The sequence below is a fragment of the Trematomus bernacchii genome, unplaced genomic scaffold (genome assembly GCF_902827165.1).
Source record: "Trematomus bernacchii unplaced genomic scaffold, fTreBer1.1, whole genome shotgun sequence".
In the NCBI taxonomy this organism is placed as follows: Eukaryota; Metazoa; Chordata; class Actinopteri; order Perciformes; family Nototheniidae; genus Trematomus; species Trematomus bernacchii.
In genome coordinates this window covers 1,043,142-1,115,230 of record NW_022987513.1, presented here as the reverse complement: position 1 = coordinate 1,115,230, position 72,089 = coordinate 1,043,142, and the positions used below count along the sequence as shown (strand labels likewise).

The 72,089-nt window shown below is 41.5% G+C and overlaps 1 protein-coding gene across 5 annotated transcripts; it reads right to left on the bottom strand.

Moving 5' to 3' along the window:
- Positions 1-28,928: 28,928 nt before the first annotated feature.
- On the bottom strand, positions 28,929-65,209 carry usp25 (ubiquitin specific peptidase 25). 5 transcript variants are annotated; one of them, XM_034153415.1, is made up of 26 exons: positions 64,981-65,209; positions 58,681-58,758; positions 57,565-57,709; positions 56,231-56,354; positions 54,710-54,872; positions 53,503-53,589; positions 52,529-52,666; positions 51,066-51,142; positions 50,825-50,898; positions 49,676-49,827; positions 48,647-48,774; positions 48,456-48,551; positions 47,436-47,600; positions 45,885-46,123; positions 45,727-45,797; positions 45,397-45,625; positions 43,847-44,131; positions 42,653-42,792; positions 41,256-41,429; positions 39,450-39,545; positions 38,082-38,260; positions 36,392-36,470; positions 36,188-36,267; positions 35,337-35,460; positions 33,162-33,354; positions 28,929-29,746 (listed from the first exon to the last, which is right to left on the bottom strand). In XM_034153415.1, the coding sequence occupies exons 1-26, from the start codon at positions 65,020-65,022 to the stop codon at positions 29,574-29,576; spliced, it is 3,531 nt and encodes a 1,176-aa protein (XP_034009306.1). In that variant the 5' UTR covers positions 65,023-65,209; the 3' UTR covers positions 28,929-29,573. The 5 variants fall into 5 exon arrangements, with proteins under 5 accessions (XP_034009306.1, XP_034009319.1, XP_034009313.1 ...); XM_034153428.1 differs by having other exon boundaries at positions 41,325-41,429; positions 64,981-65,022; XM_034153422.1 differs by having other exon boundaries at positions 43,880-44,131; positions 64,981-65,022.
- Between the last annotated feature and the right edge of the window lie 6,880 nt (positions 65,210-72,089).

The window sequence follows — 72,089 nt, the reverse complement described above, 5'->3', positions numbered from 1 at the left end:
TTTCGAATGTTTGAATGAATCAAAGTGGGTCGTCACCGTCGATTTTCTCTTATGCTCCAACACACAGTTGCACGGGGTGCAGAATAGTTTCCCCCCACTTTCGTGCAAGACATCAGGGTACTGCTTTGCCCGGTCTTTAGCATTTTCGTCGGTAAATGAGATGGATTCGATTTTTTGATCTTGGTGTGTTCTCTCTCGTGTGAGTTCCACACGTTCACTCTACGGTGTTGTTTACCTTCTGTGAAGCACGAGCTGATGACGTCGCGTCATCATCACTACTTCACGTCAAGACGAGTTCACTTTTTTTTTTCTCAACTTTGTGTGGAAAAATGCGGGGATTATGCGTCCTTTTAATAAATATGCACCCTTTTACAAATCTGCGCCATTTTGCTGATTATGCGGTAAATTATGCGATCGCATAATCGCGTTTTTCTGGAGGGTCTAATGTACACATCATTCAATTTAGCTGCTGCGGCTTATATTCAGGTGCGCTTTATAGTGCGAAAATTACGGTAATACTCAAAATATATGTTTACATAGTCTTTGTCAGCATATTTTTGCCACGTTATGCACCCCTTGCTATCTTACATAATAAAAGTGTCACATTCATGAAACTTGCTCCATTCATTGGTACTAGTCCTACAACTATACCCTAAAAAATGCTTGAGGGTGGGATTAATACAAACATCTTTTTGGGTGGGGTGCATTTTATGACAGGCCTGGTTATCACAATATGCCCCCCCTTGCTATCTTACAAAATAAAAGTGTCACAGATTTTTTTTTATGTGGCCCCACAAGAGCTTGCAAAGAATATAATCAGTTTATTATAAGGTTACGTGCCGCTTTACAGGAGCACGTTGCCCATAAACTACATGTCCCACAATGCATCTCATTTTGTGAGATGCGCACTGAAGAGACTTGCAATTATTTGCCCTAGACTTCTGCTTTCAGACGTAGTTAATTATGAAGTTATTACCCTAGCCTAGATAATAATCCAATGCAGAGGAAATATTGTAAAATAATACATTATTTTATATATATTATATATATTTATCTATGTATATTTATATAGTCTTAAAGTTACCACCGGCCCTTTGAGTGCAACCATAATTCTAATGTGGCCCGTGATGAAATTGAGTTTGAGACCCCTGCTGTATCTTGGAACGCTTCTGCCCATTCACTTTGAATGGGGTGACGTCACTTTGCCTCACTTTTCGCCGAACTGCATTGTGGGCAGCAGAGTGGAGATTTTCAGGATTTTCAGGATTCAAAGTTGAGCAATGTTCAACTTTTGAAGCTGAGGTGGAAGCGTCAGCCAATTAAATCCCGTGTATGCAAATCTGACAGTTCAAGCGCTAGCCAATCAAACCGTGTGTATGCTGGGAGAGACATACCGCAGGTCATTTTCTCATATTCCAAAAAATGGAGGAGAAATTAGCGGTAGGGAATCACCCGGTGCTTTATGACCAGTCCCTATTTACCTACCGGGATATAAACCGGAGGAGCCAGGCATGGAGGGAGGTGGCAGAGACAGTGGTATGTTTTCGCCTGTTTGGGGAGTTTATATCCAGTTTACTTCGGGCTTCAATGCTTCGTATGTCGGGGGCGGGATCCCCAAGCTTCAGATACGCCCACCTCCAAGATTTTTTTAACGCTGCTGTGTGGACGGGCCGTGAAGGACGATGCTGTTTCTACTTTGTTTGGACCAGCGGGAGATTCGGGTACACAACCTGTAAGTATTCATTGTTGTTTGTGTATTTATGATGTTTAAAACAAACAAGGTATCTACCACGACTGTTTAAATGGGTAAACGTTTTTCGGGCTGCTAAGCCATTGACACAGTGCTAACTGGGCTAACTAAGTTGCTAGCGTTTCCATACATCAACTCCAATGTCAGCAGATGGCCTTACATGTATCTCATAGCAGGAGAATGTCTGCATTCACACACGAAATACTCATAGACAGTATACTCCTGGTGATTTACTGTACGGTCAGTCGCAAAACTTAATTACATTATAGTTGGCGTTCCTAGCGTGTATGCTACCGAGCTAAAAAAGAAGTTTACCAAGAGCTAGACATGCTAGGGAAAACATTGTTTTTATGCCAGCTACAATGAATGACCGAACGTAGCAGACTACCCGTATAAGATTGCAATTGTAAACATGTTCTTGCTAGCCTAATATGAACCACTAGCTGTTGTTCATAGTAGGTTGGCATATTACACTGAACAACTAGCAAATGTAGGTTAGCACAGGGTTGCCAACTTTGGGTACCTGGGTCGAGTGAGATTTTGATATCATGTGTTTAATTCGGTTTAATTACACATATGCGCACGAAATGACTGCTATCGTGTCAGCAGCGGGACCTTAGCATATAGGATATATATACAATATATACAAATACACAATAATGGATACAGACTATAAAGGGCACACAGTTTCATTCACTAATGAAAGTCAAACATGTTTGTTTCCACTGTTTTATTGTGTGCCTGTCGCGATAAGCAATTAATTGACTTATCGTACGATAAATAAAAATGAACTCGATAACTTTTCTGACCTCGATAAATTGCCATTTACATGAGGATGTGACTAGCAGTTTGAAAGGATGTACTTGAATTATTATTATATATTATCATTATGTCAGTGGTCTAAAATGGTCATACAACGGTGCCGACAATATTATCGTTTATCGCAATAATTTCCGGGAAAATGTATCCAACAAAATTAATTATCGTGAGACATGAAACACACACACACAAACAAATCTACAGACTTACTCCAAACTGCCAAATATATTAATTAACACACTCTCACATACTCTTTAGGCGCGTTCACACCAAGTACTTTTCCCACAGTAGTTCATGAGAACTTTAGTCCATGAGAGTTCTTTTAGTTCTGACGAACTAAAGCAGATCGCGTTCACACCAAAATGAGTTCCTGGGGGTGGATTAGGCAAATGAGCCGCTGACGTCACTTCTTCTTCTTCTGCTTTGGTTTTCCTGGCAGGCCGCAAACAACTTCACGGCGAGTACAGTAGGTGGCGGTATGCACCTTAAAGTTGCAATTCGCCAAAAAACCGAGAGAAGAAGAAAAAAAACTTCCGCTTCCGCTGTATGCTTCTGTTTACCTTCCGACCTCAGACACGGTATGGAGTTGACGTTTTGGTGGTCGTGTTATACAGCTTCGTAACGGAGTTATTTAAGCCAATAACTCAGCCACAAATTGAAGTAAGAAGATATGATTCTACACTGTATTGAAGTAAACATGTATTGTTTGAACTGTTTTAGGTAATCACAAACGGGTTTTGATAAGTCACTTAGAATAGGAATGTTATTCTTACTTCCAAACTCACTGATCCAGAGATTCTGTGTTTCATACACCAACCTTGCCTGGGTTTCACCCCTAAAAGCAGATGTCGTCATTAAGGTCGTTAAAGACAAACATTACATCCTTCTTATCATTCTCTAAGAGCCAGATGCTGTTTCTAAGTTGTTAAAGACATCGTAAAATAGGTGAAGAAGAGCATGGGAAGAGAATGTGGTGGAGATAGGGTGAAGATAAACGTTGACTTTTGACCTGGGGTAACTTAGGATCTCACATGCTGGGCAGACCTCTGATTGAACCCGGCCAGAAGCGAATCCAGCCAATCAGGACACTTGGGGGAGGTTAGCAGTTTAAACAGCTCCTCCCCAGGGGTTCTCTGATTCGCTTGGGAGAAAAGTGGGAAGGAAGAATCGACAAATCTCCGCCCCAAAGACAGATAGAAATACTGATGATTTTGAGTGTAAAATGCTTCTGGTCTGTTGAAAGCTGGTGCTAGAAGACGGTAAACCGCATCACAAATCTGGAGTCCATACTTCTCGTTTTCTGAAAGCTGGTCTGTCTACCTGTAAAACCGCATCATCAGGCCTGAAGCCCGGAGTGCTCGAGTACTCTGTATAACTTGTATATGTGTTTGGTTTCCTACTAGAAGTAAACTCAGATAATTTGTTATAACTTTGATTCCGGTGTTTTCAATTCCTTTCTTAATTTAATAGAGATCCAGCCTCATCCAACGAACGGCGCGTAGCAGAGGTATTCTACTCCAACAAGTGGTGACTCCCGACGTTTGTGAGCTTATCTCTAGAAAGGAACACCGATAGCCAGGGGACAGAATCCAGTCCAGGGGGAGGACACAGAGATACTGTTGACAACTACACCAAGGCGCCATATACAAAAGGTGAGCAGACACCTGTTTTGATTATCAAAAATCTGTGATTGATTATACTAAAAAATTTAGAGTTGTCAGCAGCGTTCTCAGTGTTTTTAGTCACGGTGGGAAATACAATACATATTCTAGTTAAATTAGATTATTAGTGCTTAGAGTCGGGTAGTTCAGTCCTTACCTAAGGCACAAAAGTGCTCATAAGAGGCGGGTATTCAGTCCCGTCCTATGACCCACTAACAACGAACGCTGTAACGCTGTAAAAGATGTATGGGGTAAATTCCCCGCAAGTCAAAATAACATTGATTAATGCGGTTAGCTTGCAGTGCGTCAATTAAAGACTGCAAAAGGTGTAAAAAAGGGTTGCATTCCCCGCAGATCATGATAAGATTGATTAATGCGGTTACCTTTCGTGGTGCTTTAAATGTATAAAATGTCTGTAATTGTTATATGGTGGGTGATAGAGGAGGAGAGAGACGCGACCTCCAACTAATTATTTGGAACGACCGTATCTCATCACAAAACTGTTGTGGGGATAATCAGGCTCATTAAACGTGACGATAAAGAGATTTTGTTGACTGAGTTTTTAACTCTTGACCTGAAGTCGCAATCACCGTGAGGAGATTGTAGAAGCCTACTTCTGGAAGTCACGCTATCTGTTGAAATAAACATCGCACAATAAAAATGCCTGAATGTGATATGATAAGGTATGAGAAGCTCTGTGTGATTTTTTTAAAGTCAAATCTGTGTAATACTTGAGAGACAGAGAGCAACGAGAAGGTGGTATAATGTCTGAGACCCTACCTCCACCCTACGGAGATAAGGGCTCACAAATGCCACTTATGAGTATCCCATCTAATACTCCTAAAGGAAAACACATTGTTAGACCTGATATTCAGGGATAAGGAATGTTGGAAATAGTAATGGAAGATATTGAAAAATCTTAAACTGGATCAACCAACCATGTTAGTGAACCCTGCTAATATGGAGCTAATACATGTAGAAAGACTAGCAGCAGCTCTGGCAAAGACAATAGGTCCTAGCATGCAAGCACAGAGCGGTAATATGATAAGGGCTATTAAACTGACCCTTTTTGGAAATGGGATTTTCCGTTACATAACGGAAGACTCGATTCAGGCCTTAAAGAACGCTTTACAAACAAGTCAGGGAGTGTTAAATGTGGAGCTATGTTGCTCAAAAGGGAACTTACACTTTTGGGAAGAGATCTCCCTTTCTCTGTCCTGAGGTGCTGCTGACTCAAAGCAGCATACAGGGTCAAAGACAGGCGTGACCTCTGGAGAGGAAGAAAATCTAAATCTGAACAGACCACAGAGCCCATTAAAAGGTTTTATGGCCTCTACACTGAGAGGAAGATCTGGAGATTGTAAGGAACTCTCCCTGAATATCCACCCCCACACCATTGAGGGGAAGAGTGTTCCTTTCACCAATAAACAAATCATCTCTTAACCAAGTCAGATTTCAAAATAGCCATACCTCAAGTTGTTAAGAAAAGAGGGAGATTCAAAAGGTTATCAATAATTGCCCAGTATATTAAATAAATACAAACAGACACGTATCAATATAAGTCAGATAATGTAGACGAGGTCAATCATGGAAGAAGGCTGACATTTAATGCCTGATATATAAGTAATAGTAATAATAAATATATAGCTGATATTAAATAACTGATGTATAAGGCTCGATGTTTCTGAAAATAAGAACACCGTTAACAGCGTTCTATTTCAGAAAAAGGGGGAAAAGGATAGCATATACATCAGACAATATGTATGTGAGATTATTACGTTTTTAGGAGAAATTTATCAATTTAAAATACTAGTTGTGGTATTTTTTGTTTTGTTTTATTTGTTGCTTTTAAGAGAAATTGATACAGTTAAAATAATCTAGCTTTGGTTATTTTTTGTTTTGTTAGTTTGTTCCTTTTTGTTTTATTTTTTATTTTTGTTCTATTTTTTAATTAAATTTTTTATTTTTTATTTTTTATTTTTAATTTTAATTTTTAATTTTTAATTTTTGTTTATTATTTTCTGCATAGTCTCTTGTCCACACTCCAGTCTAGTTGGTGCCGCCAATAAACACTAAAGAAGTAGAAAAGATGATTTCAAAACCATATTTCCAGCAACTTAAGGGCTTGGTATGAGACTTCTCCATACAGGCTGCTGACGTCAAAAGGGGGACCCGAGAAACACAAGGCCAACACAGCAGATTACGTCTGGTTGGAGGGGACCTCCCATGCCGTCCGCCTAGATGGAAAGGGAGACAACTGGTACCACTGGAGCCAGTGTGCGGTCGGGAAAAACACCTGCGAGGACCCTGGACGACATCAGGAAAGAGTTGGCCCTCGTCGCAAGGACCCTGGACGACATCAGAACAGATCTGGCTCTCGTCAAGGCAGTCGACCCAGGAGGCGCCATCAGCAGTCCGGAGGAGGAGGATCAGGACATCTCTCCAGCAGTCGACCCAGGAGGCGCCATCAGCAGTCCGGAGGAGGAGGATCGGGAGGACATCTCTCCAACAGTCGACCCGGAAGCCGCCATCAGCGGGCCGGGGGAGGACAATCAGGCCACATCTTTCTAGCAGGCACCCCAGAAGCCGCCGTCAGCGGGCTGGGGGGACGAAGATATGGCAAACCAAGACGGCAAAGGGAACTCCATTTCCCGCTGAAACAGGTTGATATAGCCGGTGTGGAACTTTGTCTGAACAATCAATTTTTTTTTTTTGAGGAACTTTCAACTTTATTTTTATATCCCATAATGTAAGGGATTTGTATTTTTTATTCTACAGAACTATGTGTTACCAAAAGAGGGAAAAGTATGATAATGTCTTTTCTAATTTCTGTGGCTACTTTTATTGCCATTTTAGTGACATGTGGTTGTTGTTGTGTGCCTTGTATCTGCTCACTGTGTGTTAGACTCATCAGTTCCACCATTGAGGGAAGAGTAAAGATGACTCAGCTGACAAGGACTTTGCTTTTTAGACATATTTTATTCTCCCTCCACTGTCATAATAAGTTGTTGTTGTGGACTGTTCCTAAAGGTTTAAAGTGCTCTATATCCCAACTTCTGATGGGTTTATATAAATGTTGGGACAGACACAGTAAGAAGAAAATTGACAGTGGTAATGTTTCAAATGCTATATGTTGATCTCGTGAGGTGAGATCAAAAGAGGGATTGAAGTAAGAAGATATGATTCTACACTGTATTGAAGTAAACATGTATTGTTTGAACTGTTTTAGGTAATCACAAACGGGTTTTGATAAGTCACTTAGAATAGGAATGTTATTCTTACTTCCAAACTCACTGATCCAGAGATTCTGTGTTTCATACACCAACCTTGCCTGGGTTTCACCCCTAAAAGCAGATGTCGTCATTAAGGTCGTTAAAGACAAACATTACATCCTTCTTATCATTCTCTAAGAGCCAGATGCTGTTTCTAAGTCGTTAAAGACATCGTAAAATAGGTGAAGAAGAGCATGGGAAGAGAATGTGGTGGAGATAGGGTGAAGATAAACGTTGACTTTTGACCTGGGGTAACTTAGGATCTCACATGCTGGGCAGACCTCTGATTGAACCCGGCCAGAAGCGAATCCAGCCAATCAGGACACTTGGGGGAGGTTAGCAGTTTAAACAGCTCCTCCCCAGGGGTTCTCTGATTCGCTTGGGAGAAAAGTGGGAAGGAAGAATCGACAAATCTCCGCCCCAAAGACAGATAGAAATACTGATGATTTTGAGTGTAAAATGCTTCTGGTCTGTTGAAAGCTGGTGCTAGAAGACGGTAAACCGCATCACAAATCTGGAGTCCATACTTCTCGTTTTCTGAAAGCTGGTCTGTCTACCTGTAAAACCGCATCATCAGGCCTGAAGCCCGGAGTGCTCGAGTACTCTGTATAACTTGTATATGTGTTTGGTTTCCTACTAGAAGTAAACTCAGATAATTTGTTATAACTTTGATTCCGGTGTTTTCAATTCCTTTCTTAATTTAATAGAGATCCAGCCTCATCCAACGAACGGCGCGTAGCAGAGGTATTCTACTCCAACAAAATACAAATACAGATCGACCATTCAAATGCAATAGACATGCTGAGTCGGAGGCGAAGGCGGTTAAGAAGCCTTAACAAAAGGATTAGACGACGAAATCACACGCGATGGACATGTTTCGCCGTTGTACAGCCGAGGATGATGGCCGTTATCACGCCCAAAGAACAGCAATGGTACGTTCATTAAATCACATTAATACTATCTAATGTAGAATTTATGGAGTTATGTAGGGCTAATTTGTGTCTTTGTATGTGTTCCAGATATGCGAATACTACGGAACTCTGGGTGAACAATAGAACGTCGGCCTGGTGGGAGGTGGTGCCAACATGTGCAGTGGATCGAAGATTTCCGAATGTCCAAGGGCTCTTTTCAACTCCTCTGTATTCGCCTGGAAGCAACGTTGTGGAGAGGCATCTGAACAGCATGGAAATTGTAAATTGACAATAAAGCTGATATTTTGTACATTGCATTTGGTTCTCTTTTATTTACCAGTCAACAGACACAATTACAATAGTGCAGACACACCTTAGTGCAAAGATGAAATGTCAGTATCAAAACAGTACTCATACTGTATATTTGTATATTAATGAGTATATTATGTTAAATGTGTGTTAAAGACAATGGGATGAGGTTGAAAGCTCTTTAAAAACTTTTGTATACATACATGTTAACATACATGTTAAGCATGCACACCTGAAGAACTACGTTACACACACACAGGTTAGTCTGTGTACCGCTGCACTGCTGCTGGTTTAAACAAAGACAGTCATGATGCTAGTGCCGTGCATGTAGGTTCTCTTTTATTTATCAGCAGCAGATCAATAAGTGTCAGTAGTATCCAAACAATATAATAACAGTGGCAATATATATATATATATATATATATATATATATATAATAACAATAGGTAGGCTCAGCAGCCTTAGTGCAAAGTTAGGTGTCAGTATTAATAACAGTGGCATATATATATAATCACAATAATACAAAATTAACTGTCACAGGTGTAGGCAATTTGGGGTGAAGTGTCTTGCCCAGGGACACAACGACATCCTGACTGCAGTGGGGTTTGAACCTGTGCTCCCTGTTGGAGCAGAACACCTATTGTGGTGGCTGATAGCCACCCCCTCTGCTACGCGCCGTTCGTTGGATGAGGCTGAAATCTCTATTAAATAAAGAAAGGAATTGAAAACACCGGAATCAAAAGTTATAACAATTATCTGAGTTTACTGGTAGGAAACCAAACACATATACAAGTTATACAGAGTACTCCGGACTTCAGGCTTGTGATGCGGTTTTACAGGTAGACAGATCAGCTTTCAGAAAACGAGAAGTATGGACTCCAGGTTTGTGATGCGGTTTACCGTCTTCTAGCACCAGCTTTCAACAAACCAGAAGCATTTTACACTCAAAAACAACAGTATTCATAATCATATTTTGGGGCGGAGATGTGTTGACTTTTCCCTTCCCCTTTTTACTACAAAGCGAATGAGAGAGTCCGTGAGGAGGAGCTGTATGAGCTGCTCACATCCCCCAGGTGTTTTTACTGGTTGGATTCACTCCTGGTCGGGTTCAATACAGCGAATCAGAGTTCCGACCAGAATGTGAGATTCCAAAGTTTCACAAGGTCAAAAGTCAATCCTTATCCCCATTGTTCTGTGTGTCAAAATGAAAGACAGCCCACACACCTATCAATCATCAAACCGTGGGGTCTTATTTCATTACGTGTTGATTGCTATCAACACGTAATGTTGTATCGATGTATAGAGATGTACTACCGCAAAAGTATTCTCCGTCGGGACTTCCTGCAATAACACCACGCCGTTATCGTGATTCTGATTGGCCAGAAGACATTATCAAAGATGTTCTATTGAGAAGACGATCACTACGTGACAAAAGTTTTCAAAACCGTTTCTAGTCTTCGGTATTCTTGTTTTTGGCGTGAGAATAGTTTGGGCAGCATGAGAGCGTGAGATTGAGGGTGAAAGCGTGTGTCACACGCCAGATGCGTGAGAGTTGGCAACCCTGGGTTAGCATATTAATCTAGCTGGCAAGCTAACGAACCTAAAACAACTAAGTTTCTCTAATATTTTGTGATTTGCATTTGATTTCGTCCAGCCAGATCAGGAAACTCCTGGCGTATCCGGCGGACGACACATGACGGGATGACCACTCTGATGCCTCGTCCTAAAAAGCCCCAGCACCAGCTTACAAAGCTGTGATAGGGAAGATGCCGAAAACGCCTATAAGGGGAGGAATGGATGATATACAGTGTATATATGTATATTTACACATGTTCATTTTGTACATTTCTAAAAATAAAGTTTGATGGAAATACTTAGTAGCCTTTCTTCCCTGAATTATTTGCTCCTATAACATATCATTCATATAGCAAACCATGATTTGATTTTTCATCAAACACAGTAGTAGTTTATTACAGGTAAAAATAACTAATCGAATCTGTACATGTTATGGAGGTTCTGCAGGGTGTGGGGTATGTATGGTGTATATCTTGGCATATAATGTTGTGTGCTACTGTTGGTGTTTTCAGCTAGCTGGCTACATAATGTTGTAACTGTCAGCTAGGCTACCTTTCTAATTTCTTTGCAACAGACGTTTTCCACTTTGGTAGGCATCATGGCGCAGTTTCCACAAGTGCACCTAAATAACAACAGTTGTAGGTACAGTTCGGTTAGTTAGCATTATAACTAATAATAACTATATTAGTTATAACATATACGGCTGTACCAACGCCATTGTAAAACTGATGTTCCACTCAGAGCCGAAAAAAGCACTGTGTTAGACATGGGCGGTTGACTAATCAGAACAGAGTGGCCGAGCTGACCAATCGGAGCACACTGGGCTCACAGGGAGGGGGGGGGCAGGAGCTCCAACAAGCCGTTTAGGACAGAGAGTGAATACACATACTATACAGAGATGCTGTATGAGAAACCAAGTTTGGAAAATTGCACAGTATAAATCTATTTTAGTATACCTCAACAATGGAATTATGATCAGTAGAAATGGCCATGACATGGGACCTTTAACATGAGCATTGAACTAACAACAGTAGAGTACAATTGCAGATAACTTATTATGATTTCACCTTCATAAAATAGTGTTGCTATGTAAATAAGATAGACTGCCTGACTCAGACCAGGGACACTGCGGGGATGTGTCCCAGACCACTGGTACAACAGGACACTTCCATTTGGGAATGGGTTTAACCATTTATTTGCTACTAATAAAGACCATCTCAACAATTGGGTGTGTAAAAATGCCTTTCAGGGAATAAAAGAATGTTAATTTCTGTAGTTCTTAAACCTTATCTGTCTTTCGTGGAATTCAGTCTGTTTGAAAGCTACTGTAATGAATACATGTCGGGTATTCCAACCAACATCAGTCATCAAGACAGCATCTTCACAGTTACTGCCAACGGTATGTTTGCAGTCACATGTATAAGCCAAACTGTTGATATAAAGAAAGGTTATTTGAAGACAGCCTCGTAATAACTTTAACACCGCTTACTCCCTCCTCCTGCCAAAAAGCTGGAGGGTTCTATATTAAAGTAGATATGTATTGAAGTATTCAATGTTCTCGCGCCCAGGAGAGGAGCTTAAAATAACGAGACTAATGGAGTCTCTGAAAAGGTTCAAATGGGTAGTTTAATTAAGTAACGTGGTTGAAGAACAAGCATGGGTAATGGAGAGACAAAGCCGGTGATGTCTTCAGGGTGGGCTGCAGCGAAGGAAAGGGCCGAGTTGTCCTCTGTCCTCTGTTTTTATGCACGTCTCGTTGTCCCCCGCTGTGCAGATAGTGGGACCTCCCTTCTCATCTGTGGGTTCGATATCGCGAGAGACCAGATGATTTCGACATTTGGTTTTCTCTGCCTACTTCCTTAAGCATTTTCTCCTCCTTATCTCTGTCATGACTTTCTATTTAATACCTTATAAACAGCTGTAATCGTTAGTTTAGAAGTCCTAAAAACACCTCTTATGGCACAGTTCTCATTTACGGTAGCTCCCTCTGACGTCATAGCTACTCACGTAATGTGTAAACACTCTATGATCAATTGTACCTTCATTTAATATTCAGCAGTAATAATATCCCAACGTCTATCGATGTAGTGTTAAAGTCCGTTCGTTTTTGGTGTATAACACTCCAAGTCATTTTCACTTTACATTCAGAAAACGTAATATTTAGTCACATGCTAACCGGATAAAGGATTTTCAGAATAAAAGCTTGGCATTGATTTCCTGAGAACTTCCGGGTCTTTCCACAATAAAACAGCTTTAAACTGACGATATATTTTAGACTGAATTATGCTGTTTAACATTGATTTTAATTTCTAACAATCCCTCCTTTCACACCTTTTAAGGTGTGAACACAATACTAAAAGTAATGAGTTCTTCATCTGACTGCTTTTAAACTGACGGTATGTTTTAGACTAAATCATGCCATAAAACATTGATTTTAATTTCTAACATATGCCAAGTGAGTTGGCAGGAGGAACAATGCACTTATGGCGCTTTTCCACTGCAGGACCTAGCACGGCTTAGTACGGTATGGTTAGGCCTTGGTAGGCCAGGCTCACTATGCTGCGTTTCCATTACAGTTTAGGAACTGGGGTAGTAACTATAGTAACGCAGTGTAGGCGGGGTGATCGGTGTTCGGCGGGCGGAGCGAGCTCACAGCTCCTCATATCTGTTCAGAAACTAGACAAAAGTTAAACAAGTACAAACCACAGACTGTCTGTGTCATGGCGAATACAGTCACTGGTTTATTTATGTCTGTAGGCCGTTGTTGTGAGTGTGGACGGTTCAGAAAACAAGCATTTTAAAAGGTTTTTCGCCTGCCGTCTTGTCTGCAGACCGGTATCAGTATGTTGTTACTTCGGCATCATTTTGAAACGTGTATTACAATTAAATCACGGTAAAATATGTTCATTTTGTTGTAGTTGTAGCCCCCTTGCCAGCGATTCTCTCTGACCATTCAGCAGTCGAGAGTGTTTAGCATATTCAGCCCGGTTGTTGGCCCGGTAAGAACCTCGAATTTTGAGGGCCAGAAAAAAGGAGAAGCCCTGAGCCGGAACTACCCCGTGCTACAGTGGAAAAGCGCCATTCATGAGTTCCTCAGTGATCTGGGGCCACAAGTTGCTGGGGGGAAAGCAAATTGAAGAAGAAAACTGGCCTGAAAGGGCTTAAGGTAATGATTTATGGCCTTTGGTTTCAGTTAATGTTTCTTTATATATTAAAAGCATCATTCCTTTTCTTCATTGCCTGGAAGCCAAGACACAAGTTTAGCTGATTGTGACATTAATGGGGAGAATGAATGCTGAATGTGTGGAGTGCTTAGTGCTCCTGCTTTGTTTCCTCTACCCTGTGTTTTGGACTTTCCCTTTTAGCTGTTTCTGGGAGAAGAGCATTCAATAGCATTGAAGTAGAGTTGTGGCGAATGAAGAAAACATCCGCCAGCCGTAGAAAGCTGGGCCGCTGTGCGACGTGGGGACGGGCGTGAATATCCCGGTGATCCCCAGCAGGGAGGAGCGCAGCCCGGCCGCAGGCGAGCGCGCAGCGGAGGCGGGCACGAAGTCCTCGGGAGGAATGAGCGGTATCCCCGGGAGGAAGGAGCCGGGGAGAGGCGAGACGGGGTCCAGAAGTGCGCCACCCAGGTGCCGATGACAGCGTGGGCGACGTCTGAAGCCGCCGTCGAGGCGAACCGTGAGCCGCGGTTAGAGGAGAGGCCAGACAGGGTCCATAAGCGCGCCACCCATGGGCCGATGAAAGCATGGGCGAGGTGGTGAAAAAGCGAGAGGGTCCACACGAGGCCGACCAGACATGATCGAACCTCCTCTCAGGCTCCAAGGAAAAGCTCAAAAAGGTTGTGCTGTCCACGATCAAAAAACAAGTGGGCGAAATTGTGAGAGGATCCACACGAGGTCAACCAGACTTGGTCGAACCTCCTCTCCGGCACCACCAAAAAGGGTTAACAGTCAGATGTTAACAGATGGACGAAGTCAGCCGTTAGCCGCTAGCCATTAGCTGTCAGTCATCGCTAGCTGCTAGCCGTTGTTAGCCGTTAGTCGTCGTTGTTAGCCGTTAGCTGTCGTTGTTAGCCGTTAGTCGCCGTTGTTAGCCGTTGTTAGCTGTTAGCCGTTGTCGACGGCCGTTAGCTGCAAGCCGGTAACCGTTATTCGATGTTGTCCGCCTCAGAGCCTCTGCTAGGCGGCGTGCCCCTACCAGGGAAGGTGCCACTGCATGTCGGGGCCAGCACCTAAATCGCCGGGCGGCCAGGAAGAACCGGTCAGCTTCTTCGGCTAAAGCGCGGGGCTCAACACTAGCCGTGTTAGCAAGCGCTGGCTGGACATGCGGCCGCATGACCCGAAGAAACAGTTCCATGTGCAAGAAGTCGGGTTCTTCCGTACCTAGCAGGTCGTGTATCGTCTCCATGTGGTCGGAAGGCTCGCCGTCTCCCAGTGCCGAAACGATGTGGGAATGGCGAGCGACATCCTCGGCCATTCCGCGGAGGGCGCACCGAGCCTCAGTCCATGTGCACGAGGCAGCCACGGACGTTTCCAAAAATCTCCGGCCGTTTGAGAAAAACGGCGTTTCTAGCCATGTTCGGTCCAGTCTCGGAAACTTCTGCGAGACTTATGTCAGGGTCACCAGTGTAGTGCCGAGAGAAGGGAGTCGGAGGCGGTGCATCGAAGGTGCAAAGTTGGCTTTATTGAGCAGCAGAAAAGCACATGTTGTCCGGTTGCAGTCCGGGAAGAGAAGGGAAGAAGAGAAAGGAGGGCACACAGTAGGTACACAGGAGGTACAGTCAACATGTGTGTCCGTGCGGAACAATACCCCCAACCTGTAGTTCCATGAGTGAATTATGATAAACAGTGATCACTACACTCCACACTTTATTTTCCATTTAACTACCAGTGTCGGGTGTAACGCGTTACAAAAGTAACGGAGTTACAGTAATGTATTACTTTTTGCTGTAATGAAGTAATGTAACGCATTACTAATGAAATGTGGGTAATATACTACCTGTTACAATGCTCAGTAAGTAACGCAGTTACAAGTTACAACACATTTTAACCCGAAATTAAATGGTGTTTTGTTTTTTAAGAATTCACTAACATCGCGAGACATTCCGACAGCAGAGAAAAATTGTGCAGGTAGATTAGTAAACCTGGTGCAGGGGTCGATCGCGAGCTACCGGTAGCTTCATGGAAAAAAATCCGACGACAATAAATTCACCTGAATCAGTCCGTGTTGCTGCAGCTCAGACACACATGGATTTATGTGTTAAAAAATTATCGCGTTAGCACCATGTCAGGTTTTTGGTAGATTTAATCAATTATTGGATTGCAGAGTATGAATGTCCTTTTGCTATTTTGAGTTGATAAATACTCGTGTAAAGTTTGTGAAGGCAGGAGGAAAAAGTGCCCGCTTTAGCATACCATTAAACAAGTGAACTGCAAATAGTTAGCAAAGTTACAAAACAGTATAAAACGAAGACACGTTTTTAAATTACAGTTAACACTAACCTTGTGCCTCTTCGGGGGATGCTAATACTTTAATGTAAACTTTTTATTTTGATATCGCCATATTGAAATGTAGATATCTCCGTTAATGTATTTACTTTATCTCCGTTCATCTCCGTCAAGTTTTTTTCTTTTCATCAGGTTAATTGATGGCCAAAAAAATTGCTACATCTGTATTATGACGATACTTTGGGTATCACTTTTATTTAAAGGTGGGGTAGGTAAGTTTGAGAAACCGGCTCGAGATTGCTAGAATTTGAAAATACACAACCGGAGAAAATCTGCCACTTCCTTATAGAGCCCCTCCTCCAACACACACGAACGCGCACATGACCAATCAGGGCACGAGATAAGTTTGTGCACAGATGGAAGGCTGACAGGCAGGTAGGCCATCCAGTTATTTTAGCCGGGCCGGATAAAATGATTGGTCGTACTTTTTACAGTATTACGGCTTGCACAGATGACATTTTTTTATGGATTTTTTGTCAAAGCACTTAAGATATTCATTGCTATCGGGATGTTAAGAGCATTCCATGGAATATAACAAAAAGTGTATCTCGAGCCGGTTTCTCAAACTTACCTACCCCACCTTTAACATATATGTTGTTCCAATTGTAGAGGTTACACAAAATATGCCCCATTTTGTTACTTGCTCTTTTTTCTGTTACAAAACGGGGCCGGCCCTAGACCTTTTTGGTGCCCTAGGCGAGATTATGATTTGGTGCCCCCCCCCTCCAAGCAATACACAATAGAATAAAGGAAAAATCTCTACAACAGACCAATACACTACAAAAACGGAAACGTATTGACATGATGGTTATATACATAAAGAAGGTTTCAAATGTATTCAGTACTGTATGAACATGTTTTAATTGGGGGGTGGATGTCACATCCTCTAGGGGGGTCCGGGGGCATGCCCCCCCAGAAAGATTTCTTTTAACATTTTAATGTAACATCCTGATTTGTTTGGGCATGTCTTATTATTATTATGTCTTATTTTATGAAAATGTGTATGTGTTCTTATATTTACTGTAGAGTAGTGACACGAAGGGCTCTTTAAGAACTCAGATGCGCGATTCCTTTGCTTTGGTAATAGTCTTTATTCATAAAGATCACAAAGCTTCTCAATAGTCTTCTAGGATCTACTAGGACATTTCCACAGAATCCTTAGGTTCAACTAGGTATCTACAAAGTCTCCGGTAACAGCATGGATATCATGAAGAGACAAGACGAACCAACACAAGACAAAGGGAGAGAAGGACTATATATACACACACACACACATTAGGTAATGAGGCACAGGTGGACCCAATCAGGGGCGGGAACAACAATCAGTCTGACCGGTGACACACAAAGACAGGAAGTGCAGACACCTGGAAAGATAGAGCAGAGTCATGTCACAATAAGACAGATAGACAAACACTAAAACCTTACAGTACCCCCCCTTTTACGGACGACTCCAGACGTCCCTGAAACCTGAGACCGTAGTCTGTCAAAATCCGTGATCAGAGTCTTGTCGACAATGAAGCTGCCCGGGATCCAGCATCTTTCCTCTAGTCCATACCCTACCCAGTCGACCAGGAACTGTCTCCCTCTACCCCGCTTTCTTTCTGACAGTATCTTTTCCACTGTATAGACGATACCTCCGTCGATGACCCGAGGAGGTGGAGGTGGTGTGGAGGAGGGAACCAGTCTACTTTCTAAAACTGGTTTCAGCTTGCTGACATGGAACGTGGGGTGGACCTTGAGAGACTTTGGGAGACATAGGCGAACAGCAACAGGATTAATAACCTTTGAAATGGGAAATGGACCAACGAACCGGGGGGCCAGTTTCCTGGAGGCGACATGAAGAGGAAGGTCCTTGGTGGACAACCACACTCGTTGTCCGACCTTGTATCTAGGAGATGGACGTCGTTTTCGGTCGGCCAAACTCTTCATGCGGGTCGCACTTCTCTGCAGCATCTGGCGAACACCCTTCCATACCCGGCGACAACGGCGAACCAGAGCATGTGCTGATGGTACGGTAACTTCTTGCTCGAGCTCCGGGAACAATGGAGGCTGGTATCCATGGACACATTGGAAAGGAGAGATTCCGGTGGCTGATGTGGGTAAGGTATTGTGTGCATACTCAACCCAGATCAGATGTTTGCTCCAGGTGGTAGGCTTCTGGGACACCAGGCATCTCAGACATGTCTCCATTTCCTGATTCATCCTCTCCGCTTGGCCGTTTGACTGGGGATGGTATCCGGATGTCAGGCTCACAGTGGCTTGGATCAGGCGACAAAACTCCTTCCAGAAACGTGAAACGAATTGTGGGCCTCGGTCTGAAACGACATCACTAGGGAAACCATGTATTCGAAAAACATGGGACAACATGGCCTGTGCAGTTTCTTTGGCAGTAGGTAATTTGGACATGGGGATGAGATGTACCATCTTGGAAAAACGATCAATGACTGTGAGTACTGTGGTATTACCTGCCGAAGGTGGAAATCCTGTCACAAAGTCCAACGCAATGTGCGACCATGGTCTGTGGGGAATGGGCAGAGGTTGAAGAAGACCTGCCGCAGCTTGACGAGATGTCTTGTTTCTAGCACACACAGGACAAGCTGCCACATACTCTGCAACATCCTTCCACATAGCAGGCCACCAGAATCTGTGTTTCACCATAAAAAGGGTCCTCTTGGTTCCAGGATGACATGAAAGGACAGATGTATGGGCCCAATGAATCACCTGAGAACGAAGTGTCCTAGGAACAAACAGGCGATTCTGAGGACAACCTTTATGGACAGGATTCTCTCCATTAGCCTGTTTTACTTTAGCCTCAATGGGCCAGGTCACACTCCCGATCACCCGGTCTGACCGCAGAATGGGTTCTGGAGTCTTGGGAACTGGCTCCGGATCAAAAACTCTGGAGAGAGCGTCCGGTTTCCCGTTCTTAGAACCAGGTCGATAAGACAGAGTGAAGCTAAATCTGTTAAAGAATAAAGCCCACCTGGCTTGTCTGGAGTTCAAGCGCTTTACCCTCCTGATGTACTGCAAGTTCTTATGATCTGTCCATACCAGGAAATCCTGCTCCGCTCCCTCCAACCAGTGCCGCCACTCCTCCAAAGCAATCTTCACAGCCAAGAGTTCCCGATTTCCCACGTCGTAATTCCTCTCAGCAGAAGATAGCTTACGGGAGAGATAGGCACACGGATGAAGTTTATTGTCCCCCGCTGACATCTGAGACAGTATAGCTCCAACGCCATCGTTAGAGGCGTCTACTTCCACCACAAACTGTCGATTGCGATCAGGTACAGTCAGGATAGGAGCTGTGGTGAACCTCCTCTTCAGATCCATGAAGGATTTCTCTGCCTGTGGATTCCACACAAACTGAACATGGGGAGAGGTAAGGGAATGGAGAGGAGAGGCAATAGCACTGAAATTGCGTATGAAACGTCTGTAAAAGTTAGCAAACCCCAAGAATTGCTGAACTTTCTTTCTGGAGTTTGGCGTAGGCCAATTTGCCACATCACTGACCTTTGCTGGGTCCATTTCCATCTTGTTAGGGGAAATCACAAAGCCCAAAAATGATACTGAGTTGACATGAAACTCACATTTTTCGGCTTTCACAAACAAATGATTAGCCAGGAGTCTTTGAAGAACAAGATGAACATGGTTGACATGAGTATTCTCATCTGGAGAAAAGATGAGAATATCATCGAGGTACACAAAACAGAAAACATTCAGGAAATCTCTTAACACATCGTTAATGAGAGCTTGGAAAACAGCAGGTGCATTACAAAGTCCAAAAGGCATCACCAAATATTCGTAATGTCCCGTAGGTGTATTGAAACCTGTTTTCCACTCATCCCCCTCCCGGATGCGCACAAGGTGATAAGCATTCCTTAGGTCAAGCTTGGTAAATATCTTAGCTCCCTGTAATAGTTCAAATGCCGTAGAGATGAGTGGAAGGGGATATCTGTTCTTGACCGTGATCTGATTTAGCGGACTATAATCAATACAGGGCCTCAATGTCCCGTCCTTTTTTCCCACAAAAAAGAAACCTGCCGCTGCTGGGGATGAAGATGTCCGAATCAACCCAGTCTTGAGTGAAGAATCGATATATGCCTTCATGGCCTCCCTTTCTGGCCCAGAAAGAGAGTACAGCCGTCCCTTGGGAATAGTAGAGCCCGACAGAAGTTCTATGGGACAATCGTACGGTCTATGGGGAGGCAATGAAGTAGCTCGTGTTTTGTTAAACACCTCCTTAATGTCTGAATAGCAACCAGGAACTTTAGACAAGTCAGGAAAGTCAGAAGGTTTAGAACAAATGTCACTGCTATTACCTGACCCCTGCTTAAAGTTACTAGGTCTGCTACTCAACCCTGTTTCACTGGTTAAACATGAACGAGAGCACTCAACCCCCCACCCTTTCACCTTTCCTGTCTGCCAGTCAACGTGAGGGTTGTGTTTAACAAGCCATGGGTACCCCAAAATGAGAGGATGTTGAGCAGAGTTAAATAAGTGAAAACTAATTTGCTCTCGATGTTCCTGATCTACGACTAATACCATGGGCTCAGTGCGATGAGTAACTGTACATAAAAGGCGGCCGTCCAAAGCACTAGCCTCTAAGGGCTGATCTAAAAGTACAACCTTTAAATTCAAACTCTTAGCCAGCTCCCAGTCTAACAAACTCTCATCAGCCCCAGAATCGACTAATGCATCCTGAGTCACAGTCTTATCCCCAAGCTTGATTCGTACCTGCATTAATTTTCTGACTGGAGAGTCGAAGGAAGTCACTCGGCTCACCAGCGTCTTCCTTCCTGCTGATGAGCCTGATCTTTTGCCGAACAGGCTGCCGAAACATGACCCTGCTGGCCGCAGTAGAAGCACCGCCGCTCCCGTAGACGGCGCTGACGCTCCTCCGGCGTGAGTTTGGCTCTTCCGAGCTGCATCTGTTCCTCCGCGGCGATAGGAGGCGCTGGTCGCTCTGGAGATGAAGTCTGGGAATTCCTCTGCCAAGTGTAGTATTCCCTCGGTAACTCCCGTCTGAAAGGTGGAGTGGATACTGCATTCCTTCCCTTTTCCCGCTGTCTATCAGCTAGACGTTGATCAACCCGGATAGCCATGGCGATGAGCGAGTCCAAATCTTCAGGCAGCTGTAATGGAGCTAACTGATCCTTTATGGGATCCGCTAACCCATGCAGGAAAGCATCAAAGAGAGCCGCCGAGTTCCACCCACTCTCCGCTGCCAGAGTACGGAAATCAATTGCGTAATCCGCCACTCTCCTCTGCCGCTGTTTAATGTTCACCAGGGCTCTCGCTGACTCTCTCCCGGGTGATATCTGATCAAAGATCTTGCTCATGGTATCCAAGAACAGTTCCAATGACTGACAAACAGGCGAGCACCGGGACCACTCCGCTGTTGCCCAGGCTTCCGCTCTACCCGTCAGATGAGAGACAATAAAAGCTACTTTAGCTTGATCGGTGGGAAATGCTGCGGGCTGGTGTTTGAAGTGGAGATCGCACTGTACCAGGAAGGGACGACAGTTTCCAGAGTCTCCGGAGAATCTCTCCGGCGAAGCGAGACGGATCGTAGGTGACTGCATGGGTACTTGAACGGGGATATCAGCAGACCCGACCCCCGCTGAACCGGAAAACTCTGCCGCAGGAACACCAGGGTTTGCCACGAGGTGAGTCAGTATGTCCCGCATCTTTTCAGCCAGAAGATTTATTTCTGTCGTCACCGTAACTTGAAAGTTGTCTTGACGAGCATGTAAATCCTGGACCCCTTGGTTGATTGCTGACAGCTGTCCCTCATGTTGATGAAGGCGTGTACCCTGCGCCTGCAGGGCCGTTCTGACTGTAGTGGAATCGGCTGAGTCCATCTTGTTTGGTTGGTTGGTTCTGACACGAAGGGCTCTTTAAGAACTCAGATGCGCGATTCCTTTGCTTTGGTAATAGTCTTTATTCATAAAGATCACAAAGCTTCTCAATAGTCTTCTAGGATCTACTAGGACATTTCCACAGAATCCTTAGGTTCAACTAGGTATCTACAAAGTCTCCGGTAACAGCATGGATATCATGAAGAGACAAGACGAACCAACACAAGACAAAGGGAGAGAAGGACTATATATACACACACACACACATTAGGTAATGAGGCACAGGTGGACCCAATCAGGGGCGGGAACAACAATCAGTCTGACCGGTGACACACAAAGACAGGAAGTGCAGACACCTGGAAAGATAGAGCAGAGTCATGTCACAATAAGACAGATAGACAAACACTAAAACCTTACAAGTAGTTGTTGTAGCAAACACCGTGGTGGTGGCTTAAAGCCCACCTCCGCTACGCGCCGTCCGTTAGATGAGCCTGGTTAGATTTAATAAAAGAAGGAGTTCAAAACACCGGAATAAAGGTTATAACAATAATCTGATTTTACTGGTAAAAAACACTTATACAAGTTTACAGAGTACTCTGGACTTCCAGTTCCACTGCCGGGCAATACAGGTATCGGGACCAGCCAGTCAGAAACAGGAAGCCCAGAGCACTCCGGACTTCCAGCTCTACTGCCGTGCAACACAGGTATCGGGACCAGCCAGTCAGAAACAGGAAGCCCAGAGCACTCCGGACTTCCAGCTCTACTGCCGTGCAACACAGGTATCGGGACCAGCCAGTCAGAAACAGGAAGCATTTTGCATGAATAAACAACAGTATTCATAAACATATTTTGGGGCGGAGATGTGTTGACTCTTCCGTCCCATTTTACTCCGAAGCGAATCAGAGAGTCCGTGGGGAGGAGCTGTGTGAGCTGCTCACTCCCCCAGGTGTTTTTACTGGTTGGATTCACTTCTGGTCGGGTCCAATACAGCGAATCAGAGTTCTGGGAAAAAAGTATGTTTCTTCTGATGGAGCGTGAGATTTTCGGAAGTACACAAGGACAGAGTCAATCTTTATCTCTGCACCTGTATTCACTCCTTTACTTTCCCAAGGAATATTTCACACAAACTATTCTTTCCCAGACAACCAAACATTGTACACAGATATATTGATGCCCAGAAAGGACCTTGAAAAGAATATGTGTGTGTGCTGGTGGGAGGAGGTGTATGTGTGTGTAGCAGGATATCTGGGTCAGTGAGTGTATAGGATTACAGTTCAAACAATACATGTTCACTAAAATACAGTTCAAAATAATACATGTTTACTTCAATACAGTTTAGAACCATATCTGTTAACTTTATAGTGCAGAAAGTATGCAGAAAAAAACCTTAATTTTCAAAGAAAATATATTTTGGTATTTTTTTTATTTTGTCAAATTCTAAGTTATTTTCAAAACAGTAGCCTACTAAGACATTTTTGTTATTGTATTTGTTTATGATTCTTTGAGAAATACGGATTTCAAAATGATCATTTGTCTGTGCTCTTTCCTTTCCCTGACCAAGCAAGTACATATTACACTTTGTTGATTAAATCGCAAATCGCAATATGACTTTTTCACCAAATCGTGCAGCCCTAAATGACGGTACTACAACTTCCGTGTCAGTTCGCACAAAAATACTTTTTGAAAGAGACGTCAATCAGCAGGACACTTTTCTTTACGTAAATCAACTTACCAATATCCAGTTATTTTTATACATCCATGCTTTCTTCCAGAAGTCTTCAAACTTTCTGACAACACTGACCTGACAGACTGATAAAAGCAGTGGCGTACCGTTGGGCTTTAGCTGATTGAGCAGTCCTTTCTCAATGGAGAGAGAAGCCAAGGAAGATAGTCTTACTTGTCCAGTTGTGTTCCTTGCGTAGGTTTTTATTCGTTTGAGAGCCGAAAACGAACGCTCCACAGAGGCTGAAGACACTGGGATTGTTAGGACCAGCCATGTGAGTGCATACAGTTCTGCCTGCTGTCTGCAAGGCCTGTCGTCCGCAAAAAAGTCAGGAGATCACCTATACTTTTACAAAGAAAGTTTGACATGTTATACATGACTTTTATTTATGACTATTAATATCTTTGTACATCCGGCACTAAGCTGAGATCCTTCCACGTGTGCAGCAAGATGCTGGAGATCTTCTACCAGTCTGTTGTGGCCAGTGCACTCTTCTTTGCTGCGGTCTGCTGGGGGGGCAGCATCAGAGCCGGTGACACCAGCAGGTTCAATAAACGGATCAGGAAAGCTGGATCTGTCATCGGCATCAAGCTGGACCCCTTTGAAGCTGTGGAGGAGGAGGACACTGAACAGGCTGTTGTCCATCATGGATAACCCCACCCATCCTCTCCACCTGCAGCTGGACAGTCAACGGAGCTCCTTCTCCAACAGACTGCTGCAGCTCCGCTGCCACAAGGACAGATACAGGAAAACATTCCTGCCCACTGCAATAACACTGTACAATAAATCACCTCTGGCTGGAAGAGAACTCTCTGCTCCATAGTTTCTCTTGTAATAAAACCACGTTGTATATTTTACACATATATAATCTGTTCAATATTTTATAATTAATGTTCCATATGTCATATATTTATGTATATATATATTTGTATATATAATATCTTGTCAAAAATGTATATTTTCTATTTTCTTTTCTTGTTTATTTCTAACGCACTTGTTTTATTGTCAAATGCGTTGTCTTTTATGCTGCTGCAACAAAAACAATTTCCCAAATTAGGATCAATAAAGTACCATCTTATCTTATCTTAGCCTTGAGCCACTCATTTTGATTTACAGTTGTAGTTCTCAAGCAAATCCAGAACCAACCATGCTAGATCCTGTGCCCTTTTTTTGTCTGTAACATCCTCAAACTTTAAAAATCTCTCCATAACCCCCATTTCAGTCACGTACCTGATTACATATAAGAGCTGCGCAGTGTTACTGAAGTCAGTCGTCTCGTCGAACATAACCGCTACAAACTTTGTTTTTTTTAAATCTCTTCTTTGATTTGATAATTTAATACCTCGGACACTGCATTTATTAGATCATTTTGAATTTTTCCTGAAGTTCCTGTAAAAACTGTGGCTGTGTCAAGATGGTTACGCAAGTCGGCATCATGCTCAGCCAACAGCGTTAACAACTCCATGTCATTTCCTCTATTTAGCGAATCTCTGGATTCATCGTGTCCTCTGAAAGATAATTCTTGTTGTCCCAAAAAGAGAACACAGTCAATAGGCGCTTTCACACCAAGTACTTTTCCCAGGAATAGTTCCCGGAACTTTCCCCCGGAACTTTTATTTCCTGGAACTATCTAGTAAATCGCGTTCACACCATAATAAGTCCCTGAGGAAGCCGCTGACGTCACTTCTTCTTCTTCTGCTTTGGGTTTACTGGCAGGCCGCAAACAACTTCACGGCGTATACTGCCACCCGAAGTCCCCGGCCGGAAGTCCCCAGAGTTGGGGACTGGCTTCAGTGAAGCCTTCCGAGTAAATCGCCAGAAGCGCCGACACCTCCTCATCACTCCACCGCTCCCATGTTTTCTTTTGTGTTGCCATAAGTTAGTCTCTCTCCGTTGGTGCGATGGGCTAATGCTAATGCTAATGCTAATGCGAGCAAATAAAATGGTGGCTTCATAAAAACTTTTCAGAATTTTACGGGCCGTGGTTTGCAATTCGCCCAGCCAATCAGAAATTGGAACCTTTTTCTCCCCAGGACAGTCCAGGGACTAAAAAGGGGTGAAAAGGTACGCAAAACAAGTTCTAGTTCCAGATCTTTTTGGTATGAACGCAAAATCCCAGGAACTATCGGTATTATTCCTGGGAAAAGTACTCCGGTGTGAAAGCGCCTGTTAAGGTGCTTCAGGATGTCTCGGTTCCATCTGACCCTCTCATTGTGGATGCTGATCTCCCTCTTCCTCTGCTCATCCAGCTGGAAATCCACCCGACATTCACCGAAGGTTTTTAAGTGTACCACTGACATCATATGGCGCTTGGAGCTTTGGTGAAGCTATTCAGACTGTCAAAGCCAGAATCATTCCATGTCCCTTTACTGGTATTAAACAATAAACATGGCAAGCAAAATAGCCTGATGTGCTCGGTGAAGGCTGATTAGCACTCATAGTTGCATTCTTTGAAGTGGCGCACAAAACCTTTGCCAGCCTTTGTTAATGCATCCAGTGTGGGTGTTTTCGCATTTTTCTCCAAAGGATGTCTTGAAAAAGGCTTTTTCAGTAGACTGGCAACAAGATCTTGTTCAGCAGTGGCAGCGGCAGTCATATTCGTTTCACTCTGGATACGAAAGAAGTTCATGACAGAAGTTTAGGGTAGCTCAGGACACGCTGCTAGGCCCAGGGGGCGTACTGTCATTGAACATCAAAATCTGATTGGCTGATGAATCTGTCACTAATGCTTATTACCAATCAAATGTGTTGTCTTTCAACAAAAGGCTAGCAGTATCTGTTGTGCTGGCCCCCGCCAACTAAAATAACTGCGAGGCATTTAAGTGACTTTTTGATGTAGGAAATTCCAGTTCAGCCTCAACAAAACCTTACTTAATTTTGTAATTTTGAGGATATTATACTATTAAAACTTGTGTTTAAACAAAAAAGGCAAGTGACAGAAATCATGCCCAGTTTTGAGGTCTTAGTCAAAAATGAAAATCGCATACAATCTACAGCCTGCTGTTTTCAGTGATGTGTTTATTTCCCAGGAAACAGAGCAAACAGCAACAACACTTCCAATCCCATGAGAGAGGATTTATTCTCAACATCTCTCATTAACACCACAAGCAGATTAGCGGGGCCCTCACTGGTGGCCCAAAAGAGCTGATCTCAGCAGTTTGTTGGTGCTGGGCTTCCAGTAATGAGCTAGTCAGACAGCCCCCTCACCTTTTGTTTGTCCCCTGATGGAAGTATTGTTTGGCCCAGCTGCATCTCCATGGAAGTGGCTCGTTGAAAGGCAGCCCCTCCTCACCTCAGACCCCTTCTCCCACCAAGTTTCTCATCACATCCTGGTGTGAGGCACCAGCCCCTGGCACAGAGCCCAGATGGCATTTTCTCCCTGCACAACTTTCATCTGACCATAAAACACAACCCAACAAGGACAGGTCTCCCTGAAGGAACCATTAAGTGCTAAGTGAACAGGCAGCCATTTGAAACCCTTTATTTATCAGCTATTCTCTAACCCGGGTCTAAAGACGTGCTTGTTAATTAAATATTCAGTTGAGACCCAAACAAACAAATATGTTAAATGTGGTCAGAATGGCTGTGTGAAGAATGGCCTCTGCTGCTTTCTATTCATGCAACCGCTGCAAACTGCTAGCAGTGTGAACTTGGAACGGTCTTGCGTACAACAACACCACCAACATCCAGGAATATACAGAAACTGTTACAGGCTACATCACCAAATGCATTGAGGATGTGACCCACACCAGATCCATCACCATCAGGGCCAACCAGAAGCCATGGCTGACAGAAGAGGTCCACAGGCTGCTGAGGGCCGCAACATCACCTTCAGAGAGGGCTGTTCTCAGAGCAGCCAGGGCCGACCTAACCCGTGGCATCCGGAAAGCCAAACGACAATACACCCGGAAGATTACAGCACACTCACCTCATTGTAGCGAAAATGGGCCCAAATATCACCTCGTTTCTCACTCCCAAGCAGTGGTGGCGTGACTTTTTCATTGTCTGTCATTTTGACGTAAAATTATCGGGTCTGTAGACATAAGCATCTCAGCATTGCTGGTGACCCTGCCCATCCCTCCACCTGCCTCTTCACCCTCCTGCCTTCAGGGAGGTCGAGCACCACCTGACTAAAGAACAGTTTTTTACACCAGGCTGTCAGGAGGCTGAACTCTCTCCCCTCTCCCCCCTGGACTATAATGGCGCAGTTCCACTACAGCGCGGAGCTCGCTTTAAGCGTGCCGTGTCGTGCCGTGCCCGTTTTTGGTTGCGCTTCCACTAGGCCTAGTACCGGCCCGGCCCGGCCCGGCCCGGGGCCACTTTTTCACGTCTTTTCTGGCCCGAGAAAATTGTGGTTCTATCGAGGCCAACAAACAGGGCTGAGTCGGGCTGAGTATGCTAAACTAGAGAGAGGAGCGCTGGCAAGGGGGCTACAACTACAACAAGATGAACATATTTGACCGTGATTTAATTGTAATACACGTTTCAAAATGATGCCGAAGTAACAGCATACTGATACCGGTTAGTAAAAACCATGAATTAATGCTTTGACAAGTCTGCAGACTGCAGAAAAACCTTTTAAAATGCGTGTTTTCTGAATGGAGATTGGCTAAGCTAACGCAGTATATGCTCCGACCGTCCACACTCACAACAACGGCCTACAGACATAAATAAAGCAGCGACTGTATTCGCCATGACACAGGCAGTCTGTGGTTTGTACTTGTTTAACTTTTGTCTAGTTTCTGAACAGATATGAGGAGCTGTGAGCTCTGAGTGCTAACAGCTAACGGCTGATTTTTTTTTTCTGGGGCTCTCATTGAAGATGACGTCACGGCTCCGCCTACACTGCGTTACTATAGATACTACCCCAGTTCCTAAACTGTAATGGAAATGCGCCATAAAGTGAGCCAGTCCTAACCAGGCCTAGCCATACCGAGTGAGGCCGTGTAGTGGAAATGCGCCATTAGTGTACTTGTAGATCAAAATGATTATGAAATCTTTTGCATAACTGATCCAAAATTAGAGCTCTGACCAGCTTGTGATTTCACCAAAGCTGTGCCTTGTACTGGAAAAAATGCTGCATAGAATTCTTCCATAGTGATTTGTTGTCAAAGTTCCTATTTAAAGCTTGGAGTTAAATATACAGCAATTTAAACATTTGAGCAGTTATAAAGAGGGCTCCTCAAAAGGTGCTTCCTTCTGTTATCCCTTGGGTTACTTGTTCCAATAAATGAGTTCAGAATTGCACAATTTAAAAAACAAACAAACTCCAAAGCAGCTAAAATAAGTATTCCTATTACTTTGGCCACATGTTGCATGCTTTGAGTTTGTATCTCCACATTAACGACAGTCGGCTTCTAATTAGCTGCAAATAGCAGCTGATAAACCTGAATTTAGAATCAACTGCCAGCAACTCCATCACCTTAGTGTCACCAATGAAAAGTGATGATTCATTTCTAAAAATGATGTGCATTGTCAATAATAATAATGCAAATAATGTGAGTGTAAGTTATTGTTGTGCAAACAAAAGGCAAATCAACATCAGGCAAAAACATTAGTTTATTTGGCCTAAAAGGGCCATAAATAAAACTTTATTCTCTCGATTTACAAGCCACAGGATGTCCATGGCTGTCTACCACAGCACTGAAAACATCTCATTCTGGCTCAGTCCACAAACACATGAGACCCCTGGGAGGTCCCCTGAGCCGCTGATAAATCTGAAGGCTCTCTTCCTTACTTCCTTAGAAAAGTAAAACAAAACGTGTTAATACTGTACCAAACTGGAGGCAGAGCAGTGGGGAGAGGAGGGGGCTTTAGAAAGGGCTGTGAGTGCGGTGGGGAAAGCTGGAATCAAACTGCAACAACAACAATAATAACTATGAAAAACCCTTGTTTACGTTTGTTTTTCTCAAAGCTGAAGCACAATTTGCTTGGCTTTCAACCACTGCACTGCCACTGTTCCTCCATCTCCTTTCTTCAACAGTCCATCCTCCTTCCTGTGTGTTTTGCTTAAAATAAAGAGGAAATCATATTTATAATGATAAAACCTGTAGCAGCAAAAGAGTAACAGAGGAATAAGAGCTAGAAGCGAGAGACCCCTGGCTTTAGAAGGAAGGCATGGGTTAAGAGAGGTCCATGGATGTGTGCCTGTGACGAGGGAGGTGTCCGGCCAGGCCCCCCCGCGCTCATCTCCCCTCGGTGGGCACTCGGCCCATGGCGGCCATGACGCGGCTGAAGCGCTCACTCAGCTCCAGGGTGGAGAAGCTGGGCAGCTTGGGGGGGTCGTGGAAGCTTTTGATCTCCGTGGAACAGTCCAGCAACTTGGGGAGGAAGTCGGTCAAGCGTTCCTGGAGGTTGGCTACCAGCAGGAAGAGGAAACACACAGAGAGGAAGTCAATGATAACAGTCTGACATAACAATGTGCTGATTACTAAACACAGAAGTCGCAGGATAAATATTTTCAGAGTGATACCACAAGTAGTATGAAAACATGTTCCACCAGAGGAACAGATTGTAACTAACAAAAGGGTCTGGATGATAAAACTTTTCCTGAACGAAGGCCAGGAGCACTCTGAGGGCTGATACTGCAGCAGACTGACAAAACGCTGAGTCTTCTACAATCCCGTTTCTCCACCAAGAAATGATTTGATTCTGTCTGACAGCACAAAGAATTGAGCAAATTTGCATCCATGCCATTTACTTTATATTATTCCTTGTCCAGGTGATCGGCACATCTGTTGAGGCCTTTAAATGTTAGCATGTTGGATGTTTCAATGTTACACATGATCAGAGTTGGGTGTAACGCGTAGTAACCAACTCTGATCATGTGTAACATTGAAACGCGTTACTGTAATAATATTGCTTTTGTCGGTAACGGAGTAATGTAACGCGTTACTTTTATAATTCAGTAATCACACTACAGTTACTAACATTGCCCGACACGCGTTACTTCGTTACTTTTATAAAATCAGTAATCACACTACAGTTAGCCTACTAACATACAGAATTACTAGATCTCCCTTTGACAAACAAGAGGGATTTCCGCCGCAGGTTTATATTTACCTAACATTTGCGCGACTTGCGCGTCCACATGCAGTGCATAAACATGGCTGAGTCAACAGCGATAACTTTTGAGGGGTGGAGGTATGCCCATTATTTTGAGTTCGTCCGAAGAAAGGACAGGAATGTGACGGTGAGGTGCAAACTGTGTCCAGGGGCCTCATTTATAAAGGGATATACGCTCAAAAAATGGCGTACGCCAGTTTCTACGCAATGTTTGCGATTTATAAAATACTAACTTGACGGGAAAATGTGCGGTCCTCCACGCAAACTCTAACCCATGCGTACGCACTAAGCACACACACGGGAGGGACGAGAAACTGCGACACCGTTGGCAGAAGGAAGAATGGAGAGAAATATGTGGAAATAATACCATAAATAAAATGTTACCTCTCATTTATCAAATATGAAGAATTCATTTTCAAACATTGATTAAAGCCAATCTTAAAATGATTAAACAAACGCCTGTTTGAGACTCCTCAGTGCACACAAAAACATAACTTGGAGAAATAAATAAATACGGATATGTTATTTAAAACCACCTCGAATATGTTGTGTTAATGTTATGAAATGTTTTCTCATAAATGATGCGGTAAGCAGGAGGACAGAATTACGTCTAAACTGACGCCGTTTTGCATTTCTATAGGTTGTAGATACGAGCATGGTTTTATATACTATCACGTTTAATCGTGTTTTATGCCGTTTGCCAAGACTTGATAAGTCGCTCGTAAAACACAGGAGGTATGGAAACTAAGAACACCATATGTGGTAAATTGTACAGCTAATATAACACAATCCATTAGTTGTATTTCCTTTAACTGGTGGATTATGTATATATAGTTGCTGATCGACAGCTGGAACACAAACCACCAAATACAACAAAAATAATTCAGATCCAGTCGTCATGACTACACTCCGGAGGGATTCCCCCATCATTTCTTACAGTTTCTCATCAAGGGGGGGTCTCCTGTCCCCGGGACAAACACACTGCCTGAGGAAGGTTATGTGTATTTTTTTTGTCATTAATTTTTTTCGGACCACTTATTTATTTATTTTGGTGACGATCCGACCTCCATGCTGCTACTCTGGTTCAAACTGCATCCACCAAACAATATGATTTATCTCCACCTCCCCACAATAACCAAAATCTGACACGGTGTGAGATGTCTTTTTTAGCTGTTCTATCGTAATTTCCTGCGATCTTCTTCATGCAGTCAGTCAAAATGAATGAATGAATGGGTGTTTCTTTGACTATTTATAGGCAAATATGGGCGTTACGAGTCGATTGTGATTTATCAAGGGAAACAGGCGTAGGGAGTGCCGTACGCACTTCCCTCGCCGGTATGCAATGTTTTGTGAATCGGAAAATGGCGGAAAATGTATGTACCTATTTTTGTGCTTTGTACTACGTAAGCAACCTTCCTACGTCAATCCTACGCAAGGCGTTATAAATGAGGCCCCAGGACAGAAGCTTTCATCCACTGCTGCAAACACAACGTCAAACCTCAACTAGCACCTGCAAAGACAACATGCTAACGTGAAGCTAATAGCTAAGGAGGACCTCCGAATCCAGAGTGAGGATGTTGAGTAAAGTAACGAGTAAACAGCAAACACGCAAAGTTATATGATAAGGCCCTCTGTGTCGCGAGCGTGGACGGGGGGCTAGTGGAGCCTCGCAGCGGCGAAAACTGTGGCGTGCTTACACTGTAGGTGCGGCGCATTTGCGCTTCAGATGAGGCTCCCTCCACAAAATGAAGCACCCTCTGCAGTCTGCGTGATCTGCCTGTTGGGAGGGGCGGCCCAGCGAGTAAAGTAACGAGTAAAGTAACGAGTAACTTTATGTAGAGAGTAACGAAGTAAAGTAATATATTACTTTTTTTTAAAGTAATAAGTAATATGTAATATATGACTTTTTTTGAGTAACGACTCCATCACATGACAAAACATGCAAACTAATAAACAATTTCAAATGTTTCTTTTACATTTACTTAAGTACATTGATTACAAATGTGAGGTACTTCTACTTTTCTTGTGTATTTCCATTTTAGGTTGCTTTGTTTTTTCTACTCGGAGGGAAATATTGTAATGTTTACTGCACTACAGTTTTAAGATGGCTTTATTTACTAGTTACTTTACAGATTCAGATTATTATAGGTTCATCTACATTGCAGCGGTACAATAAAATATTATGAGCTCCACTTTTAACAGCTCTAAGTGATGAACACATTAATGCGTCCCAGCTTATTATCAATAAATATTAAAAATATTATTCTAAAATGTACTTTTTGATGCTCATACTTCTGTACTATGTACTTTAACTTATTACATGTTTTGAATGCAAGACTTTTACTTGTAACAGAGTGTCTTTATGCTTTAGTAGTGCAATTTTTACTTAAATGAAGTTAAAGACCTGACTACTTGTTTCATTACTGCCAGCATGTCTTGTGATCTCTTAAAGGTTAGAGTTTTGGGGCTCCGACTTTCTCTGACGGAGCATTTACTCATGGCTAGGAAGCTCTGGATTCACCTCATTTTTAGACTTGTCTCCATGTGTTCTTCTAGATAAAACATTGAGATTTCCCCAATGGAAAAGCCTTTCCTCATAAATGAACTGAGCAGTGGCCTGATTATGATGACCTTTGGCAGGTGGAATGTACTAGTGACCCAATCCTTCCTCCTTCCTCTCTCCTCCTCCTCCTCCTCCTGGGACTCACACTCCATCTCCTGGCCCAGGTAGGAGCACCAGCGGTTCCTCATGTCCTCCACGGCCAGCAGGTCCCTCTCCGTGTCGTGGATGAGCAGCAGAGGGATGCAGGGCACCACCAGCTCGTTCATGATGCCCAGACCCGTGTTCACCTCTGCCTCTTCTCCAGACTCAAACATGGCCGCCGCCTGCTCGTTCAGTTTCTGCACAAGAAATATACAGAAAATTATACAATTGTCGAGTACATTCAAAGGCTTTATTGTCATAATCACAGCTACAGTGTAGTTATGTCTCACTTGGATCATGCTCCATATTTTGGATCTGCAGTTCTTCCCATAGCGGTTTGAAGACCTCAGATCTAGACCCTAACATGAAGTATCTTTGAAGTCTTTAGGCCCTGTGTTCACAAAGCGCCTTTTTCTGAGCCCCAGCGTCTTTTTTTATTGTTTTCGATGAGGGGTGAGCACATGTGGCCCCCTCGAAACAAAGCGCGGCACCAATTTTTTCTGAGCACTTAACCGTTTTTGTGAGTGCGTGACATTTACTGGCATACACAGATTGTCCTCTTCACTCCAAACAAATATAATGTCTATCAAATCGATAGTTAAAAGCAAGGGGGCAATAGTCTTGCTTTAAAAACTGTAATATTTATGTCAAGATAGTGTCCTGATAGAAATAATAAAAAAGAGACCTTCGGAGGAGGCTCTGTCCAGCACCCTGCCAGCAAAAGACAATATATGGCTTAACTGACTTCATATTTGTCCAATATATGTATTAATTTTGTATCTAATGTGTGGTACTGTTTTTATTACAAACAACAATCTTATGTTTTCACTTTTACTATTTTCATTACATGCATTTCCCAATTGTTACTTTCTAGTGAAGTTTGCAATTTGTTCCACTGATGAATACTAGAGAGCTAATGTTCTGCCACAGACATGATTTAGTGGGTACGGAGTTGACTTTCTTCCTGTTCTGGGCCAGAACCTACTTGCCGTCACAGACAAACCCCCTGACCTCCTCTCACACTAACCATGTGTTTCTGGAGTTCTGAATCGGGGGACTGCGAGGCTGGATTTGAGAATCATCCAAGAACATTAACTGTGTCAATGTTAGCCATGTTTTTAGTTAAAACAAGAGCTGGAGGTAAACAGCTGAGAGAACCGCGCCACAGATCTGGCCTGAGATCTGAGATGAGCTGAGGTTAGCCGAGGACGTGCTTGTGTCTCATACTAATGTGTTTACACTCAATGCCCCCCCCCCCTCTCCCACTCCAATGATTACATTACGAGCACAATGCTGGTGTAAGGTTAGCGAGTGCAGTAGGGAGAATGCTGCTAAAGTGAGTGGCTGATCAGACCAAAATATCCACAGCCCTAACCAATAACACCACAGCCTGGAGCTGGGGGGTGAAATGAAAAGAGGCTCCCATCACAACACTGAAAGGATTTTCATCTGCCAGTATCAGATGAAAAAGTGGCCTGCAAGCAAGCCAAAGCAATATCTCAGGAAAGCAATTTGATTATAGTCCAGCAGCTCAGTATCGAAGGGAAAAGTCTGCCTGTGTTTTGCTGAGTCACTTTAACAGAGGAAGTTTGAAAGAGAGGAAGAGGAGATCACAGCGAAGACACAACAGAGGTAATGCCCACTTTGCGATCACGGTTACAAGGTAAAAATGATAAATATCCACTTGTTTCAATGTAGCATAGTGATGCAGGGATGACTTATTTTGTATGGGCTGCTCCGGAAGTTAGCATCGCCTCGACAAAAAAGTGTAAATGGAATCTCCAGAAGTAAAAAGCTAACCGCTAACAGCACAGTCACATGACTTCACGTCACCACCGCTAAGCTAAAGGCGGGTAATGTTCCGTGTGATGACGTCTAGTAGTCTCATTTAGTTACGTGTTAGCAACCGCTGTTTTAAGAAACGTAAAAGCTTCATACATTCACCAGTGGGGTATTTATTGACATATATTATGTCGTAGAACAAAACGTTAAAATCACCTAAGCTTGTTATAACCACAGTCCTTATTTCAGGCATTTAACCAGAAACACATTCAAAAACTAATGACTAAGAGATGAGGGAACCAAAATGCTAACTAAATTCCAGGTTCTTACGACTCATTCCAGCGCCACTCTGTTGAGAATTTGTATGAAGTCAATTGTGACTGGTTCATTGCCTCACCAGCAAACACTGGCGACGGTAGTGACCCAGGAGCTCTTCGTCGTGCCCTCTGTAAAGCCCTTTAGACAGAAGCTCCTTGTTGTACTGGTACGCGTAAATCAGATACATCAGAGCGTCTATGTAACTGAAAAGAAAAAGAGATCATATATTCAGATGAAATACTATCAAAGCTGCAGAGAGAACTTTTGAAGGGAACCCATTTCACAGAAGGAGTTAACAGCAGTGGACTGTGCCTCAGTACATTCTTGAGGTATTTTTACTTTACTTGAGTGTTTAAATGTATTGCTACTTAATACTTCTACTCTTAATATTGTACTTTTACTCCACTCTTTAGGTACTTTGCATTAATGATATAAAATATAATAAACACATTAATGAAGACTTAAATAATACCTTCTCACACTATGACCACCCTTCTATTTTCAAATAAGCCATTCTGCATAACAAGCCCTTTTTGAGGTTTAAGTACAGTATATGTTGATGCTAATACTTTTACTTAAGAACCATTTTTGCATGAGTTTTTCTACACTTCTACATTCTGGTATTTCTACTTTGACTTAAGCACAGGACCTAAGTACTTGTTTTACCTCTGGAATGAACTCGATGAACTCATTGCACAACTATAAAGCGTGCACAGACTGTGAGCTGCTGCCCTCTGCAGGTGACATTTAACATTTATTGGCTGCTACAGATGGGAAATGAACTGAGAAGAGTATCATTAAAAAGGGTTGCACTTCTTATGTGTAACACTGAACTCATTTGACTTAAAGCTCTCTCAAAATAGTTGCAGATTGAGTTCATGGTTTCTAATATTAGATATGAGCAGAAGCACTGGAAAGGTGTCGTCATACTTTGTCTTCTGAAAGAGCTCCAAGCCAGTCATCATGGAGATGGTTGTCTCACGGAAATTCCGGTAGGCCTGATGCCACATCTGTTAAAGAAAAACAGAAGTCACTTAAATACAAGGTGAAGCATCCATGCATTAACTGGAGCTAATATAGAACACTGCATTATTAAAGGTAGTGTCAAATGACTCAGAAGACAATGCTGCTCACCTCATATTCATCCATGTTGACCTCCTCGGGCTTAATGAGGTCCAGTTTTGCACGTGCCACATTCATTATGCTCTTACATCTGTGGGGGGGGACAGGGATGAGATGATGAGTCATTGTGAGGTACTCCATGATGAAACAGTCCTCCCTGCCCGAGGCCTAATGAATCACTCTTTACTGCTGAGAGGAGAAGTGAAACACTCCTCCCGAGGCTCCTATTGAGGCCACATGCACACATAAATCTAATTATCTGGCTCAAAATAGCGGAGGAGGGAGAAATCAATTTTCTACTCATGAATATGGATCGAGGCTAACAAGCGTAGTTTAAAAGTTTTAAGAGATAGTATTACAAACCATAATGACATGAAGATCACAATGTTAATCGGGAGGGAATCCTAATATTTCTCATTGTTGAGCATGTCTCCGAAGATTTGTTTTTGAATATAAGAAGAGGGCATACGAGCAGAGAGGACTTGCTCAGTTTGTGCTGACAGTAAATGTGTCAGAGGGAAGCTCTCTGCTGCCCTCTGCAGGCCATTCTGAGAGGTTCGTTTCATTTTAATGCTCTTTCATGATTTATCAAGGGGCTTAAAAAAGGGAATAATAATAATAATACAAATAACAATACATGTTATTTATATAGCACTTTTCCTGGTTTCCTGTGTTCCATATTTGTTTGAACAGCCAGTTTTCATTGAGTGTATCAGAATCAGAATATTTTCTTTATTTATCCTAGGGAAAATTGTGTTTTGTGAAAGTTGCTATTTTGGAATGAATTCAATAAAAACAGATTTGAAAAATAGAATACAAATATTCAAAACAAAAGTTAAGGTAAGAATGTGCAACAAAACAATACTAAAAAAAAAGAACTAAAAGTACAAATATGTAAAAAAAAGTTTTTTTAAAACATAAAAACTTAAAGTAAAATATCGAACAAAAGATTAAGAAATCTAATAAAATATGTATATAAACATAGGTAGTTAAAGTAAGAATGTGCATTTCAAATGTAATTAAATAAAGATATTTTTATAATCATAGGAAGTTAAACTAAGAACTTGTAGTAAAAAGATAAAATGTGTATATTTAAATAAGTTATTTTAATATTATTTAATATCCAATAGTTAAAGGTAGGGTAGGTAAGTTTGAGAAACCGGCTCGAGATACACTTTTTGTTATATTCCCTGGAATGCTCTTAACATCCCGATAGCAATGAATATCTTAAGTGCTTTGACAAAAAATCCATAAAAAATGTCATCTGTGGAAGCCGTAGTACTGTAAAAAGCACGACCAATCATTTTAGCCGGCCCGGCTAAAATAACTGGATGGCCTACCTGCCTGTCAGCCTTCCATCTGTGCACAAACTTATCTCGTGCCCTCATTGGTCATGTGCACGTTCGTGTGTGTTGGAGGAGGGGCTCTGTAAGGAAGTGGCAGATTTTCTCCGGTTGTGTATTTTCAAATTCTAGCGATCTCGAGCTGGTTTCTCAAACTTACCTACCCTACCTTTAAATACAAATAACATGTATTTTTACATTTAAAGTAATAATGTGCAGTAAAAAAATCATATAAAAAATACAAAATATTCATATAAACATAAGATGTTAAAGTTACATTATGTAACACATGTTTATTAGAATATATCATGTGGAGTTTTAGTGTTATTAACATATGAATGCTGAGCTGCACAGTGTACCTCTCATCGAAGGCCAGGTTCCTGTCAGCAAACTGTGTGAGCAGAGTCCTCTCCAGAATCTTCTTTGGCGCCTGGTTCTGGATGAAGTAGACGATGATGTGCTGTATACGGTAGTCGTTCTCAGGGGGGGTGTCCTCCTGGGCGAATCTCAGGAGACGAGCATACTCCAGCTTTATGGCCTGCCCGGAAACAAGAGGGGACGAGTCACAGTTCAAAACTAAGACTAAGGTCAAAGCAGTACGGACTTAAGGACATCTACTTACTCAGGTCCTCTTGAGTCGGGTACTTAGAAGTAACTTGCAAAGAGTTTTTCGTTGAATTTAAAATGTACTGTTTATGCCAGATTATAAAACTGTCGGACAGATAACATGGAGTTGATTTTTTGAAGTTAAAACACAGCTTTCCGGCTAATTTCTCAGCAAAACATTAGTATTTTAAGAGATTGCTGTCAAATAGATTCTACAAATGCACAACCAAGTCATTGTCAACACCATGTGCAATCATAATGGCATTATTCCCTCTGTGGAAAAGTGATAGGTTCCCTGGGTATTTAGAGCGTGGACATTATTCCAGGGTTCTTCAGCGTGGTTGGTATCCTACTTAACCATCATTCATTTAAACAGACAATGCATTCATGATTCAAATGTTTATTAGAGCATGGAGTTCTTTATTGATCTTAGTTTTGCTATAAAAATGCACAAGATTGATGAATTTTACTTCAAAAAGGTACAAAACCCTATGCAGTGAATGAGTAATTGTGTTAAAGAATCATTATCAGAAGCATATCTTTGCATATTGACTTGTTTCGCCCCTAGAGATATATCTCTTTTCCCAAAATCTACAGCTCCTCTACCACAACCATCAGCAACAAGTGGACATGGAGAATTACATGAACTACATGTTGCTAAATCCACCGCGGGGCATAAACAGAAGGGCAACCATGGCAACCATGCTCGGGGGTCTTCTTCGCTGCTTTTGGTGTATTTTGTGGCGCCACTTACAGGCCCGGCATATGTACTACAGTGTCTCCAGCGCTTTCGTATGCGTTTGCGTGTAAATGGGGTCTTAATGATCAGAAAGTTAAAACGATTTGGGGAAAATAAGATGTTTTGGATTTGTCTGATTTTAATAATGTTATGTGCTGCAAAGAGAGGTTGTGCAGCTTTCCCCTAAAACGACAGCCTCATGTGATTTTGAGGTGAAATAACTATTTCACTGATAAATACTGTATTTGCAATTTTAACTCCAACTTTTTATCGACCAGAAGAACGTACAAAGGGTAAGACCAAGAAAAAGAGACACATAAAAAGGATGTAGATGGAGTGATTTAGTGTGGAATGAGGAAAGTGAAGGAAAGATGGTGTGTACCTTAAAAAAGGCCGCCTCAGGGCCACTCTCTTCAAACACGCTGCTGGATTTGCCAATGGCCATAATTATACCCTGCATCTTGGGGGTCATCATCGCCTGCCCGAGAAGCAGGAAGCATGTCAAACAACACAATGAGTCCTTGTGACGCACGGAGTCAAATCAACCACCATGAAGCACACCAGAGTGAGTGCATGCCAGGCATCAGTCAGCAGACCATGCATTGGTTAGAGTGACACATCTGTGAGGGACCGAGCCAGACAATTCAATGGCACGATGCGCAATCCTCACGAGGATAATGTGTGGAAACCAAGGCAGCCATAAGGCAGCTGTGTGTGACAGAGAGGGAACAGTGCGGAATACTGAGCAGCAGCTGACCCACCACCATCCACCCCTGAAGGAAGCTTTGCAAACTATAAAACATCTTCTGTGGGGGCATTCCACTTGATCTGCAGGTGAAAGGTAGGTAACATATAACAGCATGTTCAGATCAAAACACCAGGCTGTGCTCTCGTATCTTTTCACTTAAGAGGGAATTGTGTGAAGAAGGAGAGCGAAGCCTTCTGCTAAAGGTCAAACTGCCTTTGTGCCAAGATGCAGACTAGCTCAAGAAGAGAATTTTCAAACTACAGAAAAAGCAGGAAGGCCAACAAATACCCTTCTTCCACTGAAATTAGTTATATTCTAGTTCCTTGCGAGGGCTCGTTTGGTTTGTGGTTTGTCCAACTTGCAATTTACTTAAGAACCAGTTTGCTTTTCGTCCGACCAGAGCCCTGTTAGAGCCACGTCACACCTGGCGTCACTGTTTACCTCAGGATGACGCCAGGGTAAATATCCCTCAAAATAACAACAACAGTGGACTACGCTCATGTTATTATTAAACTTGCAGAGCTAGATTGCATTACAAGCATGACTCCAAGTTTATTCTATTCTTCAGAGTGATGTAGCTAATGCTACTCCACTATGATTTAGCAGCATTATCCAACTGCTGGAGTGATAGATTGTTTCCAGCGTGTTTCACCAGCCTATTGTGTCCCCATGTGTGGTAGTAGTAGAGTGTCCCCTGATGCATATTTCCCCGTAAATGTATATTTTTTTCAGTCTTAATTGACAATGTTTGGCAACATTGCTCTGTCATGTGAAAAAACATACAATAAAGGATTGTATACATTTCTCTCATATTACATGGGTGGCGTTAGCCTAGCCACCAAAGCCAGTCTGACTAATCAATGACTGAATGAATGAATTTAGAGCCAACAAACTAATTAGTACTTGTATTATTTTTGGGGTGCTCTGGAGTAATGCGATCAAACATTAGATAAAACTCCCAAGTCACGGAACATTAACCAATCAGATGTATGACATATTCACCATAAATGCTTTGAATGAGTAGGTACTTGTAGCCACGACAATGATCACAAACGGTTAGTTGTTTAAAGTATGGTCAAAAATGTATATCTCACACATATGCCTGGTTAATGTTCTGGACTTTTCTATAAATAATGTGTGGTTGCGTTCTAGCCACTCAATGTCTGTGCTACTGCTTCTGCAACAACGTTCTACTCTCGCCATGAACTGTAGATGCCCCCCCCAGCATCCGAGCAGATTGTTGTTGCTACAGTTGAACCAATGTTGGGGCTGTGTGGAAAAGGGGTGAAAGAAGTCAGTCTTAGTGCGTAGCATTTCGCAGCCAACCTGGTTTCAGAAGCAGGAGTGCAAACCCTTTCAGCCGCTCTCACTCCACATATCAAACAGGCACAGAAACCCCAGCACAATAAGGGAGAGAAGGTTTGTCTGGGCGAGCGCTACCTCGTCATCGTACCCCCCCTCCTCTGTCTCAATGACAAAGGTCCCCACATTAGGAATGGCCACCTCTACCGTGCGCTGGCAGGGGGATTCCTCCTCCGTGACCAGGTCAGAAGGGGGGGAGGAGGGGAGGCTCATATGGGCATCAGGCTGAGGAGAGGAGGGAGGGGGGGAAGACTGTAGAGAGAATGGGACACATGAAACAGAGGACTGATGGAAAGGAGATGAACATTTAAAAAACAAAAAAAAGTGTCCTCCTATTTTGATAGCAGATTACACAAATGTCTGTACTCACCAATTATAATATTGACTTTCATTAGTTCAGTTTACCAATCATATTTATTTCTAAAATAAAAAACCGACGTTCATAGTTTTTGGTTAACATTACAAATATATGGTTTAGTAAATTGTAATGTTCATCTGTATTTGTAAGACATTTATTTTCTCTTACTTTACATGTTTTGGTATTGTATTATTACTTTCACCAAAAGAACTACAAACTTTAGCTTAACCATACAAATGTCCCTTTTAAGAATTGGCATATAAAGCTCTCACATGTGTCTTTATTCTAATTTTAGCTTGATAAGACTCGAGGAGAAACCACTGTGGAATATAGGAAGAGCAGTACCCATCAAACATACTGCCTGATGGATGAAATCACTTTCAATACTCAGACTCAATGGGCACAACAGTGGACAGCAATGGTGGAAAACTCCTTAGTTGTCATTCTGTTCTAAAATGCATTACAATTCCTAAAGTTATTATAGTATAATAAGAAATGTCCTCTTTGTGATACTATCTCTCACAGCAGCTCAGCAGAGAGTGAAAGATTTGGAACTTATTATTCGTTGGCCAGTGAGGGCCGATGTCTTGTTCTGATCAACCTGTCTATGCACAGTACTCATTACTTTTAAGCTTTGGTTTGGTGTGTTTTTTTGGCTCGTCACTGAGTCGGTTTGTCTGTTGTAGTTTCTTTTCTGGAAAAACAGCTGCCCTCTTCGTCATTATGAGAGCTGTGAGGCCGAACCCTCTTCGTCATTATGAGAGCTGTGAGGCTGAACCCTCTTCGTCATTATGAGAGCTGTGAGGCCGAACCAAAAACAGTGAGGTCAGAACACCTAAACTATAAGCTGAAATGCAAATAAAGAAGTAGGCAATGTTAGTGGGGTTACAATGTGATTAGGGATACACAAAATAAGTTAATTTCTCAACTGTTTTTTTTCTTGAATATGACAGCCAGGAGACAAAAATATCACTTGATTTGATCAATGAAATAGGACCCTGGGTAAATAATTACTCCTACTTAGAAACAAAGATGACTCCATGCAGTTTTGGTAACCAAAATGAACAAAGTGACATTAAAGAGTGAGTGAGAGTGTTACACTACATGTGTTACATACAGCGTTTAACAAAGCTTCGGGGCTCCTGGCCTCCTGCTCGGACGCGGCCCTGGAGATGGCCCTCTCGGTGTCCTCCTGCAGCTGCTTGGAGTCGTTGGTGGGGGACGGCTGCTCCATGTACTCTGGGTCCTGCTGGGGCGCTGATAGAGGAAAACCACACAATAAGAGAAACGCATGGTTCTTGGGGCTTTCAAAGTTTTATTTGTAAACGTTTCTTTTCTCTCTCTTTCAACACACAGTGGCTTTTAACAGCTTTATTTGTATCAACCTATCTTATGTTCTTTCTCTAACACATAATGAAGGTTAATAAGCGTTTTAGCTCCAATGTTGTTCATATTGACCGCCATTTCCTTCATTAAGCCTCCCTGTATGTGTCCTCGCTGTCCTCACATCCCCGGACTGTGTCATAAATATATTTTTCTTCAATTTAAATTGGGAATGGGATTTATTTTTACCCTCTCAAAGAACAGAAATCAAGAACCGATCAGAACCGGAATAGTTAAAATCCAAACAATACCCAACCCTAATCCTAAAAGATTGCTGGTATGTTATCTCTAATAGGCAACAATTCGTTTTTCATTTGCGACACTAAACATGAATAAATTGCAGTACCCATGTTCTCTTTCTCTGATACTTCGCTGAGTCACAGAGCAAACAAAGATTTGCATTAATATAAGACATGGAACAATATTTTCCACAATCATCTAAATATCTATTTTCGGATATACTCCTCATACATAATACTGCAAACCTTGCCCATTACTCTGTATATTTTTGGGCACAATGATACCATCTTTTATTTAATTTTTCAGCATAATTTGTCATATGTTTATTGTACTTACCTTTTTTGTATTTCTATTATTTTTGTTGCAAACATTTCCTCTTATTTTTGTAATAATTGTATAATAGTTACATTTCTGATAAAAATAAATAAATGCAATTCCTCTTACTAGGTTTATGTATGCACCTGTTTACACCAAAGCAAATTCCTTGTATGTGTAAACCCACTTGGCGATATACCTGACGGGGAGCGCTAAAATTACACCACATTGCCTAAAAACTGATAAACTAGCAAAGAGCAAGAGCAGTAGAGCTGTAAAGTCATATTTATGTCATATCCTTTAATAACTACAGGGAACACATTCTTTTTACTGTGTTTATTCTCCTACCAAGTATTGATTCTCAATGACTTACTCTGCTGTGTCTGTTGAGACTCATGACCCTGACCTGAGTTGTCTGGAGGGCTGGACTCGATACTCATGGGCTGAGGGGAGGAGGTGCTGGAAGCTGCTGCTGCTGCTGCGGCGGCGGCGGCGGCTAGGGCCAGCTTCTCCTGCTGGGCCTTGCGGGCCTGCAGGGTGTCCCACTCCAGGATCTCCTTCTCAAACATCTCGTTGTCCCCCTTCACATACTGCTTCAGGTCAGGAGGCAGCTTGTCCATGCCGCTGAGGATCTGTCCCGTTTCTTTATCAAACTCCTCTGCACAAACAACACAAAGAGACAATGGTTGTAATGCGGTCTGCTCAGAAACATGACTTCTGGGCTTATACTCTAATGGCCACTTTTCCACTGCAGGGCCCCGCACGGCTTAGTACGGTATGGCTAGGCCTCGTTAGGCCTGGCTCACTTTATGCTGCGCTTCCATTACAGTTTAATAGCTGGGGTAGTAACTATAGTAACGCAGTGTAGGCGGAGCCGTGACATCATCTTCAATGCGAACCACAAAACCAACACCAGCCGTTAGCTGTTAGCACTCAGAGCTCACAGCTCCTCATATCTGTTCAGAAACTAGACAAAAGTTAAACAAGTACAAACCACAGACTGCCTGTGTCATGGTGAATACAGTCGCTGCTTTATTTATGTCTGTATAGGCCGTTGTTGTGAGTGTGGACGGTCGGAGCATATACTGCGTTAGCTTAGCCGATCTCCATTCAGAAAACACGCATTTTAAAAGGTTTTTCGCCTGCAGTCTGTCTGCAGACTTGTCAAAGCATTAATTCATGGTTTTTACTAACCGGTATCAGTATGTTGTTACTTCGGCATCATTTTGAAACGTGTATTACAATTAAATCACGGTCAAATATGTCCATTGTGTTGTAGTTGCCAGCGATTCTCTCACTAGTTTAGCATACTCAGCCTGGTTGTTGGCCCGGAAAGAACCTCGATTTTGGAGAGCCAGAAAAACTTTGTTATCGAGCGACTTTAAACTCAAACCTATGCTCTTTATTTATTTATTCATAAATTATATCATTTTTGTATATATTTAAATGTATTGCTGTATTTGTGTTAATAATGTTACAACGGTAACTATTCAAAGTGCTTACATGTCAGTTGATATCTTTTGAATTTTATTATTATTTTTGACATTGTTGACATGTATGTTTCTTGTTGTCTCCTGTGTGTCTTACAATGTTGAAAGACAATGATAGAAAAAAAAGAACTCGATTGTTCTTGTTGTATTTTGTCATTTTCACTTCAACAGCAGGTCTTAAGTGGCCAAATCACTACAAACTGTCCAAGAGGAGATATGGCTTCAGCTTCAAAACTTTTTTTAAAGTGATATATTAGATAAGTGTTAAATGAACAAAAAGCTCAGGGGTAAGGCTGTATAATTACCGGGGTCTAATACAAAGCTAATATCTGTATCTGTTTATGTCACAATAATATCTGAATTATGAACAGAGGCAAACAAAGATAGCCTCCAAATGATCCCCACTGCTGGCTAAAGCGTGGTCCCTGTGTACCTTCTATGAGGAAGGGCTTCTTGTCGTTGATGTACATCAGACAGTAGGCACTGGCGTTGCGGTAGCCTCCAAACGAGTCCCTGACCAGCTCCTCCCAGGAAGACTTGGTGACGGAGATGTCGTTGTACTTCATCCAGCAGCGCTGATGGGGGTCGTAGATGTAAGCCCAGTAGTGGCCTGCATTGGCCTGGCCTTCATGGACAAGCACTGCATGGAGCCGGTATGGAACCTGGAACAAGAGACAGGACATTAAAAAAGCTGATAACAAGCAGTTGATGGGGATATACTGTATATTGCGAATATGGCTGATTATAGAAAAGTGCTGCTCACCTGCATCATTGATTTGTCAGAGTACATTAGCTCAACAGTTCTGTGGATTCTGTTTATGCTGCCCTGCAGATCTGGGAGGAAGAAAATAACATAACATATCTTAGTAAGATGCGTTCTGCTTTAACAGAGGTGCAGGTCATTCATGATGAAGGACCTACCACGAGTGTCATTCTCCACTTCACTCCTCCAACGGTGCAAGCAGCCCTCGAGCACCCTCAGCTCTTCATCCGAGATGTGCCTTGGAGCAGGGTGCATGGGGAGGTCGGGGGGTAACCGGGACTGGGTAAAGGGCTTATGGATGGGTATCCTGTGCTGCTGGGCTGCAGTGGGAGCTGTGGTGGGAGCTGAGGCAGGGCCTGAGCTCTCTGCAGCCGGCAAGGAGTCCTGCTCGGTTGTGCTGCAGGGAGAAAGTAGGGGTATGTCAGAAACAATTTAAATAGCATAATTATAAAGGGTCTGCCAATAGCAGGATGGTGTGTTGGGGTATTGTGTAAGTGGCTCTAATTTTAGACCCTGTGATTGTTGATCTTATCGGCTTCTAAAACTTTCGGCCCCAATAGGCGCTTTCACACCAAGTACTTTTCCCAGGAATAGTTCCCGGAACTTTTATTTCCCCGGAACTATCTAGTAAATCGCGTTCACACCGGAATAAGTCCCTGAGGGAGGATTACGCAAATGAAGCCGCTGACGTCACTTCTTCTTCTTCTGCTGCTTTGGGTTTACTTCACAGCGTATACTGCCACCCAAAGTCCCGGAGCCCCCCGGAGTCCAGGACTTTGGGTGGCAGTAAATCGCCACCCGAAGCCCCGGGTAAATCGCCAGAACGCCGACACCTCCTCATCACTCCACCGATCCCATGTTTTATTTTGTGTTGCCATAAGTTAGTCTCTCTCCGTTGGTGCGCTGGGCTAATGCTAATGCTAATAATGCGAGGAAATAAAATGGCGGCTTCACAAAAGCTTTTCAGAGTATTACGGGGCGTGGTTTGCAATTCGCCCAGCCAATCAGAAATTGGAACCTTTTTCTCCCCAGGAAAGTCCCTGCTCTCTAGCAGGGACTAAAAAGGGGTGAAAAGGTTCCCGAAAAAAAAGATATTTTTGGTGTGAACGCAACATCCCAGGAACTATCGGAACTATTTCTGGGAAAAGTACTCCGGTGTGAATAATAAATAAATATTAATATTTTATATAGGAACATTTGAGAATTGGTTGTTTGTTTTTTTGTTTAAAGCTAAACTATAACAACATAATATTAGGAACATTCAAAGCGCGATTACAAAACGATATATAAATAAAAATATAAAATTCTACTTTATATTTTGCTCATTTCTGTTCCTTATTATCTCTTTTAAAATTACACAGCTCTATCAATTGTAATATAATGCACATATGTAATTTTTCATATACATTTTTCATATTATCTGTATACTTGCTTTTTATTTTAAAGTAGTTTGCTTCTTCTTTACAATCTAATTCCTCCAACTGTGTTTATATACAGACCATTATACACTAAATACAATTCCGATTTTGATTCTCATTCTGATGATTACTAGTAAAAGAGAATATGAGATGCTTGTGGAATTCATTTCCACTGATTTTTCCCATTGCTTGACTTTGCACCCCCATGCTTCCTGCTCCTGAAACACAGCGAGTGGTGGAAGGAGGGAAAGCACTGATAACATACAGCAGGATATCTTTTATGGAACCTGCCTTTGTGAGGGCAGCTGTTGTCCTGTTGTACCACCAGGGGGAGCTGATGTGTCAATGTCTTCCACTGGGGAGGTGCACACAGGCTTACTGGAGGCAAACTCCATGGCATACTGGAGGACATCTGCCAGAGGAAACCTCTTGGGGCCTGAGCCATAACTCAGATACCTGAGAGGGAACAGAGAGTCACGGTGAGTGTCAAAGAGATGCAGGTGAGCCCAGAGAGGGAGAAATAATGACTTCCTACACGTTGTCAATTTGGACAACTGGTCTGATCTTTCTTGTAATCAAAACGTTGCAAAGGACACTCTATTCAAGGGAATATGTACATCAGTTTTGGCCAAAAGAGCACATACGTATTTCTCTATCCAAAAACACCATAAATAAATATTTGAATATGCATTTTTGTATTTGTGGCGAGCAGGTTGTTTGGATTCATGGTGACTAAACTGTCCCCAGTGAAAAAAAGAGAAGAACGAGAAAACAGAGCAAAAGAAGGAGAGTTTAAAAGACAGAGCGCTGGACGACAGAGAAATCAGCAGACGACGACAGGAAGTAAACACTAACGGTAGGAGTAGAAGACAGTAAGTGACACTAGTAACAGGTATGGGCTGTGGCAGTGTTTAAAGACTGGTTAATGGAAAAGAAAATGTGAACAGACTTCGACAGTTACAGACACCTTGATACAGGCTGCCGTCATTTTAAGATTCATTTCTGCAGCTGCACTTTAACCCTTTCTACACAGTAGAATGCCTATGTTTTCTTAGTGATAGGAATACAATCATTTCTAAATCATTAGAATCATGTTTAAATCGACGTGTTGTGTCAAATTATTGATTTATTTAGAAAATAGCAGCGTAATAACCCCAAGAGGATCCAGACGGGGGGACCGCCTCATATTATCCCCTAAAGGACTTAAAGGCAGGCAAAGAGAAGGCAGGCTCAGAGCACAAAATTACTCTCCATTACCGTCTTTGTTGACCTTTGCTAAAACAGTTATTGTTGAACACTGGAGAAAAGTACCTCTCCAGCCGCTGTTGCAGAAGAGTCAGATGCTCTTTCAGCCTCCTGATCTCCTCCCTCTTGATCCTGGTTGTCTCCCTGTTCCTGTCCATGTACCTGACAAAACAAAAACACATCCGAGGTGTTCATCATTTACTTACTTGGGATTAATTGTTATTTACTGCAGAGACAAATACCGTAACTCCTCGTACCTGTCCATGTAGAGCATGGAGGGGAACTCCAGCTTGTTGTGGATCTTCTCAGGTCGTCCCAGAGCTTGGTTGAACTCAAACCTTGACAGTTCAAAGGTCAACACGGGAGGGAGCTCTGTGAACCAGTGCTGAAAGAAAATATAACGTGGATATTGAGTTTTAATAATGTTGTGTAAACATATAAAGTTTGGTCAGACCTTTTCCCTTTAGAGAAGAATTCCTTAAACATTCACTTATCACACATCCAGTGGTACCTTGTGGTTTAGTGACGTCCCTAAACTCTTTATTAGTGGTCGATGCGAACATTTATTATAACTAGCACTGGTGCCAATAGGTGAACAAAATAAAGAAAACATTAATAATCTTTTTTTAAACAATTTACATACAGTAGGCTTAAATTGAATCCTAAAATAAACCAACATATGCCCTAATCCACTAAAACTCGGTCACTGATTCCTTCAAATACCAATAAAGTGCTCAGGGTTCTACACATTTAGAACCAGTTCAAACCATTTAATTGACATGAGCTCACTCTATTTTCCATTTTAAAATCAAATGAAATGAACAAATTGTGAGTATAATATAGTACAATAATTCATGTTGTGCAAGCACGTTCCTTTGGAAAGCCCTGTATCGGTTTGAGTGTCTCTAATGCTCCCTTCCTTCATTGTCATGGCTGCAGTGGGTGCTTTACTGATCTGTGTACTGATCTGTGTACTGGCCTGGTTACAAGCTGCTTCCAGCTACTCTGGGACAGTGTTGGTAAGACTGTTGGTAAGACTACAGCTAAACAGAGATCAGATCCAGAATAGCAAAGGTGTGACAGAAGGTCAAGGAGGTCTGCCCTTTGAAGAGGATCCACCGCATAATCCCAAAAGAAAAAGACCGGATCGTTTGCTCTTATTTCTCCTATCTACTGACACCTAAGTCTTTGACCTGGTGTTGTGCCACCATGGAATTAAGGAATCATTTCCATGGGGCACAAACTGTTCTCCAATATTACAAATGGAAACAACTGGTGGCACTGACCTCTTGTCCAGATCTGGCTGAGTTCTCTGCAGAGTGCAGGGACTCGATCTCGCCCTCGATCATCGCGGCCTCCAGACACTCGTGCAGATCCTTGAAGCCGTTCACCTGCAGCGGGTACTGCCCAAACATCTCTGTGTTTTCAAACTTTTTTCCTGTGGAATTACACACGTACAATAGTAGTTAACAGATGAGCATTCATAGTACAACTGATGCGTTAAAACGTGTAAGGGTTATCCATAAAAGGTAAATGTGTGATCACCCTGTGAGAGAGAAAGAGCAAGTAGTGCCGGTGTCCACATAGCTCCTTATTCTGAGTGCCAGCACATAAACCATCATAACAAATACAGAGAAGATGATTGCTTGCGCTGATCAACTGGGCAGGCCCTTGTGCAGGGACAAGCTCCCCCTAACCCATTCAAGCAAAGTGTGAGAGCAAGCGTATTCGCTCATGGTGAAACATATATAAAGTAGTCTTAATGTATCGCTAAAAGGCAAGGGGGCGAAGCTAGTTTGTCTTATAAATGTGGTGATGAGGTGTCAAGAATCATAGAACCTTAAAAAAAAAGTGGTTGGAGCTTTTCTTCGGCCAGAAAAGACGCAATGTGGACACAGGGCCTACATCACATACATTTCTAATGTAGATCAAAGGTTAGTTGGAAAGCCGTGAGTGTAAAAGAAAATGCCAGTACATGAGCAGTTTACCCCTGTTTCATCCAAGCTAATTTCACTTGTTTGGCAGTCACTCATCATCAAACAGCTGCACAGTCCTCCCTGCATCAACTGCTGATGAGAAGCCCGAAACAAAGGAAGGGAGGAGTTGCTAGGGGACATGCAGCTGAGGCATTAAGGTCATTTCTGAGCAACAGAGTCCACTGGCCCAGCTTTTGGTGGCTCTGGGCCAGTATTGTCATGCATAATAAGCACAATGTCAATCAGCCATCAAGGACTTCCACGATCAATGCAACCGCTCTCCTCTTTTACATGGCCTACATCTCATTAAGACAAGGTCACCTTTCATTACTGGGGGCAAGAACTTGCGTGCTTTCTGGCTGCGGCAATCAAGCCCTGCTTACACACACTCGCTCTCTGTGGTTTTCATTTACCCCTCACTTTCTCTGTTATTGGTTTTAATTTAACAGCTCATCTCACCTTCCAGGACACCCACAGCAAGGAAACGACCGTAGAAAAGCTCCACCATGGGGTTTTTGGGCTTCTCACCCTCCCTGAAAGCAAAGATTAAAAGAAAAAAAATGTTGTGGCAACTTTGATACAGTTTCATGTTAAAAATGTACACTGATTTAAATGTGCTGCCTTACACCACCAGCAAACATTTGTCCACTTTTTGTCCAATCTTTAAACAATGACCTCTGGATAGAGAGAGAATGGTTACCTGTCTTCTTCTGCCTTCATCTGGAAGGCGTCCTCCAGCCAGTCCAGCAGCTTGTGGGTGAACTCGCTCACATCCTGCTGTTGAGGGAAATACAGACATACATACACAATGAGTAAATGCAGGAATGCATTTGGGACATGGATGTCAGAGATTCAAACTATGGGAAAGTCCAATGTAGCGTGGGTCATCTTTTGATATACACTGAGCTTTAGGTTTGAGATGACTCGTGGACTGATTTGTCAAGGGGAACATGCCTTTCATGAGGTCATATCTCATAGACATCAATGGCAGCCGATAATTCAGGTCAAAGCCTATCTGACTCATACACAGTGCAGTGACATGAATGATGAGTATCGAGGGCAGAAGGCTGACCTCCGCTCAGAAACTGCTGTTGTGTGTATGCTTACATAAGGAGAACACATATGTGCATCACATTATAGGAACTATGCACAAACAGCTAACTCCTAGTCAATATTATTTATTGCATAGTTCAGAGGGGTGGGTCTGAGCATTAATTGTTATAGATAAGAGATAAGTGTCAGCTGAGTCAGAAGAACAGCAATGAAATGGAGCAGCCGTCGGGAGTGATTTGTCTTAGAAATATGAATACTGAAAGGATCTCATTTGTTTTGTATAAGTTAAGAAATGTTGTCTATTGACATTTACAAGACACGTTAACTGTGTGAAAAAATAACATAGCGTAACCGGTCTGTTGCTTTACTTTGATTTAAGTGCAGTGGAATTATTTTACTCTGCTATGTTGTATTTTCAGTAAATGTTAAAACCTTTTACACCAATTTTGTTTATGATGATATATATATTTATATATACAATGTATATTAATTTTACAATACACAACTTAAATGTAAGAAGACACAAGTTAACTGTACATCTATCTTTGAAGCCATACCAAGGGGTTGCGCTGTAATGCTCATTTTAAAGTTCATATTAGTATGTAGTGTCTCTACTGGGACATGTCTCCATGCTTTAATGTTCAAAAAGCTCTTTATTTTTCTCATACTGCCTGTGCTGCAGCACCTCTTTTCACCCTCTGTCTGAAACCAGAGACCAGTCTGCTCTGATTGGTTAGCTGGCCGGCTCTGTTGGGATTGGTCAACCGATTAGATATGTCCCGCCCCTTAGTCTATGACGTACAATATGTTGGAGCGCTGGCCAATAGAAGCAAAAGTGTAACATAGTGATGTCACTATGTAATGTGTGGGAGAGAAACTCTCGAAAAGCATGATAGGTTAACTTTCGTAAAGACAAGTTGTGTATTGTAAAAGTTATACAATGTAAAGCCTTCTGCTAGTGCAGTCTTGGGTGAAATGTTTGCTTTCAATTTGATTTCATCAGTAGGAGATACTCATGTAGGGACAAGAACATACTCTTTGATGACGTTGTGTTCATTGGACTGTGTGAATGTTATTTTGCAAAGCAGATTATGGCAGAACGAGACATACCTGCTGCGCCTCACTGGACTTGAAGGCGTCTTTGAGGATTTCCACAGCTCGTGACGGATCCACATATTTCCTCTTGGAGCCCACCATGAGGGAGAAGAGGTTCCTCAGCTCCTGCATGAAGGGCAGGTTCCTGTGCTCCTGCTCACAGTAAAACAATCAACTATGAAGTGAATCCAAATACACTCTAGTCAGTGTAGCCTTTTCAAACTAAAAAAGATGTATATGATCAAATGCTACCACACTTATGATGTGTTCAGCAGCATCAAACAGATGTATTGTTGAAAGTACAGATTGATATCTTCAGTTTGTTCAGGAAGGGAGTTCCCCAGACAGGCTGAGGAATTTGGGAAGCACGGAGAGACCGACTAATACATCATCATTTAGTGTTCTATTCAAGTGGGCTTGAATTAAGATGTACCAATTAGTATTAAGGACAGTTCTGTTCTTTCCAAAATATTTCACATTTTTGAAGTCTACAGAATTAAAAGATAAATGTCTTTTCATAATTGACACTACAATTGAGTAGTGTGGTTTGGGAGCTATGTAACTAGCTATTGTTATGAGGTGAGCAGCAGAAGATAGGAAATGATTGTGATTATTCTCCTGGGGTAAACTGACCAACCTTATTAACTATCGCTTTCTATACCATTTACCTACTCATAGCTACTCAATGGGGTGGTGACTATATCTGATTGAATCAACTCAAGGAATTTTCTGAACACACTCTCTTTGCATGTTCATTTCTGTCCTGTTGGAATAATACCAAGGTTTTCATCAAACGTTTTACCAATGGTTGGAATTCCTGCATACTAGATACTACTAGACAACGTGCCAAGCTGCTGGGATTCTAGGTCATTATCACGCAGGACCTGAATGGCGTCTCACAAAAACCAATACACTCAACTAATAATCTTAACAAAGCACCACACTTTCACTCTCAGTTTCCTTTGTTGAGGACCTGGGGCGGTTCTTACCTTTTGGGTGCGGGGCAGATCGTGGACTTGTGCTGGGGGAGAGTAGTTGAGCACCAGCCTCTGGAACTCCAGCAGGTTGAACAGAGACTTGAGGTTGGGAAGAGTTGAGGACATGTTAGTAACATCAAATGATAAAGAAAGTGTAAGCCCCTAAATGAAAAGAGGCCTTGATCACCAACAGACATACAGCTTTAGGACATTTTACAAAGATAGGTATTCTACTGTGTGAAAAGATAGAAAACTGCAAAAACTGCTATACGGTTCTATAATTATTCACACTTTTACTTGACCCTAGATATGCATGCTATATGCAATACTTGACTTCTTAGGTACCTTTTCTCTACATTTTGTTGGAGAAATAAAATGTTGTTTACTGCAGCACTGCCTTCTTCTCAAAGGGTTTTATTACACACAGCAGCCAGGCACCATGTGATGGTGTATCCAGTGTTCATCTGGCATAGTCCAGCTCAGGTCACATTCTACCACTGACTCATCCAGCATACAAGAAACAAGTCGTGACAGCTGGGCTAAAATTGACTATTATTTTCAAGCACATTACCATTTGGATAATTTTCTTATACATTACTACGAAATATATAAAAGGTAATACCCCGATCAGTCTTGAAAATTGTGTGAGTAAGCAAAGTACAAGAGGAAATGGTGAAAACAAAGGGATTTTATAGCACAATCAGAAAAAAGGCTATAGAGCTGCTCTACAAGGGTTATTTATTGATTTGTAGGCCCTATCTTAACCCAGCAGACACTGTCAGTTTCAGACTGACACAGTTGTCATTTTAATGCCACAACATTATATCAGTAACCCCCAACAATAGACAGAAAACTGAATGTCGTACTAATCAGTGAACACAATATGAAACTAATTCATATAAGGACAGCTGTACAGAATAGTTGGAAGCTTCAAAGCATCATCCAAAACGTTGATATTTTGTTGGTTAGATTCATGTTACACCCATGACATATTAATTAATGATTAATAAAGAAACTCAATACAGCCCCTTGCTTGCACCCAGTAAAGGCTCCTTTTAACTAGCAGAAGTGAAACTGGACATTTGTCTCATGCACTATGGATCATTGAGAGGGCTCTTTAAATCAATGCCTTTGACTTGGACCATCAGTGAGTGTGTGCGTGAGTGTGTGCGTGTGTGTGTGCGTGCGTGCGTGTGTGCGTGTGTGTGTGTGTGTCCACCTGAATGACAGCACTGAACCAGCAGGTATTGCCGACATTCTTCAGCCCCACGGAGCAGGTGTCCACCCTCTTCCTGTCGTACGGGTTGGGGGAATCGCTCCACACTTCGGTGTGGGTTCGCTTCAGACTCGCCTTGTTCTCCGCAATGCTGGCCTCCAAAACTCTAAAAAGATTAACAGATTTAAAAAAAGCAATGAATGTTGTTTTTCTACTCAATGACCATTGCAAGAACTTTCTTCCCCAACTCTGAAAGCTCAAGCTGAACCCAATCGTGGTAGAGTGATTTCCTGCACTTTATCCCTTATTAAGTTATGTGATATAATAATTCTTCATCACTATTAGAAAAACCCTAAACAGTGAATGAAAGGAAAAATATGAGGTTTAAGTGGTGACTTCAAATAGTCATTATACGATTATTCAAACCTCTAACCTCGTCTCGGAATGTCCAAAATATGCAAGACCTGATGTCAAAACTGCATTTCTTTCAAGAGGGAAAGACACAGTCTATTTGTCTCTTTGACAGGAATACTTTTTTGTTACATGTAAATATTATGGGATGGGAGTTGTCTTCAAATAGGAGTTGACAGTCAAATCTGATTGGTCAAGTTTTTTTTATATCTTCTACTGTCAAATCATTGAATTTAAGCTTCATGTATTAATAGAAGGAAAAAAAATCAAAACACAATATCATTTTGGCAGAGACATTAAGAATTGTAAACAAAATGCTATATATCATAATAACTTGGAGAAATCAAGCGATACTATGTAAAATCAGACATATTGTTTCATAACCACATTCATGGGCCAATGCGACGATTGGATTTTGAGAATAGCAGTCAAATCAGTCTTCTTTGACTGAATTGTTGAATAATCCACTTTTCGGGGGGACCTCTTATGTGATTTATCAGTATGTTGGAGTTGTTGGGACTATAGAACAGTAAACACTTATGGTTGAACATGGTGTTAGAGTGATGCTTCTTTTACCTCACAAACAATGTTGCATACAGATCTAGCCGAGTGCAGATACTGACTGCAGAGAGCACATGAACCTGACAACAGCCAAAAGTAATGTTGTCCTGCGTACAAGTTACTCGCAAAATTAACGTTATTTAGTGACAGCTGGTAAGATCTGCCATGGGCGACATTTGTCTTTTTAAACGGTGACATAACAGAGAAAGTCGATAGAGAAAACAAACCATTGTTTTCATTCATACACTTATGTAAGTCACTCGCATGAGGCAAATAGCAGTGAAGAGCGCAGTTGGCATTAAAAAGAGCAGCACTACACCACTAGCTGTGTGAGGTAGACATTTCTTCTGCCTTATTTGACCAGATACGATCCATTATAGTGTTTACAGCAAACGCATCAGGTATAAAGAAGGATTTGACAAGGATTTTATTAACAAATTAGACCAATCCAATGATACAAAATAAAAGCACAACATCTGTCCAAAGATGTTCAGAGTGCAATTTCCAAATTTCTTGGCAAATTGTTATGAGTCATTGATGCTGCTGACCCACCTGCTGATGGCCTGCTCCTCATCGGTGATGCCCGTCTCCCTGAAAGCCCGGCTGGACTCCTCCAGGCTGAGGGCGATGGCCCTCTGCAGGTCATCTTTATCATCCCCAGTCAGGTCAATCACATCTGCACATTTTAAAAGACACACAAAAACGGACACCCCAGCTGAGATTTGGTTTGCATCCTACCTCCATAGTTTATACTCAAACAGTTTAGATAAGTATCCAATTAACCCTCTTTTACATTTACATTTCCGTTGACCCTCTGGGTTCAACTGACACAGCGGCGTGTGTACTCTGGGTTCCTTTTGATGTCTTTGTGATCACTGCCCAGAAGTATGGAGACTGACTGGGACTTACACAGTGAGTGAGAAAGCAGGCAGACAGCATCCCTGCCTCGTAATTGGTGGGTTTGTGTGTCTGTTACTATTTTAACGGAAAAAAACAAATGGATACAAAATCCCTTCAGATCCACCCACCAGCTACTGATGACGATGGATGCAATATACAACAATTGCACAGTGTCTGTAAATGTAAACAGGGCTTTAATAAATGCTGCATTTGTGGATAATATGTAAAATTGTTAGTCCAGATCTTTCCTTCTCATTACTAAACATTTTATTATATATATATATATAATATAATATATAATATATATATATTATATATATATATATATATATATATGTATATATATATATATATAATATATATATATACTATATATATATATCTATATATATATATATATATATATCTATATTATCTATATCTCTATATATTGTGTGTGTGTGTGTGTGTGTGTGTGATTTTATACCATACTACTAAAAATCTCTTCAACTAGGAGTAAAAAAGTAGTCCCACATTTCCATTAGGTGTGAAGGGGGTGAAGGGGCAACATGAGGAAGGAAGGAGGAAAGGAGAGTGTGTAGAGAATGTAAATACTAGTTGGGCGCTACACTTATAACCCGAAAGTGTCCCCATACAGCAGCAGAGTCACACGAGTCACATTTCACTCATCGCGGGATGAGTGTGTGGAAAGTTAACAACAAGACGCTGGCAGAGGATTTGATGTCAAACTATTTTGGATTCAAACCAAATGCTAATAGGAAACCTGATAAAGGTAATGAGGCAATCTGGAAACGTTTGATAGGAGGCCATGAGAGGACAGGGCAGATGACCTCGTGGTGGCATCAGGATATGGAACTACTTTACAATAACAGTTTATACTTTAAACCTTATTGACAAGGCTTAAAAAGGAATATTAAACAGTGTTCATAATATTTAAAATACAGGAATCTTATACGGCTCTCTTAAACTTTAGGTAAGCTGCTCACTTGTGTCTGCCTGGCTGCCCACGCTGATGTATCTGTCGCTGGCCACCTGCGACGTCTGGTAGTAGGTGGTCTCATCCTGCTGAGGAACCTTGGCGTTCTTCTCCGTCAGAAAGGCCACAGCCTCAGCCAGGTCTCCATTGCTTACCTGCGGCAACAGTGGATGTGTCAAGTTTGAAGACATGACAATGATGAGCAGGAAAAGTCCACTAAATCTGTAGCAGCCCAATAACCATATATTTTGTAGCTTTAGTTTCTTTGGTTAGACTTGAAGACTGGCTGCTGATTAAGATAACTGACAATAGTTGAAGTGAGGGCAAAAACCCGAAACAAATACTTTTTCTGATACATATCCGATGTAAAACTGTGTAACTGTATTGTTTAGTAGCGATTAGGGTGTCCAATAGCATCGGTGCAAAGTGAAAACATCGATACAAATCATCATCAATTTATGCCTTTATTTAGAAATTCCCATGGAACATCTCTTTCAACAGTTTCATCCAATTGTGCGGGGCTAAGAGCGGTACTAGCCTCATTAAGGAGCTGCGCTAGCATCTCTTTTTGCCGTATGAAAGAGAGTGTTTGTAACACCTAGCATCAACCTTATAGCTGTGAGCGGAGCAGAAAACATGTCTGTGAAAACATTTGTACAACTCCTCAGGAGTCAAGCCAAGCTCCCCTGTCTTGCTTGCCACCATCGGATTAAAAGGGACAGGGTTAGCTTCAACGTTAGCGACATCAACGGCCGAGGCTCACTTTAGACGGCTTGACTTTTAAGGCGGACCAGCATTTGTCATTTAGTGACCACTTAGCATATTTAACCAGTTAGTAGCACTCCAATGACAGGACCTGTATGTTTATTCTTTTAATACAAATAATAGATAATTAGATTTGGATTTTTTTCAAATGTCTAAAATAGCCGAGTTAGAAATTGTCAAATCATATTGTGGTTGATTTTTGTGAGTCGATTTAACTGCAGCAGTTTGTGTTAAAAGGGCACATTATATCCTCTCATACTGATAGCCAGTTCCCTGTGGCAGTCTCTGTATTATAGGCAAATATCTTATTGTTATCTAAAGAATTCAGCAAGAAAACAAGGAGTACATGTTCATGCTTTACCTGCAGGGCCTGCTGTAGCAGCTGAACATCTGTGGTGCCCGTGACCTCCCTCAACTGGTTTAGTAGCGTCTGCTGGTGCTATTGAAGAAAAAAGAGGATACGAGGCAGTTCAGAGCTCAGCATCATAGAGACAAGTGGTTAAGAGCAGGTTCAGTTTTTATAAACAACACCAATGAACTTACTAATATGGCTATTACACTCCTATATAGTAACATCCAGGTAAATTAAAAAAATACACAGTAAGAACAATCTCCAACTATAGGGGAAGACTTAAACAATCCATCTCCAAGTTGCTACAGCCGCTACATAAAGGCCAGTCAAGTTTAAGAACATGACATATCATAAAGCAACACCATCATCAGACAAGTAACTAGGGATGGGTATCGTTAGGATTTTATCGATACCGATACTGCTTATCGATACCGGTATCTTTCGATACTCTTATCGATACTTTTCAATAATTTGGTGCTCAAAATTATAGATATGATTAGAAGATGTGAAGATTAAACAGTCATTTTATTGTAATTTATTTTTATTTAATGTTACTTTTAATGCCACACTGGTTTCCTACCGGAGCACTTTCAGCCACAGACTGAGATCACCGATGACCACCACACAGCGCCACAGGAGGTCTTTCCTCCCAGTGGCAATCAAACTCTTTAACTCTTCACCCTTAAGTAAAGGGAACTGAGAACTTCCACACCAACACTATGTGCAATATACATATCAATATAATTACTATCATTACAATACACTCGCTGCTATATAACTATATAACTATGTGCAATATTATTATTAATAATGCTATGATAACGTGCAATTACGTAACTGCCACTACGTTTTATTTATTGCACTACTAACTACTAAATACTGCTAATAATTGCATTGATTGTGTGACCATCTATGTTTCTATGTTTCTATGTTTCATGTTGTCTGTAGATGTTTAATTGCTCTTTTTGCTGCACTTTTAGTGTAGTTTTGCTGTTGTGCTGCTGTGCTGCTGTGTTTATTGTGTTTATTGTATTTTGTTATTCTGGCACAACAATTTCCTTCGGGATAAATAAAGTCTTATCTTATCTTAATGTCATACCAAGCAGGTATGAGTGTGTTTGACAGTGTGTCTCTGGAAGGGGGGCAGTAATTAGGGGCAGTAATTAGGGGCAGTTCATAAATCCATGTAAAGGCCCTGACACACCAAAGAACACGTCCCGACGGACCCGATTGTTGTGTCGCCTCACGTCTCCTGCGTCTTGGCCAAAAAGTCGCACTGGAACACACCGCAAAGACTTCAGTCGACGGCCAAGTAGCACGTACCCACTGCGCATGCGTGAGTGGCAATAACTCTCCTTACCAGCAAGCGGCGGTAGTGTGTATTCGTCATTCAAAAGAGGCAACCAGAAGACAGACTGCGTGATATATACAAACAACAAATAGCGTGCGTTCCATTTTCACTCTCGTCCATCACAGACTGTTTCACAGACTGTTTCACATAACGACTCATAATCGAAAACAGGTTTAGTGCGGTACTGGAAAATGAAAAATAATAGCCGTCTGTGTGTGCCTTCTTAATCGTTTGTTTGCGCACCTCACTTCCGTTTCGCTTCTCATGCACTGATTCGCTAAGCTGCACAGCCAATCAGAGTGATTTATTTTGCCGACAGCACGGCCGAAAAGACACAACGGTGCGGGACACACCAATCTGAGTAGGGCGACAGGACGCTCATCGACGGCCAGACATCTATCGACGGCCGAAATCGGCTTGGTGTGTCAGGGCCTTAAACATGACCATTATTCAGTTAAAACGAGACGCTGCGTGCGCACCTCCTAAACCGGAAGCTCTGGTCGGCTAACCATTATAATCCTTTTATTGCGTTTATTATTTATAATTGTAATGATGGATTATCAGTAATCATTTTAAAGTTACACAGAGACATTGGATTAACCTTCAGCAGCGTTTTTATGCCCTTGAACACAACATAATTATCATCATGGGTACGTAAAGTGAAGTTGTTTTCTTGCTCTTTCCTGGCTGCTAGTTCAGTGAGTTGTGTACAGTGATGAGACTTATACCAATGGAATCTGTGGAATCTCAGCTTTCATGTGATATGTCGTTTGTGCAGATAACATGACTTAGAAAAGATCGCTTTTGCCAGTTATATGCTAAAGTAGCCGTTAGCCCCGTTAGCCCGTTTCGCTAAGTGTTGATTTAGACTATTGGTGTTGGACTTCTGTTCCGTGTAGGTAAAAATTGTTAATGTCGTCAGTTAGCTGAGTTTCTTCCCGTTAAGTGGGTATGCATCATTAATAGGTTGCTAAATCTTAAGAAGCCAGACGCTGTTTCTTGCAAGATGTTGCGTCTGCCCCCGGGAGTCTCACAGTAATAAGAGCGCTGTTAGGAGAGATTACGAGTGGCATTCACAGTGGCCAATCAGAGGGGTACTCAAACCGGATACGTCACACGGGATGAGGGTTCCCAACCAACCAGAATACCGATAGCAGCACCGTTTGTCCAGCGGCTTAACGGTATACCGATACTGTCCAATCGGCTACCGGTACTGACTTAGTACCGGTTCTCGATACCCATCCCAACAAGTAACACTTTTGAATATGAATTGATAAAGGTGAACAAATCTGGACTAATTAAACATCAGATATCCTAATTGACCAGCAGTAGTGAACTCTTAAAGAAAATGGCCAGGGATAACTCACTCTCTTTGGTCAAAGTGTGACCATGGCCTGAGACAAAACAATGCCATTTTTTATTTATTTTTATTTTGGTGGTCTAATGCAGGGGTTCCCAACCTTTATTGTGCCAAGGACCGGTAGATGCATTAAAAAAAAATCGCGGACCGGTTGTCAATTTTAACTGATTTTAATATTTACTCACCACCAGCAGGTAGCAACAGAGACTAATTGTATGTAACAGCCTGAACAAATACTAGAACAATATGCATCCAAAACATATTAACAAAGTTCAAAAAAGAACTAGTGTTGTTTTTTGGTTTTAAAACCGACGTTATTCAGTTTTTAAACCAAAACGGGAAAACAGATAAATCAACGTTTTGGTTTTGTTTGTATGATTTACGGATAATCCAGTGAATGCTGGGAAAACGAGGAGAAGGCGCATTATGAAGGAGATGTCCGGTCGCCAGGGTGTGTGTGTGTGTGTGTGTGTGTGTGTGTGTGTGTGTGTGTGTGTGTGTGTGTGTGTGTGTGTGTGTGTCACTGGCATTTGTTTTCAGAAGATATTATGATAGTGTCGTTCGTTCCGGTGCACTCCCGACAGCATTTAGCACTACATCGAGATTAAGATTAAACTAATTTATTTTGGGAACAGCTGCATATATGCACACACCGAACACACAGAGCTGAGCAGAGCACATACACACACACACATCATGCGCCTTGGTGACTGACTGGACATCTCCTTCATAAAACTAATAAAAGGGGGAGTAATCGGGCAGTTCGATGTGTGTAGATGTGTGTGTGGTTAACACGTAGCAGCCTGCAGTCACTCTTAAGCTGTTCTGATTAAGTTAAACACAGCGAAGGCGGTGCGTAAAAAGGCACAGCTCTTTACCGAGTACGTCCCGCTGCCTCCTGATGCTGCATGTCATGAAGTGAAGGAGGGTTTCCTTCTATAAAACAGCTGCGGGCAGCAGATATCGTGAGAGTCCCGGACATTAATTCATAGATCAAGGCAGACTGGTTTACTCTCCTGTTTTGCCAATCCGGTGCTTAAACAAATAGCTCTCCACCCCTGGCCGACATGTCCTTAAAATGAAGTCCGAGTTTGAAATATATCTCAAATAATGTATGCACCACCATTTCCCCACATAAACATAACAGTCTGCAATCAAACGGTTGTCTCCTGTGCGCTCCTCTTCCTACTTGGCGCACCGGTAACATTCTCGTGCGCACAAGAGGCTGAGACCTTAGGCTGAGCCGCCGAATCCCGCGGAACATCATAAAAGCCATTTTCAACGGTTTTCTGGTGAAAGATTAACTAGCTACTGGATGAAATAATATGACTGGTGGCATAGGTGCGAAAATTAAATAATAATAAACCCCACAGATCCTGAACTCCGGTGTGTCTCACTCATTAACAACGCAACACAGAGCAACAAGAACGTGGTCTACAGTAGCCATGAACTCGCATCTTATTTGAGGGGGGGGTGGATGCGTGGGCCACCCGAATAGGTTAAGGGGCTTGCCGGGGGGGGGGTGTGGGAAACACTGCCATATACACAACATTTGGTTTACTACCACATTCAGCAAGGGTTCAACACATTAGTTGCTTTCAACAGCAATAATAGTGTGTGAAGATTTGGATAAGCCACCGCTAAAATGCCAGCTGGTTGTCAGAGGGGAAAAGTAAACAGGGCAAAAATAGGCTTTACCCTGTGATTATGTAATATGAGCTACTTGTTTATGGAATTACCAGAAAAACATGGTATAAAATGATATGGTTATAGAGATATGAAATATTCCCACGCTCTTAAAAAACGTGTCAACAAGCCCTGTGCATAATTGTACATAACATTATAACTCACGCATGGGTAAACATTATGATGACAGTGTGTTTTGATCACTGTCGGCATGCTGGTTTGTTGACACAGAGGGTGGTGAGGTCAGTTAAGTGTGAGGAAAGTTACACCTGTAACTGATTTTTTCGACCACAAGGCAGTTCTTTAGACACGCACACACACAGAAACACAAACCAACACAGACACAAACACATACTTCTCATCTCCATGTGACATGTCTGGCATGGCTATTTGTCACATTGGCCATTAAGAGGCATCTTGAATAACACATACTTCTCTGCATGGTACAAGGAACTACTTTGGGTCTTTACAGCAGGTTAGAGGCAGGGGCATTCACCGTGACTCCATGTATCAGGTTTTCACAGCTGCTTTGTATGTGCATGTGAAGGAGTTGCAAATAAAACAAATTGTACAGAAAGGATTGAAAGTCCATCGCAAATTCATCTGCAGGCCATTACATGAAAACCTGCACCACACCCTGCTATCATAAAGCACTCTAATAATGGGGCATAGCTTTAATGACTATAGGCCTAATGTTATCCTACTTATATAGCACAATTGCAGTAAATTATGAATTAAATATAACTCATTTGCAGTTGTGCTTATATATTTTCAAGCAGCTGTGGCTCAGGTACTAAATGGGCATCTACCAATCACAGTCAGTTGTTTGTCCCTTAGATTCAACATGGCTAGGTGTCCTTGGGCAAGATACCTAAATGAGTCCCGTATACATGGTCAGTGGTATTTAAGTAAGTCGCTTTGGATAAAAGGGTCAGCTAAATGACATTTAATGTCCTATCATTTCAGCCCCAAAAGGGTCAGACTGCATATTAAGATTTCTGTAACACTGCTTCTTTTAGGTTTCTTTTTTGCCTAAACTCATGACTGCCACCAACCAATCATACTGCTTAGATCGGACTAACTATTTTGCATTGCATTTGTATTGTTACATTTGTATTTCTAACCTAACTTTCGTTTTAGCAACATCATCATCAAGTGGCTGGCTCACCAGAGCTTTGCAACATAGTGGCCTCGACCTTTCGTAAACTGAGAGCATGATCACATGTAACCTAATAAGTCCTCAGTTATGAACCATCGCACAAGCTTGCTATCTGGCCACTCCGCCAGCGTCAACACTGCTGCTCCACTGCCAATGCTTGGTAAACAAAGATATCAGTTGTGATATTAGAGAAACGGTAGCCTAGAAAATATCTGCACACAAACACGGAGTATCCACTCCTCCAAACTGAACATCATCGTTGGTGGAAAGGATGCTGCTAAGTTGACGGCATTAACATAATAACATATGTCCCTGTCAGTTGGCCTTGTTTATTTCACCTGAGGAAACACTTAGCCCATGATACTAGTGTTAAAAGGGAAGTAGCATCTGAATGAATATGTATAAACTGCAAGTTATCGTTAAAGTTACCCAACTTACACATCAGCGCTAATGTTAAACTTCACGTTAGCGTTAGCTCAATGGTACCATTAGCTAACGTTGGCTGGCAGCAAAACATTGGATAAGGCGTACGCTAAGGGAGCGGAAAGCCTAGCTTGAATATAAACACTTGCAATTTACAAACAGTTGCTCAACAACCGCCCTAGGCCACTAAAAAAACAAACAATTATATTTTAACTCAACTAACAGAGAAGTTTGCTGACCAACTCTGTGAGAAAACTGAGCCATAAACCTAAATAGCTGCACAGCTAGGCTAAAGTAAGCTAGCTACCAAGTTAGCTTCTGGAAGCTTACCTTCTGAGAATGCTGCTGAAGGACATTCTGCTCCACGGTCATGGCGGATTCAGCAATAAATGTATAATTAAATTCAAACCAGGGGTAGCAAAACGCAGAGGATACTTGTGACTGAAGCGAATAAAAACACGATGCTATGATGTCCCCTCCTTAATCAGCGACATCACGGGCGCCATAGAGAATAGCGCAGGTCGTCAGGAGGAATGAAAACATTGCTCTGCCCTGCCTGAGCTCTGGGATTGATTACTCACGTCTGCTCTAACTGCAACTAACTACGTCATGGATCAGATTTGTCTAACTCATGGATATAAAATTGTTGACCGTATTTATTTAATAACCAGTTCAGATTCAGATCAATCGTTTTTCTAATATTCCATTCACACTTTATGAAAAATAAATCAGAATGTAGTTACACCTGGAGTAAAGTCACAAGGCTGTGTAAAGAATACAGTCAAGAAAACTGTGAAAGGTACCTTTCTCAATATTGCACCTCGCCTTACTTTTGCTGAGTTCCGCTGCTCTGTATTCGACCCTTTTATGCACCAAACCCTCATAGCATAGCCTACATAAATGTTTTGTGGTATTTCATACTCCTGTGAATTGAAATATTGGGACTTTTCATAAGATATTCTATGAGCCAAGTCTCACTATTTTTTTAATTATGAAGATAAATATTATACTTAAAAAAAAAATCTTCTTCCTGCGAATTATCTATAAGGGAACATTTTATTTATTCTTAAAGTCAGAACTTTGGGATGTTATTGGGGGGGGGGGGGGGGGGACTCAGCAACAACAGCAACAACAGCAGCAGGGATGATATGAAGAACGATTTCATCAAGATACAGTTCAGAGTTTCACGGTCACCATACAGAACAGACTGGAACACATTGTTGTGCAATAACACTTCTTATGTGCAATAAACATGGTTTTACAATTATTATTTTTTACTAGCTACTTTGCACAAGTTATTACAGTAGCAACACTTGTAGAATAACACTGTTTTATAATATACATATTTATAATTTATATATATTACATTTTATGTTTTATTCTATATGAATTGTATTGTATGTTTTAACTCATGTGTAATTCCTGTTAACATTCTGCTTTGATAATATAATTAATAGTGTAGTAAGTATATCTTATCTAATATAATATGTTATTATGGCTGCTACGTCATTAAGGTTCATTTACTTTTATAATGTTGTTGTTATCATCTTTTTATTTTATTTTCGTATATTATATTTTTAACTCAAGGAAAATAACATGCTGCACTACCAATATAAGTGGGATAAATATTGTATATACCACAGTTATTACTGGCTTTTACGTTGTTACGTCGAAAAATCATGCTGAAAGCCATATGACTCTACATGTACAAACATACAGTAGACATCAATACATTCTCTGTATTCTTTTATCAGTTCATCATTAGCTGTTCCATGTTGCGCTGCAGTTCAGTCTTTCTCCAGCAGGTGGCAGCATTTCCTTTGGAGCTCCAGTTGCATAATGACAGACCCTACAATGGAATCAGGAATGTGCAAAAGGAAATGAATCATACAAATAATTCCACATGGTAAAACAAGAAGCATTATTAATCACAAATTCTGTTTCCAATTTTCACCACTGCACATTCACCAATATGTAATACATGCAGAAGACTCAGAGCCCTACGAGGCTAATTGTTTATCTTTGTAATTACTGTTTATTTACAAATGTGTACTAATGTCTGTCATTGTAAATGATCTTCAAATCAATGAGATGTCCTGCAACATGTCAGCACATTGCATGTTGATATTCAATTCAAATAGTTTAGAGTATATTTGGATTATAACTGTGCTTGGAATCTGCTTATTTCAAGACATTTGCCACTTTTCTAGCATCCAGATGTTTTTTCTAATTCTACGAATAAAAGTTCTGATTATATTTTTTCTTGAATTAAGAAATGTACGAATGGTTATATTTGGCAAATTAATCTTATTATGTGTTTTCTTCCTGCTTATTTCAAGACAAATGTGTCACTTTTCTATAGAATCCAAATATATTTCTTATTCCAATAAATCTTACTAAGTGCATTTATCTCAAAGCACTGGCTCTTGTTTGAAATCTGTATCTACTCAAATCTTTTGTTCTTGTTTAAAGATGCTATTTGCAGTGTATTGACTGACCAGCAGAGTGTGTGAAGGTCACACACACCCTACTGTCAGAGCACACACTCCACAGTCGGACCTCCAGGCAGGAAGTGAAGCGATCAGTCAGAGGATCTGGGAAGCTGTCAGGAAACCAATCAGACAATAAGTTGATGAATCAATTGCTGCGGTCTGAATCATGTGATTTAAAGAGCTCATACTTGTTTGCTGAAGATCAAAATGGATCCTGAAAGTGAGCCTGAGGGCTGAATGAGAATCAGCATTTATGATGCCCCCCCCTCTGTCTCACTGATCCAACACAGAAAAAAGGACTTGAATATGTTCTTAAATGTAAATTCAGGAAATCGGCGATAATAACAATCATAAAATAAACTAGTTTGGTCATATAAAGTATATTCAGATGCAGCAGTTATGTTTTAAAAATATTTGCAGTGGATGTGTAGCTTTTTGATGATGGGGTGCCCCGAGGCAGAGCACACCTTTAGCCTGAATGCAGATGGGAAAGAAGTACTCTTTACTAGAAAAAGTAAAAACTGTAAAATACTCTGTTACAACTAAAAGTCATGCATTCAAATTCTTGACCAAGTAAAATACAAAAGTGCTGCCATCCTTTTAGACTTAAACTACCAAAAGTAAAAGTACTTGTTACGTGTTGTGGCCCATTTCAGAATCATATATCTTAAATCAACATAATATGTTTGCATGACGACTGATGCATCAAAGTGTTCATCACAGCTGCTCGTTACTGTGTATACTGCTGCAGGACACCCTCACCTCAATGTCATAGTTCCTTTATTAGTCTATTTATATTTGAGTTTTGTCTTATAATCTGTATCCAGTGTCGGAAAGTGTATTCAGATTCTTTACTTGAGTACAATTCATAATTATACACTCTAAAAATACTCAATTTATAGTAAAAGTACTGCATCCAGAATGGTGCTAAAATCTAAAGTAAAAGGTATAAGTACGATTAGGAAAATGTTCTTGAAGTATTATAAGTCAAATGAACTTGAAGTATTAGAAGTAAAATTACTCATTTAAAAACTATTTTTAAATATTTGAAAGCAAAAGCATCAAGTCTTCAGAATCTGGAACTGTGTTATATTTTTGAACAAAAAACTTCCTAACAATATTTCTACCAAATAATTTTCTGTTCCAATTAAATGAATTGTGTGTCAAAATATATATTTATAAGGTAACTAGTAAATACAACAGTTAAAACAAATGTAGTGGAATAAAAAGTACCAGTTTGGATTCCAAAATGTAGTACAGTAGAAGAATAGCAGTATAAAATGAAAATACTCAGATAAAGTACAAGTACCTCAAATGTGTACTTACTGTAGGAACAGTACTGGAGTAAATGTAGTTACTTTCCACCACTGTGTGAATCCTAATCCGTGGTAAGAAATATTGGCTTTCAAATGTGGAAGAGGAGAATTACTCATGTACAGAACTTGATTCAATCTACTTGATTACACTGCCTGAATAAAAAGAGAAATATAATATGACTTACTTAAATGCGTCCTCTTTGTGCTCCGCCCAGGTTTGATGTTTCTCTCCCAGGTTTCAGAGACAGGCTCCCAGGCTGCAGATGGACACTGTACACTTAATGTGACTGAGGCCATTTTTGTTATTAACTAAAGGCTTGCGGCAATTACATGTCTCTGAATCTGGCTGACAAAGCATCATCCATTACCTCCGCCCCCTCTGCAGCGGACCATTGTCCTGCCACTAGAAGGGATGGAGCTGTGATCATTCTGCGAGTGTCATAATGGCTTCATGTTCAGATGAGTTGGCTCAGCCTCTATGGAATACCAGTTAGGATCTTCCCCCAAGCATACTGAAATCATTAGCTTTCATTATTTTAAAGGTACCCAGAGTGCAACTACTTAATTGGTAAATCTTAATATCCAATTACACATCCTTATGATAAGGGTATTTTATATACAGGCTAGGGGAATTACATGTAACGGGATTACGTAACCAGGATACGAAAAAAACTGTATTCCCATACAGTTACATTGAGGAAAGATGTAATCAGATTACTGTTGAATTAAAAAAAATTGGATTACGAGCAGGATAAAAATGTATCAACAAAGATCAATATTTGGACGTACTGCCTGAATTTTCCATGTTGGTTTTCATTTAGGCTGCTTCCTTCTTCTTTTTTTAAATATATTTTTGAATGCAGTAGGTTGACACCTGATTTGATCAAACTAAAACACTGTTTAGTGTGTAAGTGGAGCCTTAATTGACACATTTGTTATACTAAATATCTTGGTTTCTTGTTTAAGGTTACATTGTTCTGTTGTCTTACATAATACACTTCAGTAAAAAACATCTTACTGTTATCTCTTATTTATTTGCATTGCGTTTGATGTCAAGATAATCAAAAAGGTACGGAAAGTAATCAGGTTACATTACTCTTATATTTCTATGCTCAGAGTAACTACACTTTAATACTTTAATTAAATGTATTATGTCAACAAATTTCACACAACTGTATTAGGTTAGTTGAAAGGAATAATCTTAAATTGAACCTAATATTTTGTATTTAAACTTAATATTATTGCTTTCAACTCACATAATACAGTTATACATTTAATTAAAGTCAATGTTTCAGATTTTTCAGTGTAGTAATTCTAAAGGATTACATTTTTAAAGTATACCTCTGTTTTATATATAGGAAAATAAAACATTAGGTAGTTTCACATTGACGATAACCATCACATCTTTAGAGGCTGATTTCCTGGAGAAATATCGAGTCAATCAATATTTCAATCAGACAGCCCCCGTCTTCCTGCCGCAGACCCCAAGGTTACTTTCAACACTGCTGATTCATAGTTTTCCGACAGGATATTTATCTGTCATGAAGCATGAAACCATAAAAAGTGATATGAAAGCACTTTTTCTCCAGACTGAAGCATGGAGCCACATATGAGGTCCGGGTCTTCATATGAGCACGATAAGCCCCTGTGTGTTCTGCAGTGAGAGGAAATTGCATCGCCACACAGGGATTTGAGATGCTGATCCTCATATTTAATAACAAATGCAGACATGGACGTCTATCATATATGTTAATATGCGATACAGAAATATGAACACAGCGTATGAGAGGCACAGCACGGATTTTAGTCAGGGAACAGATGTACATGTTTTTTATTGGAAGCAGGCATGGCAGCAATAATATAAGTCATTTAATTATGAACAACACTGATGCAACATGAGCATTGATTTGAATCGATAACCTTGTCATGGCAGCATTTAGGGCATCTGGGCAAGATCTCTTTGTTTGTGAGGATTTACGCCATTTTCCAGGTTTCTATATTTTATAATATCACGCATGCACCACCTCTACTCGTCGGTCCTCTTCGGTTATACATTATATTTCATATTTATTATACTTTTCTAAAGTTAATGTCCCAAACCAGAATTGAAGTAAATCCCCACTGACTGCTGAACTCTTGTCTACTCTTTTTGTGTTAAGTGTTTAACCTGTGTTGGTCAAAGATGAGTTTGGAACTGTTAAAATGTAGATCCTGAAATTATTAAGAAGGTAATAAAAGTAATATATAAAATAATTAGCATGTAAATATTATTTTTAGATCAAGGCTATAGCCATGCTACTGGCTATAGGTAAAGGAATGTAATGAAGTATATTTACTCAAGTATTGCATCAAAGTAAATAATTTGAGTTACTTGTTTAACGGAGTATTTTTATTGTATTTTGTTGGAAGCAGGCATGGCAGCAATATATATATATATATATATATGTCATTTAGACGATTTATATTAATATAATACAGAATATAAATTGTCTACAATTTTACATATATAATTAGAGGTAAGTATCCAGCAGCAGTATATAAAGTTATTCAAATTAGCTCCACATTTACCAGCTGTGACTGATAGATGAGTGCATCAATAATCCAGAAATGTAACATTAATCATTTAAAAATGTGCCATTATGCTAATTTTAACAATACAGCATTGCCTCTTTTACTAAAGCTTAACATCTAAGTTCCTTTTCCACTACTGGTGAGGCGGTACAATGGTGCTATAGCAAAATGCTAACAAAAGCATGGCAACAGGCAGGTAGAATGTTTAGCATGTTCACCATCTTAGTTTAGCATATGTAAGCATGCTAACATTAGCAAATTAGCACATAAAAACGCAAAGCTGAGGCTGATTTAACTTGAATATTTTCGGTCATAAACCAGACTAATAGACAATTTTAAATCAGGATATTTTGGAAAAGTCATAAAAAGATTGGTAAACATTACAATTTAGTCTAAAGGGAAAGTTTTTTAGCCAAATTGTATGGCTAACCCTCCTACAGTTCTTGAGATTGTTCAGTCTGGACCAAAGTGGTGGACGTAGCCATGCTGCTGCATGACTGAAATGTGAACAATGCCAACAGTTCAGTCAGGAGAGACTCATTTTTTGTTTAAAGAACATTTATTTACGCATGCGCCATTTGATGGAAATGTTAATAAACTTTGGCGATTAGACCCCGATCCTGATATTTTATCTTAGGGGGGAAGTGCAGCCGTGGGGTCACTGGTGGTGATGTTGAAGATCTGGATTTGATGAGGAGGTGGGATGAAAAGGAGGTGTGATGAGGAGAAGGGATGAAGAGGAGGTGTGATGAGGAGGTGGGATGAAGAGGAGGTGGGATGAGGAGGTGGGATGAAGAGGAGGTGTGATGAGCTCTCCTGGGCACTGGATGTGATGAAAGGAGGTGGATGGGGTGGAGGCGGGCCGCAGCATGAACACCTCAAATCATAGCTGACTGCAGGAGAGAGGAGAACCATTTTAAAGTTTCTCTGCAGTACGCTGATTGGCTGCTGGAGATTGTGGTGACATGTGATTGGAGTGCCCACAATGATCTGATTATATGCAGTTGCGGAGTGAATGAATGTAAACCCAGTCTTCCTGGAAGAACTTAAGCTGAGCTTC

Bases quoted from the DNA above. Each gene is read 5' to 3' on its own strand.
- usp25 (XM_034153415.1), bottom strand. From the start codon at position 65,022: ATGACCGTGGAGCAGAATGTCCTTCAGCAGCATTCTCAGAAG. The intron at 49,828-50,824 runs GTGAGATGAGCT...GTAATTCCACAG, and splicing joins TGCTGTGGGTGTCCTGGAAG to GAAAAAAGTTTGAAAACACA. The intron at 41,430-42,652 runs GTATGTAACACA...TTCTCTCTACAG, and splicing joins CCGAAGCTTTGTTAAACGCT to TCTTCCCCCCCTCCCTCCTC.